Source organism: Lissotriton vulgaris, chromosome 6, assembly GCF_964263255.1.
Source record: "Lissotriton vulgaris chromosome 6, aLisVul1.2, whole genome shotgun sequence".
Lineage (NCBI taxonomy): Eukaryota > Metazoa > Chordata > Amphibia > Caudata > Salamandridae > Lissotriton > Lissotriton vulgaris.
Window position 1 is genome coordinate 50,575,125 of NC_141694.1, and position 72,089 is coordinate 50,647,213.

The following is a 72,089-nucleotide window of genomic DNA, read 5'->3' on the forward strand; positions in this document are numbered from 1 at the left end:
TTACCTTGCACGCTCTGCATCGCCGAGTTGGCGTTGGAGTCATATGTCGGTCTGCACTACCCCCCACGCTGTCCCTCCCCCACCCCGCTCTACCGCCCGCAGCACTCCCTCAGCGAGCCGCCACTGGTGGTGGACTGTATTTAGGTACTTAATGGTTACCCTGAAAATTAGGCATGTGTCTGGCACACCCAGATATATGTTGGACATCCAGGACTAATGTACATTCCCCGGTGATCTAAAAAAAATTAGAAACACATGATTTGCTAAGAAGAAACCTCTACTAGAAGAAAGCAATCCTTGGTCGCTAGAGGGAGCAAGAGAGCTGTAACTGACAGCAAACGCCAGAAACACCAGAAACGCCGAGTGGCGAGCAAGCCTCGGAAAACAGGCTCCAGACCACAGCAATTTGCTTCGCCTCGTTCTACCTGCCTGCCTGCCTGCCTGCAGAGAGCGAGGGGGTCGTGGCGACGACCGCTGCTCATTGTTCGAGCAGCCTGCTGTGGTCCTTGCCGGGGCCGTGGTCCTTGCCGGGGCCGGGGATCTTCGCCGGCTCCTTTTTCACCGCCGTCCACCGGGGCCAGGTGGGTCTTGTGGTCCGGAGCGAGTGGATTGGCTGCGTCCCGCTGTGTTCCGCTGTGCCCTGCTGTGTCCTGTTGTGCGGCTTGGGAGAGCCACTGCCGGCGTCCCTGCAAAAAATCTGGTGCAGAGAGCAGTGGCAGCAGCTGTCAAGGCAGGTGCAGGTGCCGGGAGAAGTGGACAGGCACTGGGAAAGGCGAGCGTAGCAGAGAGCGAACGAGTGGCAGAGAGTTGCAGAGAGAGGGGAGGCTGTGGTGTGCCAGCACCTAATCTACTCAACCTTAACAATCTATTAACAGCAAAACCACCCTCCACCCAAGACAACTGCCAGACTATCTCTAACAGCCCTAGAGCAGCGACAGCCTTCCGGAAGTGCGCAACTGAGTGCCCAACTGAGTGCCCTGCGTCCTGTGGTTTCTCCAGTGCCCCACAGTGCACCACAGCCCTCCAGTTGACAAGCAGGTGGTGTGAGCACAGGAAGTAAAGGCATAGCGCTGTGACAACACTCCCTGAAGACCCTGAAAGTCCTTTGTATTACCACCATCACTAAAATCTACACTAGTGGCAAGTCCAAACTGCCTCATAGATAGCTACTGCTGAATAGGGAAAGAGGATCAAAACGTGAATCAGCAGTAAGGTCGTGATACACACTGCACCCCGCCTGGTACAGGGTGGGCAAGCCACGGGGGGTGACCTGCGTGCCCTCTCAAGGTCCTCAGTGTTAAACAAGGTGCGAGGCTGTAAGCACCCAAGCCAGTACCAGGAAATCTCAGAAAACACCAACTAATTAAAAATCTAACAAAGTAAACCACCTGGGAAACAAAAAGATGAGATCTGGGAAGCTGAGAACAACTCCACTTAGAACCACCAGGAAGAAAGTCAAGACCAAATCGCCCACTCACCTTCAACAAGCTGGCCCACTTCCCAGTCTAACATCCCCTACCTATCCAATTTTTGGAACACTGAAACATTCCGGGAAGTTTGCATTTATGAAGGACCCAATGTCGGTGATTTACTCTATGTCGGCAACCCCAAATGGTCTACAAAAACCTATGACGCCGAACACTTGTAAAACAAAGTCAGAGAAAACAAACATGACGGTTCCTAAACCAGCCTCAAGCACAACGCCGAACGGAGTTGAATTGAAGCACAATTGCGTGGATCTAACCCATGACACAAATATACACATGATGCAATGTCAAGCCCAAGTCCACAGGAATAACACTACATCCAACCCGCCAAAAGGACTTGACGAGAATTCATTAACAACAATGCCAGCATCAAAAAGACCCCTCGACACCTCTCTGGAAGGACACACAAGCAAAGTAATACCTAACAACAGTGGAACAAACTTACCCATGATTGAAAGTAAGTGTTCAGTAAGCACAAGGGATAGTCCTTGCGAGAGGAATAGCCCTCACAAAATCAATTGGAGTGACTCCCTGGACAAGGCTCACCCTAATAACCATTCAACTCCAAGACCGGTTCCACGCCCAAACAAAGATCTAAAATCTAGTGCAGCAAAAACAAAAGACCAAAATCTGGTAAGTAAACCACACATAATAATGAATAACAACGAAAACATTGCAAGGCACAGGAGCTGTTCTTCCATTAATGCAACCAGAAGTGACATGGACCAAACCAGTACAAGCGATAAACTACTCCTTGCGGCACTGGAGGACCAAGTAATAACGATTCATGACTCACAGTCAGAAGTCTCATTAAATACAGGTCGAATGAACAAAAGCATAGTAAAGACCCTTAGTAGATCAAAACCGGCATCAGATAACGAAATGCTTACATATGCAAGACCTTGTGACAAGGATGGTCCAAAGAAAGCATCCATATTAGAAATATCAAGCTTATCCTCATCAGACACTGCATCAAAAGTAAGCAACCCAAAACTTGAACAAAATCGATTCCAGGCAATGAAACAAGAAACATTGTTCTGCGAACAAGCACACCTGGATATCTGTACTAGCCAAAATAAAAACCACAGCAACCAACCAGAAGTTGATCAGGACGTAAAAAGCAATCTAGAAGCCATTTTGACTCTCCATAGCGCGCTGGGGTGCATATTGGAAACGTCCATAAAAACCCTCAATATGCAATCGGATAAACTTGACATACAAATACAATTAATGGGCTCAATAGCTGAACATATAGCTGGCATAAATAAAAAACTTGACACTATGGCTGGCACATTTAACAGCTTCATGGAGCAAGTTTGCCCAAGTATGCCAACCCAGCCTTGCACCTGTTATCCAATACTAGACAAACTGCAGGACTTGCCGCACCTACTAAAGGATATCCTGAAGGAATGCAAGCAGGCAAGTCAATCTACTAACAATATTCAACTAAGTGGCGATTTGATCTCCTTTGACCATCAAGTGACCCAACCAAGCGACGCAAGCAAGTCTAGGAACGCAGAGGCAGCTCACAAAGCTGTTCCTCTACAACAGCCGACAGAAGGAAATGATAATCAAATCAACTCAGGCATAATAATAGACGAAGGAATGGGTACCACAAATGTAAAATCCAACACTCTTTTGATAGGTCAACCCACCACCACTAAAAACCCCACAATCGATCAAACTACCAAAATCGACAATGGGACAAGACTCACCAAACGCCAGAAAAAAAGGGCCAGAAAAAACAGAAATCAACAACCTAGATGCGAACCTGAAAACAAACAGAGCATAGCAAACTTTCCCATTTTTGATCAAGCCAAATCAAAAATAAAAAACTGGAGTGTCACCAAAAATGATCCACCACAGTTGACGATAATGAAAGACAAAAAATATAACGATCAGAAGAATGAACTTGACTGCAGGACAGAAACTCTTAGCAAACAAGCACAGAAAAATCTGTCCAGCAGACCCCTACATGCAGCAGTAGTCACCTCCCCAAAAGTCTTGGATACTGGGAACCTTCCAATTACTGACCAATGTAATTCTATTGGATCAAGTTCCTCCTTTGAACAAGGAGTCAGCCTTGAAGATCAATCAAGCATGCCATTAATGACTTGTCAATTCAAACTAGATAAACCTGATCTTGCCTCAACACAAAGTCCTAGTCTGCAGAGTACAAATAAGCGGCACCTAATATTAGAGAAAGAGCAAAACAATGGAAAATCTGGTAATTACAGGCTTTACAGTCAGGTTACCAAAAAATCAATCAATAAAGGCATGGCATCCACAATTCTAACCACCACCACCAGTGCGGACATAGAAACTGACAGGCAACTGGTAACAAACGTTAATAGGAAAAATTTGGAACTCATCAAAGTTACCTTCCCCACTGACATAAAGGCAGCTAATGCTGAAACAACAAACAAAGTAAAGGGAAGAGACCACCCTGAGAATCCAGTTGACGCAAATGAGTGCTTAGCAGCAATGAGGCAAACAACAAGTGTGGAACAAGAAGCAAAAACATTAACCATACCACAAATACGACTCCAGAATGGTGCACTTAATTTACTCAAAAACCAGCACACCGTTAACATAATAGACACTGGAAGCCGCATGCAAACGAAACAACGTCAAACCGTTAAAACGTGTGACAATTTGCAAATGATAAAGGAGGAAACCACTAACATAGGGAAACTTCTCTTTATCCCCGAATACGAACTACAAGGCTCACAAGATTACCTAAACCGAGGGAACATACTTCGTTTAACATCAGCAATCCCAAGCCTTGGTCACCTCACCTCAGCAGATCTTATCTCGGTTGAGTTTATAACAATGAATGACGAGGCAAAAAAAGAATGCACGGTTACAACATGGAGGGACGCAAGTATAGTGACCCACATTCTGTCAGAGATGGCTAAATTTAAGAAATGGGGAATCGTTCTGAAGGAAGTGGCCAAGGCAGCGTATCCGTCCCCGCTCCTAAAAAGGAGCCACGAGATCGTAAATCAAGTACAGACGAACCGACCAACGCGCTCAGTCCTTCATGGTGCTAGGGGACCCGAAGTAACTGAGTTTGAGCACCTATGGCCGCAATCGACATCCCCCAATTGAATCTCCCGCAAGTCAACTAACACTGAAAGACAAGTCATAAAGGTACTCTCCTGGAATATTGCAGGCGCAAAAGACATTGTAACCAAAAATGGCAAAGCTGCCACCTGGGCTCCATACGCAATAATAGCCCTACAAGAAACGTGGCTAATCGAGCCAATTGACATTCCAGGCCGGCTATGCTACCATGTAAGTGCGACCCGCTCTCAACGCTTCGGGCGAGCTAGTGGGGGCCTCTCCATCTATATTTCAACAGCCTTAAACATCAAAGCATCACAACTGGCTGCAACAACGGCGGACATGCAAATTCTAAAACTGGAAAGCACGATAAGGGCCATAACCAGAACTTTAATTTTAATAAACACTTATGTTAATCCAAAAAAAACTACCAAAAAAGCACTCTTCCAACGTATAATAACAGTGGTCTCAAACCTGCGTTTGGAACACCCTAACTGGGAGATAATTCTCACTGGTGATTTTAACTCTAATCTGCTTCAAGAATCAGAAGATGAAACTAACATCAACACAGCTAATGAATTTTGGAATGTTGTGCCGCAGGTGATTCCTCAAGTCAGGAAGAGGGACAAGGAGGGCAAACAATTCATGTGGGATCTAGAAAATCTTGGCCTTAGGGTACTAAATGGAAGATCTAACCAAGACAACCCCCCCTCCATGACCTACACAGGTCACAACACAAGCTCCATTCTGGACTACACGTTAGTCACATTACCCCTGCTAAGTCAAGTACAAGACTTCCACATAATTTGTTCCTTGGATAGTGACCATTCAATGCAACATCTTGAGATTAGGACGGGCATAACCAAACACGCACCAGCGCCCATGCTACCAGGCAGCACCACTACTATTAATTTGAAGCGGCTTAAGTGGACGAGCAAATCCCTCCCTCAAATAGCCAATGATGCTAAGAACTTATTACAAGCGCTCCTTATAGAGAACGTTCTGAGCCCAGAAATTTGGAGTGACTATTTGAAACAACTCCCGAGGACCAGCACAAACAACAAAACCAAAACTCCTCTCAAATTTAACATCAGATTCGATAGCTCAGCACTATCATTAAGGAGGCACTTGAAAAAATTAACGCATCGAGTACATGGTCAAACCCAAAATTCCAGCGTTTGGGAAGCAGTACGTAAGGCCAGGAAACAATATAAGAAATTAATATGGACTGAAAAGCAAAACCTTGTAAATGAATTCTGGTCTAAATTACTGCATAATATAAAGAGAGCAGACTCGAGGGCGTTCTGGTTACAAGTTAACTCCATAAACCGGACAGCTCAACCAATAAGTATGACCTGTATATCCGAACCGGAATGGACCCAACATATAATGGAAACATTTTCAATAAATAATTGGATGACACCGGCAACTTTGCTTAGCAAAGTAACAGTTAAATCAGTGGGAGAACACATTGTCCAAGTCCATCAAGGGGACCGCCTAAAAGCTGTGGAAAACTTGGCACCACACACCAGGCAAGACGAAGAGCAAAGCATATTAAAAATAATCAAGAAAAGTAGGCAAGAAAGCGCCCCTGGTCCAAACGGCGTTCCGCAAGCCATTTACAAGGAGGACCCACAGTACTGGGCCAGTAAATTCGATTTGCTCTTTCGAACAGTAAAGAACACAGGTGGTATCCCTGAGAGCTGGAGGGGGGCGATCATAACTCCAATCTATAAAGGTGGAGACCGTAAAGATCCAAATAACTACCGTCTGATCGCCCTCATCGACGCTGAAGCAAAATACTACGCGTCAATGATACTAGCAGACCTGACCCAATGGTCAGATAAGAACAATAAAATACCACTGAATCAGTCTGGGTTCCGCCGTGGCATGGGAACAATGACGAATGCTATGGCCCTATGCCTGATCGCAGAGAAAAGCCTACAGAACCGCCAGGAGCTCTACACCTGTTTTGTGGACTTCAAGGCGGCATTTGACCGCGTAAACAGGCAATTGCTATGGGCAAAACTAAAAAAACTGGGCCTACCGGACTCTATTCTCTTGCCCATCATTAACCTGTACACTGACACCTGGATGCAGGTAAAAATTGACAACGGGCACTGCCTAACCCGGAAGATCAACACTGCCGATGGTCTAAAGCAAGGATGTGTTTTGGCCCCACATCTATTTAATCTATTTATGGGTGATCTGACAGAAAGCCTGGACAAGGTCAACGCACATCCTCCCCGGTTAAGTAGCCTCCGTGTAACGCACTTATCATACGCGGACGACGTGGTATTGCTGAGCCAAACAAAAATTGGCCTCCAACGCCTACTGCATGACATGTCCGTCTACACAAAAAAGAACCTGTTAACCATAAACATCAGGAAAACAAAGGTAATGCTCATAACGCGACGACGCAAAACTTCACCAAACTTCCGAATAAACAATGATCAACTGGAAGTGGTAAACAGCTACAAGTACCTGGGGGTACATTTAGACAACCGCCTCAATTTCCAAGTGCATTTTAAGGACATGGAAAAAAAAGGGTCCACCTTACTGCACGCTTTCACTAGTTTGGCAGCAGAGCTAAAAGGTCCTCTTGTCTCCCCCTTGCTAACCGCTATGAAATCAAAGCTGTTACCCACAATAGCATATGGGAGTGTATTACATCATGGGAAAAGTGCTACTCTCATAGACAAAATACAAACTAAAGTCTATAAACGGGTCTTTTCCCTACCGAACAGCTCCTCACCAGCGCAAGTAAGACTTGAATTTGGATTACAATCACAAGTACTACTGAAAAAATATGAGGCTATCAAATTCTGGTACAACGTTTGGAGGAACAAGGAGAACAAAATGAATGGGGCATTGTGGGAAGCAATCCACACAAACCCGAGCTCTGAGCACGCAAAGTACCTAAAACTCTCACTGGATACAACCGAGCTGGGACCACTGTGGGGAACAAAACTGCCAGTTTCTTCGTTCAAACAAGCGGTCGTGAGGATCGCCAAGAAACACTCCCTTCTCAACGATAAAATAACCTTCAGCGCCCGGACCCACGCCTGGATGACCATCAAATCATACATAAAGCCCATACCAGCAGCTTATTTTGACATGGCCTTCTCGTTCTTTATCAAATGTAAATTTCTTCAATTGAGGCTGGGTAACCTCCCGACAAGATTTGATCAACCAAAATGGAAACCACAAGAATCAACGGAATGTGACCTTTGTGGCGCAGGTAAACAAGACATTATTCATATAGTTTGCATCTGTCCGGCTATGTATCAAGGTCGGCGGTATTGGTTAAAGGACAAGCTCAACGAGCAAGGAGTTCGTACCTGCCGGACTGCGATAATCCAAATCTTATGCACTGCGGATCCTCAACTGATTTGTAGATCAGTTAAATTCCTGGACAGTTTCGTGAAAAAACAAGACCTATTGTCACAGGTCCGACCTTCATCTTGACTTAAGAACCCTGTTTCCAAAGACAATTTGTGTCTTGAATAATTTCACTGAAACTCACGTCAGTCTTTTGGACACTTAGAATACATACTTTTTCTCTTTTTATATACTTAAATGTTCATTTTAAACATTGTGGAATTGTATATATTGTAATGGTTTTAATTAACCAACAATAAAGAACTACTTTACTTACTAGAAGAGTACATTTAATTTCACAGTTTTTAAAATGTTAAATCACATACCTTTGAAGCGTGTTTTAAGGCACACTAAATATTAAACATAAGTGTGATAAAACCCAACGTTTAAATGTCACAATATTTACACGGAAGATAATCAGTGGGTGAATCTTTACAGACACAGATGCCCACACAAACACTATGAGTTCGAGTGTAACCATGCAGGCATTCTTTTATTTTCATGGAAACATTATCTGCTTGAAACTTTGAATGCATGTATTTTAACTCCAAGAATGTAGTTGCACATCTAAAAAAGAAAGACACTTTCAAATTTATAAGACTGCTTTGGGCGAAAACATGATGGAAAAATATGTTTCTCAGGACAAATGGGTGGGTGAAGAAAAGTTGAGACTGACATAATCTTTGTGACTTTTGGGACAAGTACAAAATCACAACCTTTTAAATCTAATGAGTGCAGACTCTTATCAGAACACATTAGGCCCCAGGCTGTCTATTCAATGGCAGTGCCTATCCACTTTCTCCAATGGGGAACCAGAAAGAGGATTAGGCATTAATGTGGTTTCTACCGTCAGTGGGTTTTAAAACATATTGCAGCACATAGGAACTAATTATTTAAATTAATTTAATTATGAGAACATGTGCAGTCATGACAGTGATTGGGGCCGGTGGGAACAAAGAGGATGTCTCTGCCTGGAAGAAGCAATGTGAACTCCTTTCTTTCGGCCTTTCTCTCATTCTGATTTATAAATTAAAATATTTAAATTCATTTATTATTTAATATACATTTAATTTTATTATTTTATACACTTTTAATTTGTGCAATTAATGAACTAAAGCATTTTCTTTTATCAGTTCAAAGTTTAAAAAATATATTTTAAAATAATTAACATTTATACATTTAAATATTTTTTTTTAAAATTCATCAATAATACATTTTAACAAAATGTCCTATACTTCGCATAAGGTTCTCTCTACCACATTGGCAGAGATCTCCATCAACAGGTGAATTGTTAACTAGAAGTAACTTTACACTCACAAATGTTGGTATAGGAGGCTTCACTCTTCCATCCTTATTTAAGGGGTGGAGGCATAAATGTTTCCACTCATAAACGATTAATAGGAAAAGGTGGAAGGTTACACCTATGTGTAGCACCAAATGTACACATGCACATGTATATTTACCTTTGTAAAGCAGGCCCTGATGACTCTAAAGTGTAAGCGTCCCACTGAGCCCTGAATTCCCCCTGACACCCACCTTGCATGCTAGTTATTCCTTTTGTTCACAGGCATTTTAAAAACATGTTTAAAATATCCGTTTTGTTTGGTTTAACATATAAAATGATACACACACAATTAAATTTGATTAAGGAAAATCTAGAAGCCTTTAAAGAGGGGATTAAATTGAGCAATACATTTCCATATTATTACAATTCAACACTGCAGAGAGCATTTCATAATCGCCAATAATACTATCAACAGATACTTTAAAAGAGCCTGGCAAGGTGGCGGCCAATAGGCTAGCTGGTCCCTAAGCCCTGAGCACTGCATGCACACTTCTCCTCTCTACATTTAGTATTAAATCATTTTTATTGAAGGATTGCCACTCAAATAATCGTACATTTACTGATATAGCCATTACATTCGTTGGTGTAACGCGAATTAGGAGTCAAGAGGCAGATGAGTCCATCAATACCAGTGGGAATTTCGACTGGCGAGGAGAGCTAGTGCATGCAATCCTGTAATAGGAAAAAACAAGAAAAAAGAACACGTAACCATAGCCCCTCCCCCTCCAAACCACTACCCTACCCACCCACCAGCCATGTTCAATATCCACCGTCTATTTTCACCCAAACCCACTCCACAACCAACCGGGCAGTCAACACTCCATCTCCGAGAGACGGAACAATCTAAGGTATCGGGGGCAGGTGACTTCACAGAACTCCGAGGCCAGCAAGGACAAGAAGGGCTGCCACAGCTCTGCATATTTGGTTCCTTCCCCAGCCACTGTCAACGAAAGCTTTTCCATACCAAGCACTAGCCAGAGGCGATGGAGTCACCCCTGAAATGTAGGAACATGCGCCGTCCGCCTGTGCGTGAGTATGTTTTGCATCGCTGAGCCAAACGCTATCGCAATCAGAACGTAGGATGGAAAACGGGAGACCTCTGTATCAAAGTGTGCATCTACCTCATCTAAAATCTGCTTCCAATACCCCTGGAGTTACGCACAGTCCCAAAGCAAATGCACTAGTGTATCAACCGGCCAGCAGCCTCGCCAGCCTAGTGCGTCCCTATTGTGATCCATTTCATTGAGGCGTTCAGGGATGTAGTACCAGTAGGTTGCAATTTTAGTAAGGGTGTCCGTGAGCCCCATGTGGTATGCAGAGTGTCGCGCCCTGTGATATATTCCCTCCCACTCCTTATGACTAAGTGTCCTGCCCAGTTCCCTCTCCCAGCACACCCTACCAGCGCTATAAACGTGTGTGTATTTAACCTGTAGCATCTTGTATAGATCTGATATTAATTTGTTATCTGGCCTACGTGGGAGTAACCTGCATTCATAAGGTGTAAGATGTCTATCTGCCACGGAGCGCACCTGCTCGCTAAGCGCCCATTGCCGAGCCTGCAAGTATCAAAGACTCTCCTCTTCTGGTAGCCCATATTCCTGCTTAAACTGGGAGAAGGGAATTACCCCCTCCGCTGTGTACATATGAAAGAGGTACCTGCATCCTGCTGGCCTTCATCTCGCGTAGGCCGCTGAACCCAAACCTGGAGTGAAGTCAGGGTTGTCCATGATAGGGGTAAGAGGAGACTGGAAGGTGGTGAGTTCATGGCAAACGTTTGTCTGGTCCCAGACTTCCAATGGAACCTGTGTAATAGATGAGGCGTAGAGATTGGGGGTCTGTGCTGTTTACGGAGGAAAGGAATTTCTTGCTGGGGCCTACCAGCCACTGCTTTATCCTGGAACAACCAGTGCTTTTCAGACTCCCATCTACTCCATTCCACCAAAAGACGTAACTGAGCCCCCTAAAAGTAGAGCTTCTAATCTGGAAGTCCAATTCCTCCTCCCTCCGGCGTGAGCATCGCCAGCCGTAGCTTCAGACACGATTTACGCCCTTTCCATATGAACTGAGCCAACTCCGACTGTGTTTGCTTTATCCAGCCTAGTGGGGGCCGTAGAGGAATGGTGCAAAATAAATATAAGATCTGAGGGAGGACAGTCATCTTGATCGCCACAACTTTGCCTAACCAAGACAATGGGTAGCGTTTCCACCACCCCAACTCTCTTCGAATCTTAGTTCTCAGCAGGGCGTAATTGATATTAACTGTATCCCGCAGGGAGTGGGCCATCTGGATCCCCAGGTAGGGAACTGCTTCCGTCACCCACTGAATGGGGAACGAGCCCTGCAACAGATCTCGGGTGGGTTTCTCGAAAGACAGGTCAAGGGTCACTGACTTACCCATGTTGACCTTAAACCCGGAAACTCGACCAAATAACTCCAGGTCCTCAAGACACGCGGGCAATGCTTATTTCGGCTGGGACAACACGATCAGGGCGTCGTCCGCATATAAGCTAATCGTATGGACATAGCCCTCAAATTTGATCCCCGATACTCTTGGGTTAAGCCTCAATTTCTGCGCTAGCGGCTCCATGTAAAGGGCAAAAAGGAGAGGCGACAATGGGCACCCCTGCCTCGTACCCCTCCCAATGGCAACCCGAGGGGATGTATAGCCGTTAACTCGCACCGTAGCCACTGGAATTTGTATCAATGAATGGCAATTGCTGAATCGGTAAATACCGATTCGGTAAAAGGGGGAAACATTGAAGGGTGGCAGGGTGTCACTTTGACACCCTGATGCACCCCTCAATTGTGTATGTGTGCACATGTTGCAGACAAAAATGCCCTAAGGGCATGTATGTCTGCAACATGGCCCTAAGGGCATGTATGTCTGCAACATGGCACTGTTGGAAAAGAAAAAAAAATGCTTTTTCATAGGTTTTCATTATTTACCACCAACTTGTAGTTGGTGGTAAATAACGAATCCTAAAATGGGAAAATCACTCATTTGAGTGCTCCCTACATATCAGGATTCGGTAATTTACCGAATCAGCATTTAATAATTCGGTAATTTACAGATTCATTAAATTACCGATTCGGTAAATCGTTCTTTTTTAGCCTCCTACATCTGGAAAGCCTATTACCGGTCGGTAACGGCCGATTTCGGCCGTTACCGACTGGTAATAGCCTACTTACATCTGGCCCTATGTGACGGTCTGGCGTAGTTGTGGCCTCTATGAGCTCAGTGTGAAAGAACCTCTCCTGACCCTCATTGAGTGCATGGATGGAGTCAACAGTAAACGTAGTGGTGCCTAAAGAGAACCTGTAGGTCAACAATCTACCCTTAATCTCCGCCGATTTGGGAATGACTTTACCCTTGAATCTCTGTGACACCAGTATAGCGACCCCCGCCGTCTTGGTGGAGCTAGAAGAAAAAAACTGGAGGAAAAATGTCCGGGATCGGAGACGGTGGCAATCCCGTTGTAAGAGTGTGGAATTTTAGTTTACGAGCTGAACATCATCTGCGCCAGCTTGTCACCCACGTACAACGTGCACGACAGCCATTTTAGGTATCATGGTCTCCCTGTCCACGATCGATCGCCAGTGCGCTCCTCTGACCCTGCAAGCATCCTCCGCGCACCCTGGCTCCCCCTCCCTCCCTCACATGAGCATAACCCTTCTCCTCCTGCATGACCCTGTCCTTGGGAGTCACGCCCGCGCCTGACCAGCACCTCCTCTCCTTCCATGAATACCCCTCTGTTGATAATCCATCCCTCCGCGCTCGATTGTCCACGCGGCATGAATACCACTCCTTTGATGACCCCTTCCCCCGTGTCCGACTGTCCACACAGGTCCGAGGCCATCGCCTAAGCCGGGAGATATCATTTACTGCCCCTTATTGTATGGAGTCGCTCCTCTTCAAAGGACACACTGTTGATCCTGGCCTCCCCACCCCATGGGAGGCAATCAGGCGCACACATCCTAAGAATCGGCGGAACACTCAGCCGTGTGATAGCCCCCTCCTGTTATCAGCAGGGTGAGGACCTCTATTGTGGATGTATGTGGGGGTGGGCTTGACGCGAGGATTATGGGGACGTCATTTCATAAGTTTAAAGAGTCTTTTATGCAATAAAGAATGCTCACATGTCATAAACCAGGGTATAAGAGGCCAGGCCTCAGAGAAGCTGTTAGAGCACCTCGAGATGATACCTTGTTGTCAGATCTGATGTGTTCTGCTCCGTCGGAATAAAACTTCTGTTTCCTGCCTTCTGGTCTCCGGCGCCTGCCTCATTGCTTGGTAATTTGAATGGTACAAAGGCGGTTAGCGCCGGGCAAATCTTGAAAAAGGTCATAGCCCCACCCTTTTTCCACAATTGGCGTCCCAAAGCGTGGGGCCCATCAGCGACACGTGGATCCAGTGGGAGAGGTCCCGACGACAGAGTGAACGACTGCAACGATCGGGAGAGCTCGTGTCCGATAGACCCTCGTCTGACAGCCGATCATCCGACCTTCACTAGTTCCGAACCGACCTCTCTCGAGTGATCTACGGTCCTGACTGGGAACCATCAGGAGTGCCACGAACATCACGAAGAAGAGAGGACGATCGGGCGCTGGATTCGGAAGACAGGAAACCGTCCATGCGGTCCGGGTAAGGTCGTGTAAACACGACAAATTGAGAAATGATTGTTTGATTTGGATAATGCTAGTATTACGCTTTGTTGATCCCTCTGGAGATTCACCGTCTGCAAACGGAGGAACAACAGGCTCTCTCTTTGCAAACAGTGAAGGATAGGTAACGCAGACTTTTGTCCCCATTGTAATCCGTCGTGCCTATCTTCTTCCCCCACTGTTTTCCCCGAACTGTCGTTCGTGGATTGTTGTCTGGAGATTCTCTGTCTGCAAACAGGGAAGAACAAGGTCTCTCTTTGCAGGTAGAGAAAGAGTGGGTAACGCAAAACTTTAACACGTCGTACCCACTTATTCTCCCCATTGATTGTTTGATTGACCGCACATTAAGTGTTCGGTATTGGTTCTTTTGAGGTATTCACGGCCTACAAACAACGTAGAATAGAAATATTCTGTCTAGTCTTTGTCCGCCGTGATAAGATAGGTAGTGCAGACCTTTGTCCCCGTTGTAACCCGTCATGCCTATCTTCTCCCCACTGATTGGTAGCCTGTACAGCCCGGACCGCTTATTAGAGATGAACCATCCAGCTCCACTGGAGGGCACCCCTAATAAGGACATGTTCACTAAGCATGGACTAGTCGCTATAGCTTATACTAAGCTATGGCATAAATATACAAAGAAGAACCCCGAAAGTCAGTGGCCACTGATAGGTTCCTTCGATGAAAATAAAATAAAAACATTAGAAATAGCGCTCCAGAAAAATAAGACCACGCCCACTATGCTCGATAGCATTGGCATGTGGCGCAAAGAAACGGAACAACGACAGAAAAGAGAAGAAGCAAAAATAGGGAAAGAATTACGATAGGCAGCCCACCTAGCCGCTAAGCAACTAGAAGAAGAAATAAAAGAAAGAAAAGAAGCTGCACAAAACCAAGAATCAGGGTCGACAGGTCAATGTCCTGTTAGGACCCCCTCTGCGCTCTACCCTGAATTGCCCTCCAAACAGCGGGCGAACGATGAGTTACTGCTAGGTCCCCCAATCATCTACATGCCCCCTCCATATGCTCCCTGCCAACAACACCTGCAGGCCCTGAGTACGAGCGAGAACGGCCTTAGCGCTAGCGCACCAGCCCTCACGGCCTCCGCACCAGCCACCTTAGCAGCACCAACAGATGCCCCCGAGGCTAGCGAGCACCCACCAGCCAGATCAAACAGATTGAGCAAAGATGAACGGGATGGGATTGACAAAATAGCAAAGACACTAGTGGAACGAAGGGAGAGCGAAGAGTACACAATGAACATGTATAACTCGCATGCCGACAGCCACAGACGGCATTTCATTTTACGATTCAGCTACCACACCCTGAACGCATATGAAGATAGGTATCAAAGTAAGGGCCCCGCTAAACTGACCACACTGTATAGGAAGATTGATGTCGGAGATGGGACTGAATGTGAGGCGACGGAGCTCTTCATGCAGACGCTTGAGGTCTTCCGCCACTTCACGGAACAAAAACCAGAAACCAAGGTTACAGTCCCTGAAACGACCTCAGTAGAAGTAGCCAACACTATGATGCCCATCAGAGAAGCGGCTCCATACTGGATTCCGCCACGCGGTCTGGGAACAAACGATGATATTTATCACGCAGGTGCAAAAGGGAGGGTTGTGTACAATTGGGTTTACCAACCATGGGACCGACAAGATATCCTAACCTTTAGACAAACTCTGCCCGATTTAAGAAAGAACCCGACAGCGTTCTATACCGAGATGAACACAGCTCTGGGTTCAACGATAATGACTTTAGCGGACATTGACTTGTTTTTCGGGTTATGCCTGCCTGCTGACGTGTGGAAGCAAATCCGGAAGGCTGACCACACAGATCTGTTCGGGCACACCTGGGAGCAACTCAGTGAACTAGATAGACAGCGAAAGCCTGGAAGGAAACCAGTAAAAGACATACTAGAACTCCCAGACAAATTAGTTCAGAAGTTAAAGACACTGATCCCAGAGAAAAAGGTAGATTGGTCGATAGTCACAGCCTGTCGTCAGAAACCCCAGGAAGATGTATCAGAGTACTTCTCCCGATTCGAGACAGTGTTCTCCGACTACAGTGGCCAAGACATGACCACCGCAACCGGACAACACCTGTTTGTACAAAACTATGTGAAGGGCCTGTCACAGGAGGTCTCCCAAAAACTGCAGACGAGCGAGAGTAGTTGGGGGGCCTCCAAACCCGCAGCTATCCTTCAGATGGCTCAGTATTACGAGCACCAGAAGAATGAGAATGATAGGGCGTCCGAGAAAAAGAAGAAAGATTTGAAAGAAAGGGTGATGATAGCCCAGATACAAGGTATAGCGGTAGGACGGGAACCCCAAAGGGGGAACTACCAATCGACCACCCCCAGAAATCCACCTCCTAAAGATCACACCCCAACACCCCACACTGGACGTAGAGACATTAGCGATGACCAATGCGCCTTCTGCAAAGGATTCGGCCATTGGAAATCCCAGTGTCCGGTTCTGCTAGAGATGAACAGAAATAGGGACCCCAGGGATGTGGCGGGTGGTCCGAGAAATAGAGGACAAGGACGAGGGCACACAAACGACACCAACAATGACAGATCAGGGAGATTGAACACATTTGACCGCCCCCAACAGAACCAATATCAACTATCGGACGGTGAGAATGCCCCCGATTTTGCATAGGACTGCCAGGGGCAAGGGAGGGATCCAGTCGAGCTCTGTGTTGACCAGCAAGGTCCTTATGTCACCGCTAAGGTCCTGGGTACAGAGTCTCCATTTTTTGGTAGACACTGGGGCGACACGTAGTGTGTTATCGAAACGACTGATTCCAAGGGCACCCTTGTCTGGCTCACACATTACATCGATAGGTTTCGATGGGACGCCCTCCACTAACCCCCTGTCCGTGCCTATCACCTTTGACCTAGAAAGCAACACCACTGACACAACATTTCTGCTCTCCTCCAACTCCCCTGACGCCATTATGGGCATTGACTTACTGAAACATTTTCGAGCTACCATTAGGTGTTCCCCAGATGGAATCCGAGTCATCCTGTACGACAACCCAGACATACCCAAATCTTGCCCTGCACGACACATGTGCTCCATAACTGATGCTAGTAAATGTATAGAGGGGTCCCCGTGGGAGGGGAATTATTTCAGCACAAACAATAAAAAATGATTTGGAAAAAAACTCAAATATTACTCAGAAGTCATGGATGTTGTCATTTATTCAACAACCACACATTATACAATTCAGAGCAAAATTTATGATCATTTATGAATAGAAACGTGAATTGGAGAATTCGAAAAGGGCCCCAAGGGGGGGGGGGGGGGGAAAGGGGGAGTGTGCTCAAAGGGTATGTGAAAGATTATAAGGATAGTACATAGATTTATACATACAGTGTCAATACACAATCAACAAAGGTTTCACAAACTATTTCAAAGAACCAAAACGGCCTACATCAATTTAAGGCAAGTATTGGACAGGTTTAACAAAAATGGGCCATTCAACGGTCACGTGTACTAATCAATCAGGTACAGGGAAAGTGCCGGATGTCCCGTGGTAAAGAGGCGTCGACGTTTCGACCCCTATTTATAGGATCAATTTATTCCTTAGCTGGGGTCTTCATCAGGACCGTGATAGTGGGAAGGGACGAGGGGGGGCCGTCCTGTGTTAGAATGGAGCAGGGCTCACTCTCGAGTAATCAATGGTGTAGGTTGCCTGTGAGAAACAGTTAACCTGCTGGGCACGTCTAGCTCGATATATCAAACCGCACTACTGCAGAAATGCTTAGGCGTTGTGTAGTACAGGGTTCGGTGAACTTAAAATGGTCCGACAGGCTGGGGACCAAGCCGGTGGTTAGGTGCTTTTAACGGCTCCGTATGGTCACGAAATGAACTTTAAACAAAGGGGAGCGAGGCAGCAGAGCGTCTTGCTGCACTCGGGTCCGAGTCTGCTGTATACCGCTACGCGAAGCAGCTGGGCATATCGCGTTAGGACACAGAATCCGCAAAGCACTACGTGTTTAAAGTTCATTTCGTGACCATACGGAGCCGTTAAAAGCACCTAACCACCGGCTTGGTCCCCAGCCTGTCGGACCATTTTAAGTTCACCGAACCCTGTACTACACAACGCCTAAGCATTTCTGCAGTAGTGCGGTTTGATATATCGAGCTAGACGTGCCCAGCAGGTTAACTGTTTCTCACAGGCAACCTACACCATTGATTACTCGAGAGTGAGCCCTGCTCCATTCTAACACAGGACGGCCCCCCCTCGTCCCTTCCCACTATCACGGTCCTGATGAAGACCCCAGCTAAGGAATAAATTGATCCTATAAATAGGGGTCGAAACGTCGACGCCTCTTTACCACGGGACATCCGGCACTTTCCCTGTACCTGATTGATTAGTACACGTGACCGTTGAATGGCCCATTTTTGTTAAACCTGTCCAATACTTGCCTTAAATTGATGTAGGCCGTTTTGGTTCTTTGAAATAGTTTGTGAAACCTTTGTTGATTGTGTATTGACACTGTATGTATAAATCTATGTACTATCCTTATAATCTTTCACATACCCTTTGAGCACACTCCCCCTTTCCCCCCCTCCCCCCCTTGGGGCCCTTTTCGAATTCTCCAATTCACGTTTCTATTCATAAATGATCATAAATTTTGCTCTGAATTGTATAATGTGTGGTTGTTGAATAAATGACAACATCCATGACTTCTGAGTAATATTTGAGTTTTTTTCCAAATCATTTTTTATTGTTTGTGCTGAAATAATTCCCCTCCCACGGGGACCCCTCTATACATTTACTAATTGACGCCCAGGTCCCCGTGACTGCTTGGGTCCTACCCCCCCTTCATGATGCCATAACTGATGCTGACCTGTCCTTGCTTGATACCCTGCCTCCGTACCTATGGGCCAAAAATTACTCCGATGTGGGACGAATGATGATTGACCCTATTCATATAACTGTAAGACAGGACGCTATGCTCCCGAAACTCCCACAATATCGGATATCGCCCGAGGGCGAGAAGGCACTGGTAGCGATCATTCAGTCTCTGGTGGATGCAGGAGTGGTCGAAGAAGTGGTTAGCAATGTCTGCAACAGCCCTATCCTACCCATTGTCAAGAAGCAAGGCGAGGGAGATGAGAAAGCGTACCGCTTCATCATCGACCTGCGAGAAATTAACAAAGTGGTTGTACCACAATACCCCGTAGTCTCAGATATCACCACCATTCTGACCCTCATCCCATCCACTGCCACCACCTTCACTGTTATCGACCTCAAGAATGCGTTTTTCTCTATCCCCATCCATCCGGACAGCCGTTATCTCTTCGGCTTCACCCTGAAATCCCGCTCGTACCGATTTTGTAGAGCCCCCCAGGGGTACACTGAAAGTCCCAGTATTTACAGCCAGGCCCTCAAGAGACAGCTGGACGCCGTCCAGCTACCGGATGGAGTGGTGTTGATCCAATATGTCGATGATATCCTTTTGGCGGCCGACACCACCCCACTTGCAATCACAGCCACTGTTCAACTCCTACACTTTCTTTCAGAAAATGGCCACAAAGTTTCCAAAAAGAAATTGCAGTTCTGCCAGCCACAAGTGACATACCTAGGCCATCTCCTGTCTAAAGAAGGGAGGAAACTCACACCCGACCGAATCCAAACCATCCTAGACACCCCCGTCCCAAAAACACAAAAGCAAGTCCGCTCTTTGGTTGGCCTAACCTCTTTTTGCAGACAATGGTTACCCAATTTCAGCCTCATTGTAAAACCCCTATTTGCCCTGTTGGCCAAAGATGCCCCCTTCCCGCTCCCTTGGACCCCTGAGTGTCAAGCATCCTTTAAGGAATTACGAGATGCCCTCTGTTCAGCGCCCGTCCTGGGAACCCCGGATTACTCCAAACCCTTCTCCCTCTTCACCCACGAAAGGGAGGGGTGTGCATTGTCTGTCCTGACTCAGTCTATAGGTCCAAAGCAGCGCCCTTGTGCCTACTTCTCCGCCACTCTTGATCCTGTAGCCAGAGCTTTGCCTGCCTGCCTTCGAGCGGTAGCTGCCGCTGCCGTCTCTATCCGCCAGAGCGAAGGAATTGTACTTTCAAACTCTCTCACCGTGTTAGTACCCCATGCTGTCGACACCCTTCTGAACCAAACCAAGACTCAACATTTGACTAGCGCACGACTGACAGGGTACAAACTGACGCTACTTGCACCCCACATCACACTAAAGAGATGCACGACTTTGAATCCGGCCACATTGTTTCCCCTGCCTGAAAATGACCCCGACGTTCCTCCCATACACGACTGTGTGACCCTCACGGACGAACAAACTAGGAGTAGAGTTGACCTCCGAGATACTGCTTTCACTGACCCCGATGGAGAGCTATGGGTAGACGGCTCATGCATCAAACTCCCAGATGGCACCACTTCAGCTGCCTATGCAGTAACGACAGCCCGAACAGTAGTTGAGACAGCCTGCATCACACAACGATCTGCCCAGGCAGCAGAGCTGATAGCCCTCACACGAGCATGCATCATAGCCACGGGGACCACCGCGAACGTATATACAGACAGCCAGTATGCCTTCGGGGTGGTTCACCATTTTGGGCTCCTGTGGAGGGAGAGGGGATTCCTGACGTCCCACGGCACCCCTATCCTTCACGGAGATCTGGTTTCTGCCCTGATTGAAGCGGTTCTCCTCCCCAAACGACTAGCAGTGATCAAATGCCAGGCACACAAGAAGGTGACAGACTTAGTCGGACAAGGGAATGCACTGGCCGACATCACTGCACGAACCACAGCTGAGAATAGGACGGTGGCACGCATGTATGTGACCAGGTCACAAGCAGAGAAATGGACTGACGCAAGGGAAATGATCAGAGACATCCAGTCGGCCAGCACCCCTCACGAACTGACTAAGTGGGCCGGGGTGGGTTTGAAGGATGATGAGGGCTGCTGGCGAACAAAAGATGCAAACAAATGGTTGCTGCCTGACTCATACCTGATCCCCACACTGACAATGGCTCATTCCCCCGCACACATAGGATCTGCACCCATGATCGAACTCATTTCCAAAGTCTGGCACAACGACAAAATCCCCGACTCAGCCAGACGCCTAGTCCAGCAGTGCCTTATCTGTCTGCAGCACAACCCCGGGAAAGGAACTGTGGTACCCCGGGGAGGGTTTGGGACCCCCAATCACCCCTTTGAGGTCCTTCAGATGGACTACATCCAGCTAGAGAGGTGCCAAGGCTTGAAGTATGTACTAGTCATCGTATGTGCCTTCAGCAAATGGGTAGAGGCCTATCCAACCCGTGACAACACTGCCATGACTACTGCCAAAGTACTACTGAAAGAATTCTTTCCTCGCTATGGCCTTTGTCGAATTTTATGGAGCGACAATGGCCCCCACTTCATAGCTGAGGTTATCCAACTAATCCTAAAGGGATTGGGGGTGAAACAGAGATTCCACGCAGTCTTCCACCCCCAATCCGCCGGCCTGGTGGAACGCCATAATGCCACACTGAAGTTGAAATTGTCAAAAATAGTGGCAACCACCGGACTTAAATGGCCAGACGCTCTCCCATTGGCCTTGCTATCGATGCGCTCTACTCCCACCAAACACCATTTGACCCCCTACGAGGTTGTATTCGGGCGACCGATGAACCTCTGGACTGCTCCCAAACCAACCTCCATTCATGACGTCCCGGACGTCCTACTGTCTGATTATTTGTGCAAGTTAACTAAAACGTTGTCTGTCATTCATCAACAGGTGCAGCAGGCCATCCCCGATGTTTCCAGGGGCCCAGGCCAAGACATCCAACCGGGGGACTTCGTTTTAGTCCGCAACTTCCAACGGACCAAGAGCCTGGAACCCCGGTGGACGGGCCCCTGGCAAGTGCTGATTACCACACGGACGGCGCTTCGAGTGGAGGGGATGAGGCACTGGCTGCACGCACACCACTGCCGGAAGGTCTCTGCGAACCTGGCCACGACAGAAAACGTCAACACCCAAGAAGAGCTCCTGAACAAAGACCGACCGACATTGAACTGTTATCCCGATACTGGGGCACTTGAACTTGCAAAATTCTCTGACCCCACTGTGCCAACCAGAGAAGGGTATTTCCTGCGTCGAAAGGAGGGAGCTTCGGCTAAGTAGGCCACGGACTAAGTTGAATTTCAGAACGGTGACCTAAACACAACCAAGGGTTACCGGGAGAGAAGCTAAACGAAGTCTGTGGTTCTGCCCGCTACCGAGCCCCTTGAAGATGATGGAAGCGCCAGATAAGAAGATGATGGAAGCAACAGGAAATACCCACTATAGAAATCCAAAGACTGACAGTTTGCACAAATCAAAGACAATCGCCCTCTTTATTGTCTTCCTCTTCTGCCTCCTCCTCATGACCTCCTTCTGGCTTCTGGAGGAAAGCACACCGGCTCATGAGGCATTGCTGCCCACTGCACAACCGACCCCCATGAAAGAGCATCACCTAATCTCCCTGTCGCCTCAGCTCGGAGAAAGGCACAGGGAATTTTGGAACAATTCCTTCGTGCAACTGTTGCACCAACACAACCTTGCTGCAAATGCTACGAACTGCTGGATCTGCGGGTTGCTCCCGCATGCCACTGGACACTCCATCCCCTTCATCCCTTCTCCTTTCTCAGTTCACGGCTCCTGCCTCACCTGGTTGATCCTCATGCAAGAGAGCCACAAGGACAACGCCACTTCCAGCCAGACAGTGTCGCACTTCTACTCTGGGTTCTGGCTGAACAAAACCGGAAAGACCTCTGCTCCCCTGTGTCCTGCGCTCACAGGCGCCACCTTCCTTAAAGACATTCCAGCCAAAGAACGTGTTGAAGTACAGGTACTCCACAACCCAGCTAGATCCACCTTCTCTCATCTGCGAAAACAAACTACCGCCACTCTGACTGTGGCTCTGTCTGTTATCAATGTCACAGGTCTTGTGTGTCTCGAAGGCCAGGGAACACAGCTGGTGGGTCACAGTTCCTGCCGAATCATCAGAACATTGGACTCAGTTGACCCCCCTACCTTTGTTGCTTCTCCAAATATGTACTTTGTGTGTGGCACCAAAGCCTACACCTGGCTCCCGAAAGGTTGGAAGGGTATCTGCTACATTGCCTTCATTCTCCCCCCCACGTATGTAGCCCCTGCCAACCATCACCGGCAGAGGCGTGCAGATGACATTGGACAAGCCGACTCCACTGGAGCTCAGTTCTTGGATGCAGCAAAGGGACTCGTTCCCCTGTGGGGCCCAATGGCAAACAGCCGCGCTATCCGACACCTGACCCAGGCAGTAGAAACAACGATCAACATCACGGCTGGCATCCTCGCTAACAACACGGCTGAGCTTCAGGCGGTCCGCCTTGTGGCCCTTCAAAACCGCCTTGTTCTGGATGTGGTCCTGGCCGATCGAGGAGGAGCATGCCGCATCATCGGATCCAGCTGCTGCACCTACGTGCCAGATAACTCGCCTTCAGTCTACAAGGCAATTGAACACCTCCACAGACTTTCCTCAGAGGTTCACCAAGAACAAGAAGGATGGTCGCTTGGGAGCTGGTTTTGGGACACTTTGAAGCACTGGGGTTGGAGGTTGCTTTCCTTCGTACTGATACCTGTTGTGATATTATGTGGGTGTTGTTTAGGTATCCAATGTCTGCCATCTTTGTGCAGCTTTGTTTCTAACTGTATGTGCCCAAAGACTTCGGACTTCCGAAATGAGCACATGAGCCCCCTCTATGAAGTAGAAATACGTGGCCTTATGGGGATAAATCCGAACTGACAAGTTGGCGAGACATGTTAAAAGGGAGGACTGTGGAATTTTAGTTTACGAGCTGAACATCATCTGCGCCAGCTTGTCACCCACGTACAACGTGCACGACAGCCATTTTAGGTATCATGGTCTCCCTGTCCACGATCGATCGCCAGTGCGCTCCTCTGACCCTGCAAGCATCCTCCGCGCACCCTGGCTCCCCCTCCCTCCCTCACATGAGCATAACCCTTCTCCTCCTGCATGACCCAGTCCTTGGGAGTCATGCCCGCGCCTGACCAGCACCTCCTCTCCTTCCATGAATACCCCTCTGTTGATAAGCCATCCCTCCACGCTCGATTGTCCACGCGGCATGAATACCACTCCTTTGATGACCCCTTCCCCCGTGTCCGACTGTCCACACAGGTCCGAGGCCATCGCCTAAGCCGGGAGATATCATTTACTGCCCCTTATTGTATGGAGTCGCTCCTCTTCAAAGGACACACTGTTGATCCTGGCCTCCCCACCCCATGGGAGGCAATCAGGCGCACACATCCTAAGAATCGGCGGAACACTCAGCCGTGTGATAGCCCCCTCCTGTTATCAGCAGGGTGAGGACCTCTATTGTGGATGTATGTGGGGGTGGGCTTGACGCGAGGATTATGGGGACGTCATTTCATAAGTTTAAAGAGTCTTTTATGCAATAAAGAATGCTCACATGTCATAAACCAGGGTATAAGAGGCCAGGCCTCAGAGAAGCTGTTAGAGCACCTCGAGACGATACCTTGTTGTCAGATCTGATGTGTTCTGCTCCGTCGGAATAAAACTTCTGTTTCCTGCCTTCTGGTCTCCGGCGCCTGCCTCATTGCTTGGTAATTTAAATGGTACAAAGGCGGTTAGCGCCGGGCAAATCTTGAAAAAGGTCATAGCCCTACCCTTTTTCCACAAGAGATGCGTCTCCTGTAGGAGGCAAATGTTGGCTTGGGATTGTTCTAAGCATAACAGTACGGCCCTGCGCTTAACTGGGTTATTTAACCCTCTCACATTAAGTGTGAGTATTTTAAGCTCTGTGACCGGCATCTACCCTGTGTCATTAGTGAGCATATAGTGAAGTGTGCAAACAGGAAAAGGTCTAAGAGCGCAGCAATTGATCTTCCCCAAAGGATTCCAACCTCGGGTACCTGACTTAATCTTAAGCGCCTGGTGGACAAAGAACATTAAACTCCCTCCCGGCACAAACCCAACCCCAAAAAGCCCCACAAAAAGAAGAAAAATATGCTCAAACATATTGTCCGTCATCCGCAGATGATTGGTGTCACAGCAAAACAGGTAGTTCATACCTTTCCAATGTACCCCCTCCCGCCAACGGCCCAAGGCCTAGAACAAGCAAACTGTTGGCCATAGAAAGTTAGAAAAGTCAGCCAGGTTGGATCGAAGCTAAATCCGATGTGACCGCTTCCACTGCGGCCCGCTGGTCCTCCACAATCACCGCCTCAGGGGGCTTCTTCACTCGGCGCCGTCGCCTCTGTTGGCGCCATTGAGGCCTAGAATCGTCCTGTTTCATGGCTTGGCTGGTCAAGTCACTGTCTTCAGCTGGTGGGTCAATGCCCAGTAAACAGCAGGCTTCTGACAGGGAGCGTAGCTGATAGAGTTTATTATCTAACTTGAACACAAGCTGTAGGAGATGTTGCGTTGTTGCAGGAATGTCGTGACTGGTTTAAAGATTCTGCACTTCTACAGAGTGAGGACAGACAAATCCTGAAACAGGACCGGTGACTGGTCCCTAAATGAGAGGGGGTGCATCTGGCGGGCTTTTTGGAGGATCTCTTCTTTGGTGTGGTAGTCCTGCACACGTACTAAGATGTCCGGGGGTGGAGCCGAGCGTGGGGGACCCACCCGGTGTGCTCTGTCCCTGCGGAGCTCCGCATCGAAAGGGCGCCCCAGAATGTGGTTGAAGAATTCCCTTGCAAAGCGGAATAGGTCCTTTGTGTCATCAATCAGCTTTACTCCCCGGATCCGTACATTATGGCACCGGGAGCGGTTCTCTAGGTCCTCCAGGTGGGTCTGTAGATCAACTTGTTGGTCATGGATCCGTATAATTTCCTGCTGTAGTGCCACTATTTCGGTGTCTTTCCCATTGCTTTTGCCCTCTAGGTCCACCACTCGCTCACCAATTCCATCTATGTCCCTGTGAACCTCTTTTGATCTCCCTCGCAAATTCCTGGTTCAGAGTGTGGATATCATCCTGCAGGGTGTCAAACAGTGATTTCAAGAAGGATTTGGTGGTGGATTTTGACCCTTCCTCCCGACCAGAGGCGGGCTGGGTAACACTTGCAGCCATGGGGTTGAGTTGTTGACTCACTTGCGCTTTAGCAAACAGATCCTTCAAGGTCTTGCCCTAACGCCCCCTGGAGGTGGAGATAGTGCATACTAAACACCACAGGAGTCGCAGATTTGGCGTGCACCCCTCCCAATGACTGATTGAACAGTCCCAGGAGATCCGACCCGGGCTTCAGCGACCAGCCTAGTCCAAAGGGCCTCACCCTTGCATTCTGGGACGTCGGGGAGCCCTCGCTACCGGAATCCTCACCACAGTTTGGCGTAAGCCACACAGCTTCTAGGCTCCTCAATGCTATGCCAACCACTGCGTCACCAGTCAGCCTGTGCTCACGCCTCCCTACGGTCCATCCTTGAAAGTGGCCCAATGGGTCTAGTAGATCATTTCAACAGGGATGCTGCTTCCTAGCACTGTCCTATTGAACTCTTTCGCTCCTTCAATGGCCCCGAGCAAGCTGTAGCCTCCACCTCCGCACCGTCGTACCCCCAGTCTGCTCCTTCACAATCTCGCTCACTCCCTCAACCCTCAGGTCCGAACCTTGGCCAGCGTTCAACTGTAGGAGGGTGCCACAACCATTGCAGGGTTGCAGGCCTAGAAACTGCCAAGTCCCTGTCCCAAGTTGGCGGTCGGGCCCCTTCCCCTCCTTGGTGGTTCTCTGGGCCCTCCGGGCATGACGGTTCCCCACGACGTGAGTTGCCCGGTGCCCACCCCAGCTGGTCAGCCTCCCCTGTGGTGCCAGTCAATTCCTGCAGCATCTCCTGCACCGGCCAGAAAACCGGCCTACCTGACCGGCTGTCGTCCCATGAGTTCTCTGCTCCAATCCTCCCAAGTGGCCCACTGGGGACCCGCTGACAGCGCCTCAGCAGGCCGTCTCCGTGGAAACCCCTTGCGTCCCAGGCTCTTCGGCGTGGCACTGGGCTCGGTCTCCTCCGAGCTCTCGTAGTCTGCTCGGCCTGCACAAAGTCTGGTCGAGGGGGCCATCGCGCCCAGTCTGAGGCCACACCAGGCCCTGTCTGCTACTGCCACAAGTCCTGTTGTGTGTTCCCCCTGCCGCCGCTCAACGGGAGAGTCAAAATCCAGCAGCGGGCCTGCAACTGCATCCGTGCGGGCCCAGACCTATATATGCCAGCAGACCAGACCGCACACACCGCTCCCCTCCGACGTCTATCCGCAGCGGCCCCTCCACGCCTCGCTACCTTCAAGGCGGGCTGCCTCTCCTTCACTCTCTTTCTCCAGAGTACGCAGGGCCACCGCACTCTTATCCCTGCCGCCCAGTGGGGGAGCGACAAGAGCTGGGGGACTCACAACGGCCTCCGTGTAGGCCCGATGTTGGTGGCACCATGTAGGCAACACGAGGGCCAGGCCTCACCAGTCCTGTACCACAGCGGCCCCTCCACGTGTGCACTCTCTCGCCTAGGCCGGTTTGCCGGGGTCTTCCTGCGAGTCACTGCGCCTTCCTGGCAGGTCGGGGTCCCGTCTACGGGTCCGCTCCGTATCCACTGCAGCTCCCAGGCGCCGTCACTCTGCTCCGTCAGCCTCACTGCTGTCCTCCGCGATTTTAATCCCGCGAGCACAATCGCCACCTGGGTGGAGCCCCAACGCTGCCTGGACCTTTCCGACTCCCAAACAAGAACCGACAGAAAGCTAAAACAGGCTCTACGCCAGCACTGTATCAGGCCATCGGCGGGAGCTCGGGAGCTACACGTCTGCTCACGCCGCCATCTTGGCTACGCCCCCCCTTCTCTCTCCATTTTAAAAAAACGACAGGCTTTACTTAGTGTTGGCAAAACAAATATTTTTTTAGTAAACTCTTTGCAAGTACTAGACTGCAAATAGCCTCCATTCGTCGCTTCTGCTGCTATTCTTCAATGGATTATCTGTTAATCCCTGTGTCTGCCTCTCCTTGCCCTAGAAAACTCAACAGGGTGGCAGCACCACAAGCAGGCAGACCTTCTGCTGTTACCCAAACCAACAATGCTGACCTGTTACCCCATTATCACTAAGGCACATCCATGCCAGTCCACTGTTGAGGCTGAGACCAGCAGGTGATCGGGAAAAGCTCTCCCCATTGGAAAGGAGTTCTTCGAATGATCTGTGCAGCAAGCGCAATGCTGTTCTTGCTGTCACTTGTGGTCAGGAGAGGGAGGCGTGGCACTGGCTTCTACAATCCTGGAAAACAAAAGAGAGTACGCAGTTTCCCAGAGGAGAGGGTAGATGAACCAACGTAAGTGGAGGCACAAAGGAGGGGAATCCTTGTTGGAACTAGAGTCCTCACACACCCAGCAAGCTAGGTGTCATGCTTCATCATATGGTGCAATACCCAACGGGCACCCATGAAGGGGCTCTTTAGCGGCGATCTTCTGTTCCTGCCGTTATGGTGCTGTGGGTGTGAGGGCCCTAGGTGTGAGTGTAGATGTGAGTGAGTGGTTTAATAAAAAAGGTTGGATAGTCCACAAGGAAAGTTTAATAAAGTGGTAATCCACCTTGTTAAAAATGAAAAGAGAGTCTGCTCGCTGGCTCAATGGTCCAGGGGAGCAATGCTCTACTCTAGGTTTGAGGTCAATCCTGGACATACAGGTTGAGTCATTCATCCCAGGAGGTTATCATGACATCTATTGTCACTCAGTATCAATTTTCAGCTCTTAGCTCAATGCCTGCATCCACTTCCATTTTGAGCATGTGCCCATTTGACCTGGCCAGGTATGTCTAGACAATAGTTCTGCCACTAACCTGGCCGAGGTGCTCAACTGGACCTACTGGGATGGTGGCCACAACCATTATGAGTCTTGATGTAAGCCCCTGTGACGATTCAACGAATAGTATGACTATAGCTTTGAACTCTGTGAAACGGAGTTACCAATGGGCACTACCCGACTAATGCAGGTACTAATAAGCAGTGAGGGATCGCTAAACTTGCTTAACCACATGGCTGCTGGGCGTTTCCCCCCCCCCCCCTGTGCTGGAAAATGCCATTTTAGTGGCACTATGACGAGCTCAGCTCGTCATCAGCACACGACACCCGTGGGTGATGACGAGCTGAGCTCGTCATCAGCATCGAAAGGGTTAAACTGCAACAACAATTTTACACACTATCACACTATCACCTTGGCAACCCAACATTACATAAAAAAGCAAGGATAGGCGAGGCAGCTTCTGATCTGAACGTTAGGGCCTCTAAGCAGGAATAAGTACCTGTTCAGGCACAGAAACAAGCCTTTGTCCCCACAACCACATTTTATAAATGTTACCACAGCCCAGTACAACCCATCAAAGCAGAAAACAACAAGCAGATATGGCATTTTCCATAAGAAAGGAAAGGAAATATTCAGCTGAGGCTGTAATACGTCAATTTATCCACAAAATTGGATATTTACGAACATGTTTTACTGTCAAATGCATAAGAATGGAGCAATGGAGCATTGTGTATGATAGTTGTCAGGACAAAAAAGGCAGTGGGGTAATGACCCCAAAGTGTCATCCATCACAGATTCATGTATTGATACTGTTAGAAATGGGGGTCTCTAGTTTGCACTGGTATGCACCCTGTCCAAGTAGGGACCCTTCCTTAAGATAAGGGGATTGCACACCCAAAAAAAAACCCTGCTCACCCCCTTGGTAGCTTGGCACAAGCAGTCAGGCCTATCTCAGAGGCAATGTGTAAAGTATTGTTACATAACACAACCAGTAACACAGTGAAAACACTGCAAATGGATACCACCCCAGTTTAGAAAAATAAAGTATCTTTATCTAAACCAAACAAGACCAAAACAACCAAAATCCAACATACACAACTTAAAATATGACTTTTTCATAGTTTCTAGCAATTCTGTCAATAGAACTCTATGAATGCATGTTTTTACAAAGGTAACTTAAATGCATCAAAATCTATAAAGCAAAACAGCTGCAAAGGAGGGAAGCATCAGAAAACACAGTGATCCGTCAGTTCCTGATTCCTTTGGAGGCAATGCAACAGTTATGCTGTACGCAGGAGAAGTGATGCCCCAAATCCGAACTGTAGGGGGAAGTGATGGGTCGATTCCAAGATAGTTCTGGTCTGCGGGGGCTGCGTCGGAGATGTGTGGCACACAGGTGCGATGAGTGGAATTGTGGAACACACTGGTGATCGATGAGGTGATTGCAAACAGGCGCTGCGTTCATTTCTTCAGCTGCTGTGCCATGATGCGTTGATCTTGAAAGTCGCACTTCAGGGCCTGCATCAGAGTATGTGCGGTGGTCTCAGACTTTGGAGACAGTGCGTTGGATTCGGCGTGCAGCATTTTTTCGGGCCGTTTCTTCAGCCGACAGCAGCAGTGCATGGAAATTTCCCTCGCATGGCGGTGCTGCATCAGTAAAAAACAGGTGCTGAAAGCGTGGTTCATCAATTTGATGTCCTCTTGATGCTTTTTGCAGCAGGAACACGCTCTAAGGACCCTGAAATAGAATTGGCACCACAGAGCAGGTCAGATCTCCAGCATTGGAGTTCAGGGATGCTGCAGGTGAAGGCTTTGTAATAGGAGGCAAGCTCTACTTCAAGCCCTTGGAGAATGTTCTCAAGCAGGATAAAGCAAATTCAAAGTCCTGTCCTGTCTACTGCCCACAGACAGAAGCAGCAACTGCAGGCCAGCCCATCAAAGCAACACACAGCAAAGGGGCAGTACTCCTCCTGGCAGCTCTTCAGCTTTTCTTCTTGGCAGGGTTCTCTTGATCCAGAAGTGTTCTAAAGTGTGGGGATTTAGGTTCAATACTTATACCCCTTTTGGCCTTTTGGCCTTTGAAGTCTTTGTAGTTTACAAGTTCTTGTCCTTCCTGGTCTTGGCTCCAGACACATTCCAGGGGGGTAGAGACAGCCTTGTGAGAGGCCTGGCACAGTCTTATTCAGGTGCAGGTGACATCTCCTCCCACCACTTTAGCTCGGGAAGGCCCATCAGCCTAGTGATGGGTCAATAGCATATGCAGTGCACATCCCTCAACTCCCTATGTGTGACTGTCTAGAGTGAATGCACAAACAGACCCCTGTCAGTGTAAAGCAAACGTTGATTCCACAATAAGGTACAAGCAGAAAGATGGCTAAACAAGAAAATGCCAACTTCCTAAATGTGGGGTTTTCAAACACACAATTTAAAACTCACCTTTGCTAAAAGATGTGCTATTAAATTCTGAGCTCAGAGAGCCCAAACTCCAAATCTCTAGCTTGTTCCAAGTGAAATCTACACTTGTAAAATGTTAAAAGGCAGCTCCAATGATAGCCTATGGGAGAGCTAATCCTTGCAATAGTGAAAAATGAAATTGTCAGTATTTCACTATCAGGAGACACGTGAAACACACCAGCACATGTCCTACCTTACACATACACTGCATCCTGCCCATGCGGGTACCTTGGGCCTACCATAGGGGTGTCTGATATGTAGTAAAAAGGAAGGTTAGGGTCTGGCAAGTGGGGGCACTTGCCAGGTCAACATGACAGTTTCAAACTGCACTCACAGACACTGCAGTGGCAGGTCTGAGACGTGTTTGCAGAGCTACTCATATGGGAGGCACAACTAGTGCTGCAGGCTTACTAGTAGCATTTGACTTCCAGGCCCTGGACACAAATAGTGCACGTTACTAGGGGATTACCAGTAAATCAAATATGCCAATCAAGGCTAATCAATCAGAATCACAATTTACACAGGGAGCACTTGTACTTTAGCTGTGGTCAGCAGTGATAAAGTGCCCAGAGTATCTAAACCGGCATAAACAAAGTCCAGCACACAGTCTAAAATACAGGAAGCAGAGACAGAAAGACAAGGGAAACCACACCAAGGAAGCAGGGTCTAACAGATCCCAGCCACATCATTGATCTGGGACCCAACAACGGTTATTTCACCACAAATAAGTGGTTTCTTGAACTCCTTCACAAACAAATATTTTTGAAGAAAGGTATCAATTAATGAGATCATCAAAATCACATAAAAGGTACACAGAAACGCAAGAATGATAGGTGACCACAACCATAATTAAAGCCAAGTCAACAAACATTTATATAGACATTTAAATTCAATAGACCTCATTCGGGTGCTGTTTCAAAGACATGTGTGACAGTGCAGGGCTTGGGTATAGAGCAGAAGTGAAGAAATGTAGGACGTGAACAGAAATAAAATCAAAGGAATAATACATTTTGACTGTTCGACTCCTATTTACACAAATTAGCATTGTAGGTTATAATCTCAGTGCTCCCTGATTTCATTGGGACAAGAAAGTAAGTCCAAAACATAAATTCAGTTGATGTTTTGATCACAAAAGAAGAAATTAAGCAGCATCTTCAGCAGGACCAAGGTCACAGAACATTTGAGACTAGCACTATATAACCGAAAAAAATGCCCAGAGTCACTTCCGTGCAAATATTGTGCTGTCAGTATGACATATAAAACAGAGTTGCCTTACCTACGTAAGCAGAAACAAAACAAGCGGATTTTGGAAAGGAGTGAGGAACAGGTACCAACATGTTATCAAATTCAAGTGTAATCTGAGTACGCAGTGCTCAACACGCTGTGCCATGAAAGCGAGCAAAACAAAAAGTTTACCATTGAAATGTCAATGACCACTATTAATACAAAAAACAAATGAAAAACTGGAAATTCAAGTGAGACAAGTAAGAGATGGGAAATTAACTTACCAATATTGCCAACACAAGGTAGTTGGTAGACTTACCAAGGTACAAAGGTGGATACCAGTGCTTGCCGTCACTGCTCAAAAGAGTGTGGTGATTGCATGCACTGGCATAAATCAGTGAATCTTTTTTATAGCTATTGTTTAATTTTTATGATATTTTACACAACATGAAATTGTCACACTCAGTCTCAGTTTCAAGCAGCTAGGGTTACTTCAGATCTAGACAAGAAAAAAAACATATTTACCCACACATTATCTCATTTTCAATCAGGGTCATAATCATTCACCCTGCTTTTCATATTTAACACGCCTGCGTTTTTTTTCAAACAATCTTCTTAAGAACAACAATTTTATATACTCACAAGTGGCAGTAAAAAATACTACAATCAAAATCATTGGCATTCCACAATGTCATTCACCAAAATTGTAAATTGAAATTCAGCTCCCAAACCCAAAATGAAGGCAATAACAGTTAGTCCACAAAATCCATACATATTTTTTTTAAACACAGGCATATTAATTATGAAAATCAGGGGCAATACAATGACTGTAATTGCAAATTAAATATTGTGAGGGTAAACAAGGTTTTAACTTTTCTTGTAGATTGAGTGGGTGACATTTTGCACTCATCATTTTCTTACCCGTTTGTGAGTAGAGTCCTATTCAAGATCTAGACACTGTTATTGTAATTATCAATCTGCAATAAAAAGACATAAAGTTTTGGAAACATTTTCTCAGCTTGTCATGTAGTTTTCCCTAAGTTAGCCTAATTGTGCACATTGTAGGCCGCATTTTCTTTTCCACACCATACTATATAAATACGCTTGCTTGTGTGCCGCATTGTACTTTCACATGGAACTTGCATGTGTTTTTGCATTCTGTTCTTTTCCTGGGATTTAATCTGCACACACTTAACAAGGTCAAACAGCAATGCCCCTTGTTATTCACTCTGATCAGACACTAGCACCTAGACATAACACGAGAACATAACTGCTCTTTTCGAGCATACACTGAGCGAAGGTGCTGAGACAAGATTGCTAGGTCAGCTGAGATGTAGAACGTCCACAGTGGCGGCTGGTGGAACTTAACAGGGGCGAGGAGCCTTCTGTATGCTTTTTCACATTGGGGAGCATTTTACTTTAGTACATAAGTTCATTTCAATAAAGTGAGAGGCATGAATTAAAAATGTCAATAAATTACTCTCAATATAGTGCTATTAACTGATGTATTTAAAGCATGCAAGAGACTAGGGCGCTTTTAAATACGTGAGTCCAGGACACATCCTGAACTCAAATATTTAAAACTGCCCTAGTCTTTCATGTATGCTTTTAACGTGCAGGAGCATTTCACTTTAGGTCTCTTTACCACTATATTCAGAAGCATTTTATATAACTGTTAATAAATGGATCTCAATATAGTGATAACAAGTGATGTACTTAAGTGAAACGCCCTCCATGATAAAAAGCACACAAAGAGAATCCTCTCAAATAAATGCCTTCTGGGTGTGTGCTCTGCTGTGCCAGCCTGCAGTTTGTTTTTATTGGTTCAAAAACAGTAAAACGAACCACAGGCTGGCTGGCATGATTGAAGGCCTCCATCCCCATCTCACTTACCTGGCAGAATCCTGCTCTGGAACGCGCACGGCGGCCCGCAACAGGACGAGTTGGGAAAGGTTGTTGCTTGCAGCCTGTGAAAGTGATTGACAGGCACTCGCGGGAAAACAGGGCGTATGCCCAGGACTCCCGGGACTGCTTGCAAATATGAGGTCTCTTCAGACGCTCATACGCTGCAGGCCAGGGCTGGCACTAGGCCAGCCCTTACCCTGCAAAGAGATTTTTTTTTAATTAAAATGCTGTGGAACACATGCACACTAAAGCATGTGTCCCACTCGAAAGTGCCTGGCTGCCTGACTCTCATCGAGGGGCAGCCCGGCACTTAAGCAGCATCCCACGGGCGTAAATAACAGGTGTTTATTCACCTTTAAGAAAACTCTTGCCTAGACAGAAGCTCCTGTTAACAAGCAGCCTGCGATGCAGAGGCTCAGACGGAGGATTTCTGCCCTGTCCGCTCCAAACCAGAAGACATCAAAAACAGCAAAGACATATTAACCCGAAGGCTTTTGAGTCAAAGAAGGGGTGGAAGGGATGAATCTTTTGACAATGTTTTCTGAGCTTGGGATTTATGGAATTGTAGAAAAGAAATAAAGAGGGTACATAGGTTGCTTCACTGCCCACTGAAGGATAACACACAGCCACAAGCTATAATGGATATAAACTCTTTCACTTAGCAACTGCAGGAATCCTGTCACATGATGTTCGTGTCTTCTTCTGGTCACAATTATCAAGACAATAATACAGAAGTAATTTGATTTATAAAATCTGATTGATAAATTAAGAGCTTCTGGAGTGCATGTGCTTCTTCGAGCACCGGTTTGTTTTTGAAGCAAACACTTCTTTGCCTCACTCAGAATGCCACTGCAGCAGAGTTAACATGAAATGAGAATAATGTATGCGTAAATAAGGAAGGTCTTAAGGATGCAGAATAGAAGAATGTACATCTGTGACCTATTGGAAATCAGAGGGTAGACACATCTATATCAGAATGATGTGACCAGCCTGTTTTGTGTAAGCAAGCTGCATAGACGCCAGGTTATTTATGCTAGCTTAACCCATTGGTTGCGTGCGTCGGCCAACGGTCGTCGCACGCACTATCTCGGTAGTGCTGCGCATGTCCGTTGGCCGACGCGCCCCTGCCTGCGCACGGAAACGTCCGCACTGAGGCTGATTCTACGCTGTGGTAAAAGGGTTAAATCTGATCCTGATTGTAGGACTACAAGCCGTCCATCAGTTGCACTTCATGTATATGTTTGTTTGCAGCCCTAATTCTGTTGGGGTGAAGAGTTTAAGGGATGAGGATGGAGCAAGTCGAAGGGGGTGGAACACATGGGTGGCAAATTTTATATAGATTGATAAAGGTCCCAGTAGCGTTGGTACGCCCCGCTGTTGGGGCAACCATGCGCTTTGCAAATTCTTTAACATAACAGAGTGTGAACAGAGTGTGGAGGCACTCATTTCTAGAACAAAGCCATTTCAGATTTCTTGTGAGGTTCTTTCAAGGAATGGACTTTGAGAATGTTAGTTGAGTAGGATGCCTAATTGGCTGTGGAAAGAGCTCCTCCTCCTAGTAGACAGTGTGCCATGCCAACCAGAAAAGGATACAACGGAGCCAAGTGTTTCTCAAAGAGGGCCATAGTCAGGAGGAAAACACAGAGGGTATAAAACCTCCTTGGCAATCCTGCAGCTCATAACTGAAGATGAATGAAGGTTAATACTAAAGTGGTGGCCAAGGCACGAAACTCCACCTGCCAACAGGGAAAAGAAAAGAGCAAAGCAAGAATATTCAAAAGCAGAGTCCAGTAGAAATTCCAACTGATAAAAGGAAACATCAGGGACAAAAATAGTAGTAGTAGTAAGGGGGAGGATGTGTCAGAAAATAAAGAAACAGATGCATTGTGTAACACCCATCACTTTCAAATGTCTCCTTATAAATGATTCAGACAGAAACTGACTTCACAGAAGAAAGACTGTACTTAATCTTGGAATGGAACCTCAGATAGCATTCTATGGGCTGACCACCATCGTGGTAAGGGCAGTTCATAAGAATTGGTTGCAGCTCTTTCCTGAAACTCTCAGCATTCGTTAGACATAGAAAGAAGAAGCCCAAGTATGACACAATTTGCCTGCATGGAGTTCCATAGCCCCACGGCTACTCGTCATGCCTGATGCTCCACATGGCTATGGGTGGCAGCCAGTATGGAATCAGTAGTGCAGATTAGGGGGTGAGGATGCTTAACCATAACCTGTGCAGGCCCGGAACATACTGCCTAACTGCAAGAGGAGCCCTCCATCTACTACTGGAAACATGCAGTCACTAGTAAGCTGATCACACAGCTCTTGGCACAGATGTAAAAGTATGCCCACCTTCTGAATCTCTGGGCCTATTGAGGTTCCATTGAAAGAAATGGCAGAGTAACAAAGGGAGCATGAACTGAAGAACCACCTTCCCGAGAATGCTCAATAGAACGATAATCTTTCCACTGGATCACATTTTAAAGACAATCGTAAAACGTACGAGAATAGCAAATCTATTGAACCTCACATGCTGATTGACCTTGTACCGTATGTGGTTTATGTTCAGATGGTAGCCGATGATAAGCATCGAGAACATATAACTTCAGTCAGGATGAATGAATGAATCTTCCAAGTCTGAAACAACTTCAACAGAAAGGCCACAGGATTGATCCAATGAGTTTTCAAACTGGACAAAAATGTATGTCTCAGTTTACCAGGCAGTGTATGAACAGGATGGAAGTGAGAAGACAGCCAGACATTCTAACCCAGAGCAAAACAAGATACTTTAGCCTTGATTTATCAGCTTATACCTTAATTTCGACCACGGAATGATGTACGCTTTCAGAAACAAGTTGCCTATAATACTGTAACTGATTCAAATAGTCAGAGGCCACTGGACCAAAGGATCAATATTTAAGAATGCTTGGATGAACTCCATTCATCCAAAAGAATGGTGACCCTCTGTGGCACTATGAGGAACAGTATTACAAGAAACAATCCTCCACTGGTGAAAATGAAGCCCAATGCTCTTGAGTTGCATTACAGTAGCATTACATTACCACCATAGATATTGATCCAAATTATGATTAGTTTGCTTTATTTACTCATTTGACTAGGGATAACAACCAAAGGGAAGAGCTTGTAGGATAGGATAGTCATTTGTAAAGCACTCGAATGCCATGGCGTCTTGGCGCTGGAGGTGCACGAAGGAAAGCTGGGTGGTAGCACCGATAGTTTAGTTTGACATAAAAAGCCAGGATTTCAGCGTTTTCTTGAAAAGCTGCTGGTTGGGTTGAAGTCTCATGGTAGGTGGAAGTTGGTTTCATAGTTTGGCTGGACGCCGGCCTCCCCATCTGACTCTCTAAATTTTAGGAGGGTTGATAAGGCCCATGTTCGTGGATCTAAGTGTTCTGGTAGGAGTATACCACAAGAACACTTTCTGGATCTCCACTGAACCACCTCCATAAAATGCCTTGTGCACTAAACAGAGGCCCTTGAATTCCACTTGTTGATGGATGGGGAGCCAGTAAAGTGATCTTATCCCCGCCGAGGTGGAGTGCCCTTTGGGGATATTCAGTAGCAATCACGCTGCAGCATTTTGCAGAGATTGCAACTTCATCCTCTGAGATTTATCAATACCCATAAAAAGAACATTACAGTAATCTACTTTTGAGAGAAAAAGAGCTACTACTACATTTTTCCGGAGCTCCAGCGGGATGAACGGGAAGATCTTCCACAGGCTCTTCAGTAAGATGAAGCAAAAGGAAGTCAAATGGTTGACCTGGGCTGCGAAATTGAGCTGGTAGTCAAAGTTCACACCCAGGTTCTTGACTTTAGCAGTGGGACGGGGGCATTCACCTGCCTCTGTTGGCCACCAGGATTGGATTCACAGTGCTTGGCCTTTGCCAAACTCCAGTACCTCCATCTTGTCAGTGTTTATCTTGAGGAAGTTTCAACTCATCCAACTCATAATTTCTGTCAAACAGGCATGAAAGCTGCTAGCAACGACCTCAGGACTTTTGAACACCTATATTATGAGCTGAGAATCGTCAGCGTTTGGGACCAAAGGAAAGCCGTGCTTTCTTATGAGTCTGGCCAACGGAGTGACATTAATGTTGAAAAGCGTTGGGGATAAGGCTGAGCCCTGCGGTACTCCACACGGGAGATAAAATGTGTCAGATTGCATACTGTCCCAGTGTATGCTTGTGAAACTTCCACGGCCCTACAAAGCACTCTCAAATAATGTGAAAATATTGAGTTCCGCTGTCAAAAATGAGAGTATCACACAATCCATAAAGACTAAGCATGGGCGGAAAATCCGTTCCGCTCGCGGATTTTGCGGATTTTCGGGAAATTCGCAATCCGCGAGATTCGCGAATCTCCCGCAAAATCCGCAAATCCGCGAGCAGCGGATTTTGCTCGCACTGCTCGCACTGTTCACGTGAGTTCGCGCCCCGCGAATAAGTGCAAAATTGCAGAAATACGCTCTTAGCAAAACTGAAAGTAACTACTTACCAGGTTCAAAAGTTCAGGCTCATCATTAGTAGCCATTTCCTGTAGTGCTTCCTGAGGGGCCCCTCCAGAGTTCAGTTGCCAGTTGAAACTATTATGTGACCCTGCTCTGAACCTCAGAATAGTTACACATATGCCACAAAGGTCCTGAATTACAGCTAAGGGAGACAAGCAGGAGCCAGGCTGGAAGTTAAAATCCATTAATCAGCCCCTAATTCATTATTGTCAGTTGGGGCAGGGCAGGTGTTGTAACTAATTTTGCAACAATGAAAGCACTTAGCAAGTGCAAAAGATCACTAATCAGGGCGCACTAAGGAAGCAGGTGCCAGCTAAAAAAATATTCTGTGACACATTAATCAGCCCCAAATTAATTCAGGTCACTTGAGGCAGGGAAGGTGTGCTTTGCTTTGCCGAAAATAATGTACACTGGACAACCAGAGGGTGTGGTGATGAAACAGAGGGTGGCATGGGTGGGCCAGAGGGTGGCATGAGTAGTCAGAGAGTGGCAGTGGTGACAGAGAGTGGCAGTGATGAAGAAGAGTGTCCCAAACAGGCTGGACACGTAGAAACAACAAGTTCGCAAAACTTGCGACCCGACAGGTAAGTTCGCAAATTGCGAAATTGTAAAAACCCTCGCGAACTGGCAGAAACACGGGCGAACACAAAAAAAAAAAAAAAATCCGCAAATTCGCGGGAATTCGCGGATTTTGCGGATTGCGAATCCGCAAATCCGCAAAATTCGCGAACGCGAGATCCGCAAAATTCGCCCATGCTTAATAAAGACGAAAATCATCAATCAAAAACACTGAGACATTTTTTCAGATGCTGATAACTAATAACTGGGATAGGCTTTATATATCCAAAAATCTTAGAATGTAAGGATTTATGCTGGACACAGAAAAAATGTATTCCTGAATATCACAATGAATAGTTGGCCATCAGAAAGATTATAAAACTAAATCCAATGTATTCTTAACTTTATCTATGACCAAATAAGATTAAGACGTGATCATTTATTTGGTTCCACCTGTTTTTAAGACAACTTGACTTTGTTCTACAACTATTTCAACCACACAATACTCTAGAGCATTTTCCAACACATTCTTTAAACCAGAAATATAAGTCATAGTGAAAACATTCTGTGATGAATTGAAGATTCAAGTTTACAAATCCAAGGAAACGTTGAGTCTCTTTAACATTAGAAGATGAAGTCCAAGTCACACTATCAAAGCACTTCTTTGCATTAATCGAAAGGTCAGAGGTATTCAGTCTAAATCCAACACCGTGACTTTGCTTGAGTATTGATAGATCAAGAATCAAATATGTTTGATGTTCTTGAATCTTTAAAAACAGTAGAACAACTTTCAAATAGAGCAATACAAATTAATTCAAAACATTAAAAAATATTAAATCCATAAAAGTTTGAAAAAAGGCACGAGAACTGCACAACCCAAATTGCATTGCACAATATTCAAAATTCCCAATTGGGGCGCCGCTAGCCTTCTACCATTAGTCACTTTTTTGTATACCCAACAGATGGTTAGCACCTCATAAATCAAGTTTTGTAACGACTTATCCTCCAGTGACCAGCTCACCGATATTCTTTATGAGCGGTAAATTATATCTATTCTTGACCGTGATCTGATTTATGCTTCTATACAATATCAATACAGAGTCAACAATCTTGATATTTCTTTAGTACAAAACAAAAGGTGGAACAGCAGTGATGATGATGGTATAATTGATCCAGTCTGCAAAATTTCCTGTTAATAAGCTTCAGTATTCTTTTTAGTTAAGCAATAAATCCAAGCAGAACAATAATTATAGGTTTGATTGGTACATTGCAATCTTATTCACAATTAAGAGGAAGTGAACTAACTTTAGGCTTAGCAAAAATCAGAGAAAAACATGGTACTGCTGTGGTCTAGAAGAAAGGATAAGTCTCTTTTAAACTGGATGTAGAGTCCTTTATCTTGCCAGCAGGTGGCCAATAGCTTCCTGAACAAAGACAATAATTATGACAAAGCTGTGATGTCAAACATATTGTTTTAGTAGACTAATTGATATAAGAATTATGCCTCTTTATCCAAGGAATAAAAATACTACAGCATAATTGGGAGTGGCAGTGATGTCAAAAGATAACACTTCTATGTGATCTAATAATGGTACCTACTATGGAGGAGTGGTGTCTCATATCAGATTTGAAGTTAATTGTGTTAAAGAAAATCCCCCCACACTCCAACCAAAGTCTGAAATGGCCTAATAAAAAAGGAAAATGAATCACTATTATCCATGAAAAATCCAACATGAGGAAGCCTACATACTCCTGTTTTCTTCTCCAGAGACGAATCAGTTGTTACAACATTCCTCTGGGTCATTTAGTACAGGATTGAATCATATATTCATCATTATCACCAGATAGACAGAGACTTGCCTTTTGACAGTGCTCCTTTTCATTTCAGCAACAGGACCTCTCACTGCTCTTGATGAGACAACGGGTCCACTGTTACCTCTGGTCAATCAGAAGAGGTAAATTAAAAATAAAATTAGAATAACTTTATCTGAACTTCCTTCCTTCCCTTCATCTCTCTCGGATTCTATGTTCAATGGATAACACTTAAGCGATTAGTTGAGAACATGAAGTAGGAGGTTGTAAACAGAGCAATTTGCCCTTAATTTATTTTTCAGAGAATGTCAAAAGAGAGTCATCGAGTTCTTTCAGCCCAGGTAATTTTAGCTGCCAACTGAAGAACATGAGTCACAGATATCAAAACATCAATTCCACCTTGCTGAATACTGCATACTGCTTCTTCAGCAGAATACTCGAAGTTAGGGCATACAAACATCATCCTAAATACTAGTAAGGAAGTATCATATATCTGCAAATAAACATCGGAATTAGTTACTAATGGATGGTGGCGTATTCAATGAGGCAGATGTTAGTGGTGCACTCACTGCCCTAACAGGGGCCAGGGCCCCTGAGCTAGATTGCATCCCTGCTGATGTCTTTCTGTATGACAGGCAAAGATGGACTAAACATATATTAATACTTGCCAATGCTATATCTCAAGGTGCACCACTACCGGCTACATGGCGAGGGGCGGAGATAATCCCCATATATAAAAAAGGTGAAAAATGTATACCAGCTAACTATAGGCCAATAAGCCTCATAGACTCTGCACAGAAAGTGATCGCTAGGCTTGTTTTGGCCAAGGTCCAGATATGAATTGAGGCAAACTCCATCCTCACCCCTTTCCAAGCAGGCTTCAGGGCCCACATTAGTACTATTGACCAGGTCTTCCATTTTGTTCTCATATATGGGCAAACCATTGTTCTCAATCAATCAATCAGTAGTTGGTGAAGCGCGGCTACTCACCCGTGAGGGTCTCAAGGCGCTAGGGGTGGGGGGGTGCAGGTTCCATTCCATCAAGGAGGGGGCCTGTCGAACAGCCAGGTTTTGAGGTTTCTTGCGAAGATGGGGAGGGATGTTGTCTGTCTGAGGTGGACTCGAAGGGCGTTCCAGGCTTTGGCCGCGAGGAAGGAGAAGGAGCGGTCTCCCGATCTGGTATTTCTGATGCACGGGACCACGGCGTAGGAGATCTGGGCTGAACGTAGTGTCCTTTGGGGTGCGTGGAATTTGAGTCGGATGTTCATGTATGTTGGTCCGGTGCTGTGGAGGGCCTTGTGTGCGTGGGTGAGTATCTTGAAGGTGATTCTCACCTCGACGGGGAGCCAGTGGAGTGTGCCAGGTGCTGGGAGATGTGGCAGTGTTTTGGCAGGTAGAGGACCAGTTTTGCAGCGGCGTTGTGGATGTTTTGTAGCTTGCAGGTGAGGTTTTTGTTTCTTTTCTGTTTGGTTCTCGGCAAAGGCAGCATGTATGCCGGCTTCGTCGACCTTAAATCCGCCTTTGAACTGGTCTCAAGAAATAAGTTGTGGGAGATCCTGAAGGAGTTGGGGATGCCACTGTATTTACTCTCCTTAATTATCCGCCTTCACAAGAATAATTTCGCGCAGATACGCTAGGGGACGGCGGGTAATAAGACAGATCCTTTTCCCATGCGAAAGGGTGACTGAAAGGGTGTGTGCTGGCTCCCACATTGATCTCCTTTTTATTAATGGAGTTGCAAATGTTCTCGATGCTATTAACACTGTTGCTCCTGTCCTAGCTGGTAGAAAAATTCCCATTTTAATGTTCACGGACGACACGATGATAATCTCGAAAACGCCAGGAGGAGTGAAGGGTGACCTCCAGAAATTTGAAGAGTTTTGTCTTCTGATGGGTTTTAAAATTAATTCCGCGAAGAACAACATTATGGCATTTAATCAGCATAGATCATTTAAAGGGAGAATGATGATGTATGGGCTACCCCTGAAGCAGGTTGTTGCTTTTATTTATGTTGGCATCAAACTGCAAAAAGATATGAGGTAAAAACCACTCATTGAAGCCATGACATTAAAACACAGGCAGCTAGCTGGAACCCTTAGGAAAGAATTAAAAACTCCTTTTACTAAACCCCTAAGTCCGGGACTCCAAATTTACAACACCGAAGTGGTGAGCTCAGTTCTCTACAGGGCTGAGCTGTGGGGTGTTGGAAACCTGGCCCAGCTTACAATACTGGAGAACGGGTTTTCCGCGCAATTACTAGTATGCCACAAAGTACACCCATGCTCCCTGTAAGGAATGATCTAGGAACATATGCCCTGAAGGACTTGACCAGACTACGCCCAATACTATTCTGCTGTAGAATCTGGTGTACAAAGGAATTGGCTGTGTTCACACAGGGCCAAAGGGATATCATAAACACGGACTGCTTCCATAAAATTAGTTGGCTGCGCGAAATGAGAAGTTTGCTCAATAAAATGGGCATGCAATACCTGTGGGATTCACCCTCCACCAAAACATTCCCAACTAAAAATTGCCTTATAGAAGTTTATTGGGAAACGGTGGTGCATGATGAGTTTAGGTGCCATGATATGACTTCTCTTTCAGGGCTTTTTCTTTAGACTAAGCAATGCCCTGGCCTTGAGCCGTATTGGGACATTATTGAGAAGCTTCTGGATCGCAAACTATATTTTCAGTTTAGATCTGGATCTCTCCCATCAAAGTGTTTTACATCTAAAGGGTCTGTTACTAGGGATAGCAAATGTCACTTATGCACCACACAGGTAGAATCATTTGCACATGTGCTCTTTGTTTGCCTTGCGTACGCTAGCCGACGAAAGGTTTGGTTGGTTCAGCTATGTAAGAACATGGGCACAAGATCACGTCATAGCCTTGCGTGTCCTTTGCACTGATCCATCTCCCAGGTATGCAGTTTGGTGGCAACCTTTTTGAGGTGGATGTGGATTATACGCTCTAAACAAATCAAGGATGGACAAAGCGCAAGACGACATGTCTCTCTAGTGTGTAGGATTGAGCATACATGGCCAGCAGGCTCTTCTACCCTCGCCGATGGGCTAATGATTGTTTTATGTGGGTTATTTTAACAATGTGTCTTTTTAAATTTTATTCTTACCATCTTATGTGTAATATAATGACGGTCCGGATTGCTTATTTGCACAACTGTTTAATCCAAACCTTAAATTCTTGTAATCATTGTTTTCTTTTACTTGCAATGCTTTTATGATTTGCATAGTCGAATAAAGCTTTCTTGACTTGGACTTGGAGTAGCCAATTCCAAAGCAGGTTCAGCAGGGCAACCAATCAGGTACACAGCTTTAACTCGATCTTGACTCTCTTAGCTGAAAGGCAATATGCACCATAAGAGAATCTAAACTCTCTCTCACCTTTACTGCAGCCTCATTGAAAGCTGGGATCCTTGAAGGGGCCACTGGGATATCGGTAGATTATAATATCAAGGTTTGCTATATGCTAACTTATTGTTACTCTTCTCCCAGGTCAGCGGAACCAAAACTATGGACCTTTTGGTTCATGTGATTTGTGCTAGCACTCTGTATTTAATTCTTGCAAGGATAGTGTGATGCTAGGTCCACTGCATTTCTGAGCCAGGGCACTCCCATTATTATCCAGCACACATGCACAATTCCTTATATGACAACAAACTGTGCATGGCTAGAATACATATTGTTGTGTATAATACCACAGACAGTCCATCCATCTCACAGGTTCCTAACAACATTAAGAAAGAATATTAACCACACATCCTGGTATGTTTTTTTACACCTCTGATAACTTATTGTGGGAAAGTGCTTAATCCGAAAATCAGGTGATGATCGGCAGACTCTCAGATACTTATATTTTGATTCCTTCTGTTGGCCATTTACTTCTGCCCACCAAAGTCCGCAAAGTTTGTGTTGAAAAATGTATTTTAAATAAATGTTAAATAGTGTAGATCTCTAAGTTATTTGGCAGTTCAATAGATTTTGTGTTTGACAGGACACCATCTGCAGCATACATCAGTACTCAACCTTCACTTCATCAACCTTTCACCGAAATAAAGGTACCTTGTGAGTGTCATGGGATCTGGGAGGTAGGTCCACTAACTAAAAATAGAAACATGCACAAAATGCATATTTAAAGAATGATGTGCTGTGAGACAGCCAAGCCAATAATCAAGCAAGAATATCCCATTAGGGATAGTTCTGGACTCTTGAACCAAAGACTCTCTGTTCATGTGTCTTGGAGTTTGACTGCTGTTAGATTTGTGCTACCTAAGTTATAGTGGACATCTGTGTCTGTATGTATACTGTGTTTGTACATCCAAACATTCACCTAAAATAACCCAGGCCAATTGGCTTTTCCATTTCATGTGGAGTGGTGTGGCTCACTGGTTAGAGGCGGCGGACCCGGAAGCAGAGAATGGCCCGGGACCAGGATTCAATTCCCGACGCGGCAGGGTTGTGGACCAGGGTCAACGGACTCGATAATTCTCGCGTCGGTGCCTACTCTAACCAGGGATCACACTCGGCAACTCTGGGCATTAAACTTGCCTCATCTCTACAACGGCCCCCCACAGACGCCGGGGATGCCTGGTTTCACCTTGGAGATACCCAGAAGGGACCATCTCACAGGGAAAGCCAGGACGGGTTCCCCAGCGGTCTTCAGCGCCAGGACACCCTGAGATGGGGTAACAGTGCGCTTTACAAGTATCATCATTATCATTACATCATTATGTATATGGTTTTGTTCACATAGTGTGTATACCAGTATAGGCCGCCATGATTGTGCCCTATCTCAGGGCTGTGTATTCAGGAGAGTGATTAGTGGAAGTGTCCTGAATAGCAAGGTCAAGTTTCAAGTTTCAAAAGACCTTTATTCGAATTTGTTAAAATTCATAAAAGTACCGAACACATCAAAGAACATATACGTACACATAATACAAAACAGTTAAATAATTTACATTTCATAGTGACAAAGCAATTCGTACAGAGGTTAGACAATAAATTTCATTAACTTATAAGGTTTTAGCAGTAGTATTTTTTGACTGAATCTGATTTCAAGGACTTTCCATAGTCTTGCGTGCGCGTATGGCTAGTCTTAGAAAAGTGCTAGTGCGAAATGTCAATTCATCATTGTCCAGGATGAGCAGCAGCATATAGGATTCCTGGAGTGCAAGAGGTCTAAGTTTTCTAAAATATGGGGTTAAAAGCCATTTGGTATATCTCGCATAAAATTTACAGAAAAACAGAAAGTGCAAATCGTCCTGAGTGCTTGTACCGTCACAGGGGCAGGGGGTAAGGTCAGTATGGTGTTGATACCCCAGAGGAAAAGAAAGCAAAAATTTCACAGTTCCTGCCCTTAGACGAAACAATAGAGATCGTTCCCAATTTGACATAGGCAGTGATAGGTAGGGTGGCATGGTTTGCATACAAAGACCATTACCAATGTATTTTTTGACCCCTGATTTCTGTAGTTCAATTCCAAGCCGTTCATTACGGTAAAGTGCATAGAGTGCCTTTTGGACCTCATATTTGTCCTTTGGTTCAATAGCCGTTGGCTCAGTAAACAAAATGCCTCTACCAATTTCATTAAATATTTTAAAAACTTCTTTAAGCCAGGGGATCTGCATGCCATTTTCACTGTTAAGGCAGTCCCTAATGATGTTTTGCGTAAGGGCAGCAGCCTCATTCCTCCAGATTCTGATCCAGAAGAGTGCTGGTCTTACTTTAATAAAGTCGTTTATAAAAGGGAGGTTGAGTTCGTTATGACAAATGAAATTGGAAGAGGAAATTGGTGCTCCCAGCAACTTCCTGCAAAAACGGTTTTCCTCTCTTTGAATACCAATGCTGCTGGCCGATCCCCAAACTTCGGCTCCATACGTGGCAACAGGGGAACACTGTAATTTAAAAATTTTAACAATAGCTTTAGTGGCACCGATTTTCTTAGGGCGGGGGAGACTCAGGACAGAGTTGTTGGCTTTCGAGAACTTGCTTGTGGCGTGGGCCACATGCCCACTCCAAGAGCCGTTCGCAGCGAAAACCAACCCCAGATAAGGGAACTTATGGACAGATTCAAGTTTATCTGTTCCAATTTGAATAGTGCCGAGTTTCCTTTTGCCCGGCCCACAGGGCATAATAAAAGACTTTTTAAAATTAACTTTCAAATCCAGTCCCTCCATAAAATTTACAAAACTATGTACAAGCAGACGTAAGGCGTTAGGTGTACGTGCCATAAGGACAGCGTCGTCTGCATATAAAAGTACGGGCAAGGGATTTCCTAAAATGATTGGGACATCAGGGGTAGCTTTCTTTAAACAGTTGGACAGGCCGTTAATATAGATGATAAACAGCAGGGGTGCTAAAACGCACCCCTGTCTCACCCCCCTCCCTATCTTGATGGCTCCCGATACCTCTCCGCCCATCCCAATACGTACCCGAGCTTTCAAGTCAGTATGGAGGTAGGCTAGGAATCTAACAAGAGTGGCATCGAGACCGTTTGACAGGAGAGTTAACCATAGCTTGGATCTATTCACAAGATCGAATGCGGATGAAAGATCCATAAAAGCTAGGTAAACGGGGGATGAGCGAGCAATGCAGTATTTATCTATTATCAATTTTAAGTTTAGGCATTGCTCGACTGTTCCTACCCCACTCCTAAACCCCATCTGGCAGGGGTCTAAAAAGTCAGAGTCAGACGCCCATTCCAGTACCCTGTTATAAATTATTCGTCCTAGTATTTTTAAAGTGTTATCCAGGAGGGAAATGGGACGATAGTTTACTGGGTCAGATCTGTCTCCCTTTTTGTAGATGGGGACAATAATACTAGTAGCCCAGGTGGCAGGCATGGCTACATGTGGAAGACTGTTAAAAATGTTTAAAAGTATTGGTGTCCAAAGATCAACGTTAAATTTGATGATATCAATGGGGAGGCCGTCCGGCCCGGGCGCCTTGTTACCTAGGCTCTCTTTGATAGCTTTCCTGACTTCTAAGTCAGAGATCTCTAAGCCTGCTGTTTGGTTCAGGTTAGGGAGAGGTTGCTCAACAGAGGGGGCGGCATAAATATTAGAGAAGTGGGTCTCCCAGGCTGTACTGGTTATGTTGCAGCTAATTTTTGTAAGCTCTTTGCCCATTTCCCTAGTTCTGATAGCAAGGTCATTTGACAGAAGCACAGTGGGGAGATTGTCCAGGTCCTTTTAAAAGTCCTACTGTCCACAAAGTGTTTCCCATCATGTGGCATGCGGGTCAAACGTTTGGTACTCCTGATCACTTTTATAAGATGGCTGGTTGCCAGCATTCTGTCAGGTTCTGAATACTGTCTTTGCTTGAGTGCTGCGGGTGCTGGTTGCAGAAAGCAATTGAGCAGAGGGCACTCATAGCCTTCAATGACTGGGGTCCGACCTATTTATCTACTTCCCAATGTCCTTGGTGGCTCAAAAAATACTTTGAAATTGCTGAGTTTTCCTGCGATTTTACACAATTCTCTCAAATTCTATAGTGTCTTACCAGTATGACCACCATCTTGAACAGTGAGGGTATATGGTGTACAGAACAGTCCACCTGTGGTCAGTAGGACGTGAACGTTCACCCTGGAGAAAGTTTCTGCCCTATCTCACGATCCATCATAGGCCCATTGAGGTCGAAACAGCTGGTAACATCTGCCTTGACTATGCCAATGCGCTGTATACAGGCTTTTTAACACACTCAAGCATAGATGTCCGAAGGGTCAGAATACCTCCCTCAATTAAGCTTTGGTCTTTGTAACTTAGGCCACTTCACAGATGCCTTGCACTGACTCTGTCATGGGCAGAATTGCCTTGAAACCTGCCTATCTGGAGAGGAAATGCCTTCATGGTCCTGCTCATGAATACTTAAGCATGAAGATCAAGCCCTACACTCTCTTGCAGGCTGTGTGTAGTGACAACGATTCAGAAAAGGGGGTGGTGATGAAGAGAGTGTCTGAATTATGCAGACCACTCTTACCCAGTCCAAAGATCAGGGCTTGATCCATCACCGTTATTTATCTCACTGCACCATCCCAGCTCAGAACCTGGCTATATGCAAATCAGTCTGTCCCTGGCCCAGTGCATCATGGGAACAGGGCAGACTGTGGAAAAAGGGTAGGGCTAAGACCTTTTTCAAGATTTGCCCGGCGCTAACCGCCTTTGTACCATTCAAATTACCAAGCAATGAGGCAGGCGCCGGAGACCAGAAGGCAGGAAACAGAAGTTTTATTCCGACGGAGCAGAACACATCAGATCAGACAACAAGGTATCGTCTCGAGGTGCTCTAACAGCCTCTCTGAGGCCTGGCCTCTTATACCCTGGTTTATGACATGTAAGCATTCTTTATTGCATAAAGGATTCTTTAAACTCATGAAATGACATCCCCATAATCCTCGTGTCAAGCCCACCCCCACATACATCCACAATAGAGGTCCTCACCCTGCTGATAACAGGAGGGGGCTATCACGCGGCTGAGTGTTCCGCCGATTCTTAGGATGTGTGCGCCTGATCGTATCCCATGGGGTGGGGAGGCCATGATCAATAGTGGGTCCTTTGAAGAGGAGCGACTCCATACAATAAGGGGCAGTAAATGATATCTCCCGGCTTAGGCGATGGCCTCGGACCTGTGTGGACAGTCGGACTCGGGGGAAGGGGCCATCAAAGGAGTGGTATTCATGCCGCGTGGACAATCAAGCGCGGAGGGATGGTTTATCAACAGAGGGGTATTCATGGAAGGAGAGGAGGTGCTGGTCAGGTGCGGGCTTGACTCCCAAGGACAGGGTCATGCAGGAGGAGAAGGGTTATGCTCTTGTGAGGAAGGGAGGGGGAGCCAGGGTGCGCGGAGGATGCCTGCAGGGTCAGAGGAGCGCGCTGGCGGTCGATCGTGGACAGGGAGACCATGATACCTAAAATGGCTGTCGTGCACGTTGTACGTGGGTGACAAGCTGGCGCAGATGATGTTCAGCTCGTAAACTAAAATTCCACAGTACCAAACTACCAAGACAATTCCTCACCAGAAAGTAGACAAGCTACCGGGGACCGGTTTCTGGCATTTCAGCCGTCTTCGGCCCGGCTTGCTTGAATCCTGATGGTGCAGTGAGAAAGGGACTCATGTCTGAGTATACCCTGCCACACCTATAGTGGCCAAAAACGATTCAGAAAAGGGGGTGGTGATGAACAGAGTGTCTGAATTAGGCAGACCACTCTTACCCAGTCCAAAGATCAGGGCTTGATCCATCACCGTTATTTAGCTCACTGCACCATCCCAGCTCAGAACCTGGCTATATGCAAATTAGTCTGTCCCTGGCCCAGTGCATCATGGGAACAGGGCAGACAGGGGACCGGTTTCTGGCATTTCAGCCGTCGTCGGCCCGGCTTGCTTGAATCCTGATGGTGCAGTGAGCAAGGTAGTGTGTAGTGACAACAGCATCCTAGTCTGTCAATCAATCAAAGACATTTGTAGAGCGTTCTACTTACCCGGAGGGTCTCAAGGCGCTGGGGGGGGTGGGGGTGCTGCTACTGCTTGAACAGCCAGGTCTTGAGCTTCTTCCTGAAGGAGAGGTGGTCTTGGGTCAGGTGCAGGTCGGTCGGGAGGGAGTTCCAGGTCTTGGCGGCCAGGTAGGAGAAGGCTCTTCCTCCTGTTGTCGCTCTTCGGATGCGGGGGACCGCGGCGAGGGCGTGACTGTCTGATCGGAGGTGGCGTTTGGGAGCGTAGAAGTTGATGCGGTTGTTGAGGTAGCTCGGGCCTTGATCGTGTAGGGCTTTGTGTGCGTGGGTGAGGAGACGGAAGGTGATTCTTTTGTTGACGGGGAGCCAATGCAGGTTTCTCAGGTGTCCAGAGATGTGGCTGTGTCGTGGAATGTCGAGGATAAGTCTGGCTGAGGTGTTCTGGATCTGCTGGAGTCTCTTCTGGAGCTTGGCGGTGGTTCCGGCGTAGAGGGCGTTGCCGTAGTCCAGTCGGCTGGTGACGAGGGCCTGGGTGACCGTCTTCCTGGTCTCGATGGGGATCCACCGGAAGATCTTCCGTAGCATGCGCAGGATGTTGAAGCACAATGAGGAGACGGCATTGACTTGTCTGGTCATGGAGAGGGAGGAGTCCAGGATGAAGCCCAGGTTGCGTGCGTGGTCTGTCGGTTTGGGTGGGGGGCCACCAGGAGTCGTCCCAGGCGGAGGGCGAGGAGCCCAGGATGAGGACTTCCGTCTTGTCTGAGTTCAGTTTCAGGCGGCTGGTCGACATCCACTCGGCTACGTCTTTCATCCCTTCGTGAAGGTTGGCTCTGGCGATGGCGGGGTCGTTGGTCAGGGAGAGGATCAGCTGGGTGTCGTCGGCGTAGGAGATGATGTTGAGGTTGTGTTGGCGTGCGCTGGCCGCGAGGGGGCTCATGTAGACGTTGAAGAGGGTGGGGCTCAGCGAGGATCCTTGAGGGACGCCGCAGATGACTTTGGTGGCCTCTGACTTGTACGGTGGTAGGCGGACTCTCTGTGTTCTTCCGTCGAGGAGGGAGATGATCCATTCCAGTGCCTTCTCCTGGATTCCGACATTGCTGAGGCGCTGCACTAGGGTGCGGTGGCAGACAGTGTCGAATGCCGCGGAGAGGTCTAGGAGGATGAGGGCCGCTGTTTCTCCGTTGTCCATCAGGGCTCGGATGTCATCGGTGGCAGCGAGCAGGGCGGTCTCGGTGCTGTGGTTGGCTCGGAAGCCAGACTGTGAGGGGTCGAGGGATCCATTCGTCTCGAGGAAGGCGGCCAGTTGTTTGTTGACGGTCTTCTCGATGACTTTGGCAGGAAACGGGAGGAGCAAGATGGGGCGGTAATTCTTGAGTTCGGTGGGGTCCGCTGTTGGTTTCTTTAGTAGAGCTCTGTCTGTTTGTTAATTGTATATTAAGAGCGCAAACCTAGCCAAAAAGCAGCGGAGCACTAAACATGGTTAAAGACAAGCATAAAGTCAACCCCTTATTGGAGAGAAAGATTGGCTACGGATGGCTACGAATGGCTAACACATTGTGATGTAGTGTTCTTTAAAAAAGAAAACTTTAATTCTTTACTAAATTGGAGCAGCGTTGAGACACACGTCATAGATACAGGGATGTTGTTCCAGATTCTGGATGAATATTTAGTCAGCAGTCGGAGACTGTCCTGGCTGCAGAAGTGTGAAGAACTCCAGAGATAGTGAGCTTGTCTGTGAGATAAGCGGGGATGATGGTCATGATGTCTTTGTAAATGATGCAGCTGGTTTTGAAGATGGTGCGGGCTGACAAGGGGAGCCAATGGCGTTCCATCAGGATGGGGGTGATGTGATCATATTTCTTCAGGACCTGGATAAGATGTGCTGTGACATGTACGATGCCCCAAAGGGGTGCCATTCTGAAGTCTGGGAGGCCATGGCTTAGGGCATTACGAACAAACAAATGCAAAAATATGAGGGATCGAACTGTAGTTTAGATGTCACTTTCTGGAAAAAATGGTTTGACTTTCTTTATAAGACAGGGCTGGTACCCAGACTTCTTTATTTTTGGGAAATGTGTTGTGTTCCTTGAGGGTGTGGTTGGTGTCCAAGGTGTATCCATATGGCTTGTCATTCAGTGAAATTTAGGGTTTGAAGTTGTGAATGTTCATGCCATTGTGTCAGGTCTGACCTATATCTTCAGAGATATTTGAAGGCATGGGCAAAGTGGGCAGTTGCCCAGGGCTCCCACCATCTTTGTGGCCCCCTGGGAAACTGAACTGTGTCTCTTTGACCTCTGTCAATCCTTTTTCTCTATATAAACCTTGCTTCATTACTTTTAACTCTCTCAATATGTCATTTTAAGTATTTTGGGAAATCTGGGCAAGACATTCAACTTGTTTTATGTGATTGTCTTAACATTTACCACAATTTAATATTGGATCATATGGGCTTGAAGGAGGCAATATCCGGCACTATGGCTGTGTGCCCGATACCTGCTAGAGCAAAGGCTTGGTGTCTTGCTATGTTTTGGGGTCTGTAATAAATACATTGCATATTTTGTTGTGAGCTCTTGCCCCATCATCTTTCAGCCGGTCTGTCACGGCTTGTGCCGGTTGTACGGAGGGACTTGAGGCAATTTCCGCCTCTCCACACTGTGATTGGCATACTTACGGGAGGATCGGCGTCCCAGCAGTTGGGCCCGCCCCCCCTCTATTTAAAATCCATCACAGTCCGGACGCGTGTAGCGTATATATAGCACTACGACTGTGTGCCCGATACCTGCTAGCGCGAAGGCTTGGTGCCTTGCTATGTTTTGAGGTCTGTAATAAATACAATCTGACTGTCACATGTATTTTAAAAAACTTTTAACTTTAGTTTATACTACTGCTATTTTGCACATTTTGTTGTGAGCTCCTGCCCCATCATCGTTCAGCCTGTCCCCGGTCCGTCACGGCTTGTGCCGGTTGTATGGAGGGACTTGAGGCAATTTCCGCCGCCCTACACTGTGATTGCCATACTTCCGGGTGGGTCAGTGTCCCAGCAGTTGGCCCCGCCCCCCCCTCTATTTAAAATCCATCACAGCGCGGACGCTCCAGTAGTGCGCAATAGGCAAGCCCATCTGCGCCCGTCCGTGCCTGACTGTTGCCAGCCGCAAGCACCCACGCGTAATTTACTTCGCATTTCTGGGTAAGCCTGTCTAGTATCATGCTGCACTATTCGAGTGAGGAACTACAATCTCTAAATCCTTTAAATCTATTATGCAATAGAAAGGCTATTCACATTATTGAGCCCCTAGGTAATCATCAGGCTATTCCCCATACTGAGAATAAGTTGAAGATAAATGCCTTTAAGCATGACACAACTGACACACAGGGCACTGACATAAAAGCAATTGTCAAACAACTTACAGCTCTATATCTCAATGCGAGGTCCATACCTAAGCATACACTCGAACTTTGGAGCCTTCTGGATGCCGAAAAACCTGATGTTTGTTTCATTAGTGAAACGTGGCTTCATAGCCAGGCCTCAGCTTTCCCCCCTCAGTATCATCTAGCCAGGCTAGATAGGGAAGTGGGTAGAGGAGGAGGTATTGCAATTGCAACCAAGGCCTCTATCGAGATCAAGGTGTTGGAGTCTTTCTCCAACACTACATCTGAGATAATGATTTTTAATATTGGAATCCCTAGCTCGGAAAATTGGAGAGGGACTTTAGTTTATAGACACCCTGGTCCTAAATCGAAATTTGTTAACTACTTATTAGAAGTAATAGTGTTGCACGTCCTAGCGACTGATAATTTTATTTAACTTGGAGATTTCAACTATCATGCGGAGCAACTGTTGGCTTTTGATACAAGCCACTTAGTCGGGGCAATGGACACACTAGGTCTGACCCAGAGGGTAATAGCCCCCATGCATCTAGCTGGTCATGTCCCCCTCTCTTAGGGCGTTACACTGGTTGCCCATTGATCGCAGGATTCTTTTTAAAACCTTATGTCTAGTTCATAAGGCTCTTTTTGGCACTGGTCCAGAGGGTATTAAAGCACTCTTACATCGCTATAATCCCTCTAGGAATCTCAGGTCGGCGGATAAGAACTTGCTTATAGTGCCAAGGTTCAGCAAGGTTAGATGGGGAGGTCGTGCCTTTTCTCCGGTAGCTGACAAACTTTGGAACTCCCTTCCTCATGATCTTTCCAGCCTTTCTTCTCATTTGTTGTTTCGGAAGACTTTGCTTTCACCACACCTTGGGCAGCAGTCTTTTTGCAATTGGGAGCGTATTTGGCTACAGCGCTACTAGCGCCTTAACTAATCGTTGGTTGCTGGTACCCCCCGCTGCCGCGACAGGAACACCACGTGGCTGCCGAACGGGGGGAGTACAGCACCCAGAATCCTGTGTTCCTCCTCTCCGCCCTCCTCCGCCCACTTCCACGCCCGGAAGGCGCACTAAAGACCGGCGCTCCATCTGGGGAGTGGGAGACTTTGCTTTCACCACACCTTGGGCAGCAGTCTTTTTGCGATTGGGAGCGCATTTGGCTACAGCGCTACTAGCACCTTAACTCATCGTTGGTTGCTGGTCCCCCCCGCCGCCACGACAGGAACACCACGTGGCTGCCGAGCGGGGGGACTACAGCACCCAGAATCCTGTGCTCCTCCTCTACGCCCTCCTCCGCCCACTTCCGCGCCCGGAAGGCGCACAAAAGACCGGCGCTCCTTCCGCATCGTGGGATGCCAGCAGGCGGCGCTGGGCGAAGCCCGGGCCAAGGGCGGGCCCGTTAAGCCCGTTCAAGACCGGTCAAGGACGGGACGGGCCACCCCCCTTTCATCTCTACACTCGGGGACCCTCTTTGCGAGTATTTCAGTTGAATATACCTCTTACCTGGTACAATATGGCAGCAAGGGAGAGCAGGAGCAAGGCGGCCAATGCAAATCTAACTGGAACCATGGACAATTTTATTGTCAGGGTTAACTCAGTTATAGACCAGGGGATTACGCTAATGGAGAGGGGGTCTCACAGGATTTAGCAATTGCCAGAAGGTCATCAATGGGGTATATCGCCAATGCAAGGACACCAGAACACCATGGTCCTATCAGCGACATTGGCACATTCGTCATATCCGAATCACCAAACTTGAACTTGGCAGTTACTGATCTAGACAACCTATCATTAGGGGGCCAGTCCACAGTCTCTGAATCGCTATTGTTGACACCCGTCAAGCTTCCCATAGCGGCCAGTCCCATTAAAGAGCATAATACCAGACAACTACGAGAGAGACGCCATGGGGCTATTCCAAAAAAAAAGCAAGGGCAGGCCAATGACACTGCTGGAAAGAGAGGGAAGCTATCTAAACATTTGCGAGTAACCACAGTCGCAGGGGAACAGGCTGCTGTGATTACTCCTGTAAATTCAGCAGGAACTAGTGAAGATCTAATACCCAAGAGAGTGGTATCTCAAATTGAGGCTGAGGGTAAGAGCCCAGGGAGCCCAGGGCGAGGGTTGGGGATGGAGGATCCCTTATTAGCCAAAATGGGTGAGCTTTTGAAACTCTATCTTTGCCCAGTTGAAGATAGACTAACTAAGATCGAATACCAACTAAGTAAGAGTGAACTCTCGTCATTGGGAATTGCTGACTCCATAAAGATGGTAACTATACAGAGGGTCAATGTTCCATCAAATAACTCCCAGGGAATGAATGAATGAATGACTGTTGGATGTATACAGCGCGTGGTTACCCGGAAGCGTCCCAGCGCTGTACCACTGGGGAACCCGTCCTGGCTTTTCCTTGTGAAATGGTCCCTTTTACTGGGCATCCCCAAGGTGCAGCCAGGCATCCCCGGCAGTGATGGGGCCGGAGTGGAGACTAAGCAAGCTATTGCCCAGAGTTGCAGCGTGGGACCCCGTGGTTAGAGTGGCACCGAGGCGAGATTTATCGGGCCCGCTGATATTGGTCCTGCACCCGGCCACGTCAGGAATTGAACCCTGGTCCCGGGCCGACCTCCGCCTCCCTGTCTGACGCCTCTAACCGTTGAGCCACACTTCTCCGAGGGAGGGAACGTCGCTATTGATCGGGTTACCTCAGCAGCCCCGACCACTGCTTTACAGGCTCCAGCTGCTCCCCCAACTAATCCACTATTGTCACTAGTAGTTAACAACTCTACCCAGTGCAAACCAGCGCGGCTGAAAGAGGGAGTTGATGACCCTGTAGCCCAGGGAGGTAATTAACATCGACCTGCCCCCGGAGGTAAGCCCTTATCTGGTGGTTTTAGCAGGGGTCCCGGTCCTGAACAAACCTGGCCAAGAGTCATTTATGTCCCTGAGGAATAAAGTTTCTGATTGGTTGAATAAACATAGACCACTACCATCGCACATTTCGAGCAAAATGTTCATGGTACGAACAGTGTCCTGGGTGGGCCACATGGCTAAGGATATCAGTGGGGATTATGTCCTTGTTAATTTCAAAGATCCTAGGACAGTGGAGTATATCTGCAACTGGAAATATTACAGCCCAGGAGCTTCTATCTTTTTGCTCCCCTTATCCTATTTTTATCCCCCCAATTATTTCTCCCCTGTAGACATTGTGTGGACACTAGTACAGCGGAACGGGAGGGGACCATTTAGCGGGGGCAGGCAGGAGTCCCTATCAGCCCGAGTCAAACTTCTATTCAAAATCGGTTCAGTGGTCTGGAGGCTGACTTCAGGCTTACGAAGGGGTATCTACAAACACCTCTCTCTCACCCAGCAGTAGTACTGTCGGTCCACCTAAATCAGCCCGTGTCCAGGTCCTGAACTGCCAGTTATTGTTCCAGTAACTCTGGGGAACAATAAAGAGAATGGACGGAGTTTTGACTTACCTCAAGAAGGCCTGACCTCGTGCAGTGGTTCTATTGGGAACTTTAAAATCGTCTCATGGAATATAGCGGGTCTACGCAGTAAACTATCTCTTCCGGACTGGAATACTTTTATTGATGACTATGATGTATGTGTATTCCAGGAAACATGGAGTCTTGAGCCACTGTTTAAGCCCGGCTACTCGTGCTTCCATATACCAGCCATCTCCTCTGGACATGCACGCCCATCCGGAGGTCTCATGGTCTGGGCACGGGCCGCGCTTAGCTGCAAAATTGTCCATCACCTATGACCAACACCAGACCAGATGAGACTAACAATCAAGGGCATAAAGGGCGGTATCATCTTAGAACTTTTCAACGTTTATGCGAGAGGTACTCAAGGAGGGGCAAAATCTTCAATTATCTCCATCTTGTCTGAAGTGCTTCTTTCCTGCCCCCCTGACTCTTTTACCCTGATTGCTGGCGACCTGAACTGTACGTTTGAACCTCTGGCAACTGATGATATTTTGGAAAACCATGATGAAGATGCTAGATGGGGTATACCTCACTGGTGATTTTGCCAGTGAAGAAATGATCGCCGGTGGTCATTCAATTGAATGCACTTATGTTGGAATTTGGTCGAAGAGCTGTTAATGGGCCCACGCCCTCTGATGTTTTGGGGACAAACACATACACCAGGGTGTCATGTCCGAGCAGAATTGATTATATAATGCTTGATAAGAGGCTCTGGAAATATTTGTGTGACATGATTGTTATACCATTTCTTGACAGTGACCATAACCCTCTATCCCTTTCCATGCTGGAACTGTGGCAAAACATGGAGTCTTGCCCAATCGTTAGCCCTGAGATGCCAACAAAGGCAATTATACCATCTAACTGCAAAAGGTTTCTTAAGTGGCCAAAATTCATTTTGAATGAACAGAAAAATATTGCTCTAGGGGAAATCCTAAGAGATCAGACCACTAGGCTTTCGGTAGCTAGTGCGAATGAGGTTGGGCCCCCAGTGGTAGAGGCAATCTATGTCGAAACAATTGACCGGATGAGTTTGCTCTTTTTAGACGCTCCGTCCCATAAAAAGCGCCCCATGAGCAGCAAGTCATTGGAGAAGTGGTTTAATAAGGATTGTAGGAAGAAAAAGTCAGCATTAATACTAGCCGTGAAAACCCACAATACTGTAGAGGTGTGTCTGGCGAGACTACAGTATAGACGAGCCATCGTAGAGGCAAAAAAGGTATGGGAAAAATTATATTGGACTAGTCTAAAGAAAGCGAGCCAGTCTAAGAACAGCAAGCTCTTCTGGGCCTTGGTTAGAAGATCTAATGATGGTGGCCGTGACCAAATCCCTAATCACATTACTGATGGGGAGTGGTTCGATCACTTCAGGAGACTCTATGCAGGAGAGGAGATCTCGGAGAGGTGTGGGTCCTCAAGTTGCCCAATGGTATCTATCCCGACCCCCTTGGGCTCCTTTGACCGCATAGGGAAAAGGAGGTGGTGGCAGCCATAAATAAAATTGTTACAGCCAAGGCCCCGGGACAAGATGGCATACCGGGTCTCCGCCAGGGTCTCCGCCAGGGATGCGTATCGGCGCCAACCCTGTTCACGCTGTTTGAGAACGGGGTTGTTTCCTTTTTATCGGAAATTAATGCAGATGCTCCTGTCTTAGCAGGTGTCAAAGTCCCCGCATTACTTTTTGCGGACGATACCTTGCTGGTATTGAAAACCGCAGCGGGCCTACAGAAGTTATTAGATAGCTTTTGTCTCTTTTGTAAGGTAAGGGGCTTAGTCATCAATACCTCGAAAACGAAGCTCCTTTACTTCAACCCTAGTAGGTCGTCCAAATCCTCCATCGTACTTGATGGCGTACCTCTAGAGCGTGTGTTTTTGATTACTTAGGGATCGGAATATCAGATATCCTGAAATGGCAGCCGCACATTGAAAAAATGGCCCTAAACCATAAGCGGGTTGTGGGTGCGATAGGGAGAGAACACCGTGCCTCAACCTCCAGACCCATTGCCCCAGCATTAGAGATCTATGATGCAAAGGCTGTGGGCTGTGCATCATATGGAGCTGAACTTTGGGGCTTCGGTAATGTAGACACCCTTGACACAGCAGAAAACAAATTCTTCAGAGAACTTGTATCGCTCCCCAGGGGGACCCCCACTAAGCTACTTTAGAGCGATTTGGGTCGTGGCTCAATTAGGGATTTAATCACTTTGCGTCCCCTCCTTTTTTTTATGGGCCCGACTATGGCGTAACCCGGAGTTATCAAGATATGCTGAAGGCCTTAAAGAAGTAATGAATCTCCAGGGATCCCTTAAGATTGGTTGGCTAGCAAATGTAAAAAGGCTCCTTCTGGCCACTGGTCTAAAAACTGCATGGGAGTCAGGGATCGTGCTGTCTAAAAGGGAAGTCAAGAGAGCTTTTTGGACATGGATCGATAGCTAGGAGCATAGAAACCCAAACCTAGGTAGACTGACCGACGAGTTTCGACAACACAAGTTGGTCCCTCGCCTCGAGCTCTACCTGGATCTTATTCAGAAACCAAGAGACAGGGCCCTTTTTATTCGATTCAGATTGGGTACTCTACCTGTTTGTGAATATACGAGCAAATGGAGCCCTCTATTTAAAACACCTGCTGATTTCCCACACTGTGTAGGTATAGTCGAAGATATTCCACATCTCTTTTTTGTATGCCCGGCTTACATTAAACCCAGAACGAAATGGTTAAAACCTGTGTGCCTACAGCTCAAGATTAGGAATTATTCTACCGCTCTCAGAATCCTCCGAGCAGATGCTAATACAACCTTAGCCTGCGGGGTGGCAACAGTTTTAAGTTGGGCTTGGTGTATAAGATTGAAAGCTTTACGATGAGTATGTATGATCATCAATTTTTAATTTTCTATCAAAGCTGTCATAGTTTAATACTTTTTTACTCTTTTTATTGCAATAATGATTCTTAATGCAATTCTCTTTTTAACCATATTTTTTATAAACTGTGTTTTTAATTGCATGTATGCTTTCAAGTTATTTCATGTCAAAATAAAGCTTTGTTGACCATTGACCATTGTTTCGAAAGGCCCTGAAGACTTGGTTCTTCACTCAGTCCGTAGCTTAACTCTTTCTGCCTCCATCACTTACAGTCTGCTCGAGCGCCTTGATGCCCTTGGGCTAAGTTAACGCTCTACAAGATCCAATTTCATTCATACGCTAGATTTAATAATTACCAATTCGTCCAAATTGATCATTGAACCTCCTCTCCCTATATTATGGACTGACCATTATCATTTAAAATTGAGTATGCTTAAATACTCCCAGAGGAATCTAGGGTGGAACAGAAGAGTTCAAGTGAAGTAGTGTGGCTCACTGGTTAGAGGCGGCAGATCCGAGAGCAGAGGACGGCCCGGGACCAGGGTTCGATTCCCGGCGCGGCAGGTTTCTGGACCAGGGTCAGCGGCCTCGATAATTCTCTCGCCTCGGTGCCCACTCTGATCAGCGATCACACTCGGCAACTCTGGGCATTAGCTTGCCTCATCTTTACTAACGGCCCCACCAGACCGCCGGGGATGCCTTGTCTCACCCTGGAGATACCCATTAAGGGACCATCTCTCAGGGAAGCCAGGAAGGGTTTCGCAGCGGTCGAAGCGCCTTGGGACCCTACGGGTAAGTAGTGTGCTATATAAATGCCTATACATACATTTACATTCTTATACGGCCTTGGAGTAAACTAACTCCAGACACCTTTTTAGCCCATTTTAAACTGCAGCAGATATGCCAGTCTGATACGGTGGAACAGGCTATAGCTATTTTAGAAGCATCTATTGTATGTGCTTTGGACAAAGCTGCCCCCATGACCAACATTAATGCAAAAAAGAAAGCTTCACCGTTGTTTACAACTGCCCTAAAAATCGATAAACAGATTAGTAGAACAGCTGAACGTCAATGGAGGAAAACTAAAACAGATGAAGATCACAGGAACTACAGACAGTCCCATCTTAATTATATAAAAAACATTAAATTGGCCTAAAAGACCTATTTAACTCAGCGAATAAACAATGCTGCACACTCGAAGAAAGGAGCTCTATAACATTTTGAAAGAGTTTACATCCCCCCCTGGTTGAGCAGTCTCTGTTTGTTCCCACTCAAGAGTGGGTAGATTGTGTATCTTCCTTTTTAGGTCTCGCCTGGACATCGCATCCGAAGGATGCGTCCAGGCTGGAGACTTAAAGCTGTCTGACACGGGGGAATGAGGGACAAGAAACTGTGACGAGCTTATCCTTGGCTGGATTCAGCTCCGTGCATGCGCACCAACATTCACGCATGCGCACATCACAGCCACACGCATACACAGCACTCACGCATGCGCACATACACACGCATACACAGGCACACCCCCGTCACCTACACGCATACACAGAGACCCCTCCACACACACCAGCCCCTCTCCTCTCGGCTCCACACACACGCACACGCATTTACACTTACACAGGCAACCCCCCCCCGTCACACACACGCATACACACAGACTCCAGGACACATACACATACACACACACATGCACGCTCACACACATACACAGTCCGCCGCCGCGCGCGCGCACACAGATGCCCCCCCCCCCCCCCCCAACAAGGCGAAGCCCCACTCACCGGCATCCTCAGTGCAGCGGCTCCCACCGGCAGCAAGACTCTTCTTCCCTTCTTCGGCACCGGGGCGCAGGGTAGGCTCCTGCCTGCTCCGGTGCGCCAAACAATCGCGGCTCTTCCGTGGGAGGCGGGGTAGGCTCCCGCCCTCCTACTTCCGGTTGTCCCGCCCGGCCTGCCTGACTTCCTGGTCGCAGGCCGGCGCAAAACGCTGCATAAAAAATGCGCGCGTCCCCTCCAGCAGACAGCAGCTGTCATCACATTGGAACAAATAACTCGGATTGCTCCATGTGAATTATTAAAACTGGTTCAGAACTGTTCAAGCCAGCAACTGCTCAAAATACCAGCCTGGTCTTAGTTCCCCGATAGTCCACTCTTCTACATGCATGTAGAGAGAAGATTTTATACAAAGTGGGGCACAAGACTTGATTTTTTGTGATCTCGCAAACGAATTTACAACACTTAACCCTTCTAGACCACTTAAAAAGTGTAATTTATAAGTAACAATTCATGAGATTAGCAACAGCCCTTGAGTTATTAAATATACTAAAAGTAAAAATGATGTATTCCCCCTTGGCAATAAAGACAATCCTATTTTAAATTCAGGCCATTATTCCAAAAATAATGAAGCAGTCCATACAGAAAGCCACTCCGCCAACAAGAGGCAAGACAGGTTTGAAGAATGCTGCTAAAACACAATCTTTAGCCCTAGTCCCCAACGGTCAATCACCCAGGAATTAAGTTGGATGAGTACTGACAGTACTCTGAACTGGTAATAATAAAAAACGGATACTAAAAAGGTTTCCTAAGGGGCTGTATGTCCATGTTTTAGCAAGTAAAAAATGAACCGAAACACAAAAAAAACCTAGAGTAAACTTGTCTGCAAATTATTTGGTGAATTTGTTCTCTAGAAAATGGAATATTAGTCGATTTTAAACGCTAACCTTCTGAGAGTCAACAAACCTCTGTGTTAAAGGCAATGTCCATATGTGCCAGGCACTGGCTACAATTCGCTAAAACTGAAACTAGGTCTGTGTCCTCTATTCAACAGCAATTACCATTGTCTCCAGGCAGGGATTGTTGTAGGTTGAAGGGAATTATGGGTCATCCATTTGTTTTTGCTTTCAGGTCTTAAGTAAGGAGGAGCCATTGCTGAGTGGAGGTGAAATGATTACTTAAGGGACTGCATTTGAAAATTGCTGGACACCAGATGCCTTACTCAGACTTCTCCAGCTTGGGGAGAGGATGTGGCCTAATGGTTAGAGCTGCTGACTTTGTAACTGTTTAACCAGATTTGAAACTCAGCCTCTGCACAAAATCCTGTGATACTGGGCAAATCATTTAATCTTCGGCTACCTCAAAAAATGTATAATGTGTGTTTTCATGTATAGGGCACTGATGCCCCCAGACAAGTTCCAAACCAATTGCAAAAAGTAAACTATCTAAACTCTCAGTGACATCTTTCGAATTTGAAACTGGTTTCTCATGCTCACCCTTGTTTACAAACAAATTAGTAAGAAATTGCATTCCATTGTGATATAAATAATTGCAAGCAATGCCCGGTTTGCCAAGACACCACTGGAGCTACCCTTTGGTGCTCATGCACATGACACCATAACAGGCAAGCAAGCCCCAGCTTGCATCAGAATGGACAAGGGCACACATCGTGTCAAGCCAGCACAAGTAGAACCACAGTGTTCTGTAAATGCCAATACAGTACAGCACAGCACAACACTTGAGACATGAGCTCAGGGCCCACATGCAAAAAAAATGGATCTATGGTCACTCTATTGAGGGCATCATTGTTTAACCCTCTTAATAAGGTGTTGACTGCTGTTAATCACTCAATTCAAAATTATGAGCTGAACAAAAAGCAAGGATGTTTAATGTGGTCAAAGGGCAATTAACAGTGGGCAGTGCCCATCAGAATATGGACTGCATGACTGTCCTGACACAATCACACACACTATGAGTAACAGAGACAATCTATCTGTCCTCAGCCTGTTGCAGATCACTGTTTTTGACTTTCGCATGATATAACAAAGGCTGCTTCTCAGTTTCCGCGACCGCGCTCCGGTTACCGGCGTCTTGTGTTTTTTCTTTTTTAATTGCGAGCCTTATATTTTCAACATTTTTCAGTCTCAATTAAGTGCATACTATTATATAACTGAGTTAAGCAGCATTTATTGAAAGTAATATTTATAACTTCAAGCATTCAAGTATCACCCCATGCCCTGGTGACATTGCCGCATGTTGCTCAAAATGTGTCAGTTTGCCATGTTCTCTGTTTACGCAGCCTGTATTATTCTTATTATACATGAATCAAGATTCGTTTATTTATGCTAACCTTCTATAACTGAAGTTTTTGTAAGGCACAGATCCACTATTGAATTAATTCAATGTGTTCTCAAACGGGATGGCTAAGGAAAAGTGAAGTGAAGCAATGGGCCGTGGAGAGTGCGTGCAGAGTGAGTGCAGAGTGACAGTGAGTGCGGAGTGACAGTGAGTGCGGAGTGACAGTGAGTGCAGAGTGACAGTGAGTGCAGAGTGACAGTGAGTGCAGAGTGACAGTGAGTGCAGAGTGACAGTGAGTGGAGAGTGCGTGCAGAGTGACAGTGAGTGCAGAGTGAGTGCAGAGTGACAGTGAGTGCAGAGTGACAGTGAGTGCAGAGTGACAGTGAGTGCAGAGTGACAGTGAGTGCAGAGTGCGTGCAGAGTGACAGTGAGTGCAGAGTGAGTGCAGAGTGACAGTGAGTGCAGAGTGACAGTGAGTGCGGAGTGACAGTGAGTGCAGAGTGCGTGCAGAAACAGTGAGTGCAGAGTGCGTGCAGAGTGACAGTGAGTGCAGAGTGACAGTGAGTGCGGAGTGACAGTGAGTGCGGAGTGACAGTGAGTGCAGAGTGACAGTGAGTGCGGAGTGACAGTGAGTGCGGAGTGACAGTGAGTGCAGAGTGACAGTGAGTGCGGAGTGACAGTGAGTGCGAAGTGACAGTGAGTGCGAAGTGACAGTGAGTGCGGAGTGACAGTGAGTGCAGAGTGACAGTGAGTGCAGAGTGACAGTGAGTGCAGAGTGACAGTGAGTGCAGAGTGAGTGCAGAGTGACAGTGAGTGCAGAGTGACAGTGAGTGCAGAGTGCGTGCAGAGTGACAGTGAGTGCAGAGTGACAGTGAGTGCAGAGTGACAGTGAGTGCAGAGTGACAGTGAGTGCAGAGTGCGTGCAGAGTGACAGTGAGTGCAGAGTGACAGTGAGTGCAGAGTGACAGTGAGTGCAGAGTGACAGTGGGTGCAGAGTGACAGTGAGTGCAGAGTAAGTGCAGAGTGAGTGCAGAGTGACAGTGAGTGCAGAGTGACAGTGAGTGCAGAGTGCATGCAGAGTGACAGTGAGTGCAGAGTGACAGTGAGTGCAGAGTGACAGTGAGTGCAGAGTGACAGTGAGTGCAGAGTGACAGTGAGTGCAGAGTGACAGTGAGTGCAGAGTGCGTGCAGAGTGACAGTGAGTGCAGAGTGACAGTGAGTGCAGAGTGACAGTGAGTACAGTCACTCAGCACCACCACATTATCAGTCAGAACCACCACAGCATCACTCAGAACCACCACAGCACCACTCAGCACCACCACAGCATCACTCAGCATCACTCAGCACCACCACAGCACCACCATAGCACCACTCAGCACCACCACTGCATCACTCAGCATCACCACAGCCCCATTCAGCACCACCACAGCATCACTCAGCACCACCACAGCACAAATATGTTCTCTCAATGTTTCAAGCTTTATTACAAATGTCACAAAAAGATGTTAATATTTCACTTCTGTTCTTGGATTTTGTTACAATAAAATACACTGAACATAATCTTCACAAAAGTTATTTACAAAAGTTTAAGCTATTGCCATTATAAATTACAATCACTTTTATTAAGTATTAAAAAAAATTAAAAGCCATTGTTATTTGTAATATCAATACATCTAAGTCACGTAAATACAAATGTTGCATTACAAATGCTATAGGTGTCACATTTGCGAAAGTTATAACTATTGGCATTGTAAATGGCAAAGCTATTAATTTAGCTATTTTCAAAACCAACACATAAATGAACATTTGGTGAATTTCCATTAAAATATTTGACTTTTTTACTAAGATATTATTATACTGTTTTATGCAAACAAAATTTAGATACTGCATAAATAACTTTAATAAAACATATTTTATATGAAGCTTTTTATGTAAAAAAAAAACTATAGCATAAAGCAAAAAACAATTGCCATTTACAATGCTAATAGCTCAAACTTAAATAATGCGAGACCTATTGCATTGCAAATGCTTGTTTGATAATAAAATCAAATCCATCTACTCATCTTTCCCCCATCTTAACTCTGGCCAATTTCAGCAAAGTAGGAACTTGCCTATGGTATCCCCTTTGGCGGAAATAAATGATGCCCCACGGTTAATGGAATTTGAATCCATAACTATTTCGGAAGTACTAGAAGGCTTAAGTAAGATCAAAGGGGGTTCTCCAGCAGACCCATTCTCACCCCGCTCCTGCACTAAGATTACGCCGTTACTCGCTAACCTCTTAACTGAATTTTTAACATGTCACTAGAGCAAGCCAAAGTTCCGATTAGGCGGAAACACGCGCAAGTTAAGCCAATTCTTAAAAAAAACGCCAGCCGACCTCACCTTACCAGCCCATTATCGTCCCATTTCCTTGCTAACTTATTTTGGAAAGGTATTGGAGCACTTAGTCAACAAACAGCTCACTGCCTATCTAGAGAACCACGGTCTCCTGGACCCCTAACAATCTGGCTTCCGGGCTGCCCATGGTACGGAGACTGCAGTCATTGAGATTATTGATAACAACAGGCTCACATTGATCAGAGGGGAACCAGCAATTTTAGTTCTCCTTGATGTGTCCTTAGCCTTCGACACCATCTCCCACAGTATTCTGAAACAGTGACTGTGGAAGGTGGGTGTCAGAGGGAAGGCCTTGGACTGGTTCGAGAGTTATCTTTTTAAGTTTTAAAGAAGAATTTTATTGAGCAATAAAAGAGCAAAACAGAGTAGACAAATATCATAATGGAACCTGCTATTAGTCAATATAATCTATATAAATATTAAGGAGAATAAGGAAAAAGAGCAGGGAGGAAGGGAAAGAGAAACACGAAAATTCAAAGGAAAAAGGGGGAATGAAACAAGCAATCAGATGTATTAAAAAACAGTTACATGTATCAAGTCTCTTAAAACATTTGTGAAAATGCAGATAAGCATAAAAATACATAGTACAACAAAGAAACGAAAAAATGCATGTTTACGGCGGTTTGGGAACTTCTTCGTTACTTGGGGAATGTAAAGGAAAACATTGGGCCGATAGGTCCAAAAAATTTGTAACAGCCAACCATAATAAATCTCTATTAATAGCAAGTGTAACAGGGTAAACATAAGCTCTGTCTAATCTGTGGTTGTAGCAAACACCATACCACCAAGCTTGAAAGGAAATAGTGGAGGAGTCCTTCAAGGATTTGGTGATTTGTTGAAAAGCAACAGCTATGAGTAAATCAACAATGCTAGAATTATCAGTGGATTGAGACCAGATATCAGCAATACTTCCCAGAAAAACGTGTGGCCAAGAGAAAGGAAAATGAGAAGAGAAAATCGTATTGATCTGACGCCAAACCTTGGACCAAAAATAATGAACTAAGGGACAAGTAAATAGCATATGTTTAAGATCTGCAGCATCAGCCGAGCATGACCAGCAGGTCGAGGGAATGGAGGAATCAATTTTATGTAATTTGACAGGGGTAATCAAAAGTCTATTATAGATAAAAAATAAGGTGTGAGTCGTGTTTGCTGCTCTAGAAGATTTCCTTATTTTAAACCAAATTTTGTGCCAAGTTAAAATGGAAAAGGTTTCGCTTAGGTCCAACTCCCAAGCGAGTTCAGTGGCAGACTTACTACGGGCATCAGAGACTTCACGTAAGACTTTATAAATTTGAGATGCAGATGAGGAGGAATGCAAAAAGGAAATCGTGAGAGGGGAGGTTTCAACCCGAGAAGAAGAAGGCAAAAGAGCATTGTAACTATTTTGTGCAGCTGAACATAGTGATGCATACTTGGACAGAAAAGAGAGATGGCAGGGAAAATTGAGATTGGAGTAAAGTGAAGGGAATACAAACATCATTACGAAAAAATTGATGGACCCAAGATATTCCAAGGGTGTGCCAATCCTTCCAAAAAAGAGTTTTATTTCTGATTTTAATAAGGGGATTGTACCAAATAGAGGACTGTAGGAAGCGAGAGCGATCATCCACACCATCTAGAAACATAGGAGAGAAAGTTTTCCTAGCGTTTTTAAGGATTGGGAGAGACATTCGATTTGGAATGTGTGATAAGGAAATGAATTGTTCAAAGGAAAAGGGATGAAAAAGGGAGGATTCAACCTCAACCCATAATGGCTGTGAAGACTTGTCATGGGAGCGCTCAGAGAGGAGAGAGGCTGAGTGCATAAGAAAGAAAGAATCATGGTAAGAGGAGAAATCCAGGAAATTGACACCACCCATATGTTTAGGACATTTGAGTTTGGTGAAAGACATTCTAGCTTTCTTATTTTGCCATAGGAATCGAGAAAGAATAGAGTAAATATTTTTATAGGTAGATTTGGGAATATTAACTGGAAGATTGGAGAGTTAAAATAAAATGATCTGAACTAACATCATTTTTATAGAGTCCAACCTACCCCGCCAAGACAAAAAGAAAGGGTTCCACTTTGATGTTGAATCTTTCAAAGTAGTGTGAAGAATTTTAATATTCAATGCAACTGTATCCTTAATTACTGGAGTAAACCATAAGCCTAGATACTTAATTTTAGTAGGATTCCAGTGAAAAGAGGAAGACAAAAGTCAGAATGAAAACAGAAAGCATTCAGAGGTAAGATCTCACATTTATCAGTATTAAGTTTGTAACCCGAAACCGACGCAAAATGGGAGACCTCAGATAAGAAAGCTGGAACAGACGTTTGAGGATTAGAAATAAAAAGAAGAATGTCATCTGCATATGCAGAGAGTTTCAGCTGAGAACCCCCATAGGAAAAACCTGAAATTTCGGAGTTCAGTCTCATTTTCGTTAGAAAGGTTTCTAGTGTTAAAATAAAAAGAAGGGGAGAGAGAGGGCAACCTTGACGTACTCCCCGGAGGAGGGGAAAAGAAGAGGAAACAAGACCATTGGCCAATATAAATGATCTAGGAAAAGAGTATAATAAAGAAACATAAGAAAGGAATTTTGGGCCAAAACCAAACCAAGTAAGAGTTGAGAGCATAAATTGCCAATCAATTCTATCAAATGCTTTCTCAGCGTCAAGGGCAACCGCTGCTAATGATTGTTTATTAGACCGAGATTTGCTGAGAACATTGAAAAAGAGGTGTGTATTGTCGGAGAGATGAGGTCCCTTAATAAACCCAGATTGTTATTTACCAATAAGTAACGGCAAAATGTTATCAAGGCGGAGGGCAAGAATTTTAGCAAAAATTTTGTAATCTATATTAATTAATGAGATAGGTCGATAATTTTTGCACAAAGTATGATCTTTATTTTCCTTAGGGATGAGACAAATCAGAGCTTCCTGAAAAGACCCTTCGGATTTCTTAGAATCAATAAAAAAGGAAAACAATTGATGGAGTTTAGGAACCAGAAGGGCGGAAAAATGTACATAAAACTCAATAGTAAAACCATCGGGACCCAGGGCCTTACCTTTCTTAATCACATTAATGGATTCTAATATATCCTTAGGTAAAATATCAGCTTCTAGAGAAGCAAAATCTATTTCTGGGTGCAGAGGAGAAGGAATCGTAGATAAATAATGATCAATATCTGCGGGGCGAGTATATAGTTGTTGATAAAAATTTGCAAATTCATGCAAAATGTCCTCATCCTTATGTAAGATGGTATTGGAGGAGTTCACAATGGAATCAATTTTGGTCCTTTCCCTTTTAACTTTGAGATACTTGGCCAATAAATTCCTAGCCTTGTTCTGCGCACCATAGTACTTAGCGCTAGATTTGAGAAGGCATAGATTAGCGGATTCCTTGGAGATTTTATTGAAGGATAGCTTAGCTTGAATGAGTTAGTTTAAATCAGCTTGACTCTTAGATGAATAGTAATAATGTTCCAGGTGTTTCATTTGGGAAGAAAGGGATTGAATAGACTTAGCAGCTAAACGTCTTTTCTTGGCAACAAAAGAAATAATGAAATCTCTAGCAGCAGCTTTAAAAGTGTCCCATAATAATTGAGGAGATACATGGGGTGATTGATTAGTAGCAAAAAACATGGAGGCAAAATCAAGAAAGTCTGACGTAAATTTAGTGTCTAGGAGAAGAGCATTATTAAATCTCCATCGCTTAGTACCTTTCTTGGGAGGAAGTAATTCTAAGACTAACGAGACAGGGGCATGGTCAGAGATTAAAATTGACCCAATCTCAGATTGTACAATTTGTTGAGTTAGAGGTTTGGAGACAGAAATATAATCTATACGGGATTGGGAAGAGTGGGCAGGGGAGAAAAATGTGTATTCCTGCAAGGAAGGGTGACAAAGTCTCCACGAGTCAACAAGTGACCTTTGGGATATAGCAGATGTAAATTGAGTATGAGCAGATGAGGGAGAAAAGCGTGATTTAGATTTCCTGTCCAGGAAAGGGTCCATAACCATATTACAATCGCCACCTAGAATAAAATAATCATTGGTGTATTGAATTAAAGAAGAGACAATCTGAGCCTAAACAATTGATCCTGTACAGTGGAAGCATACAAATTAAAAATAGTTAAAGGAATTTTATCTACTAATAGAGATACTACAACCCATCTTCCATCAGAGTCATTATCCATTCCTGACTTAAAAGCTGAACAGGTAGGCGCATATGACAAAGGATAGCGACCCCGTTGCGTTTTCCTGTACCAGGAGAAGCAAAAACATGACCAACCCAATTGCGACGAAGCTTAACAACCTCAACATCCTTAACATGTATTTCTTGTAACAATGCAATATCACATTTCAGATTAGCTAAATGGGATAATACCCGTTGTCGCTTAATAGGAGAACCCAAACCCTTCACATTCCAAGATATTAACTGTCAAGACATTTAAACTTCAATTTTGTATATAAAATGCTGAACAACCGGGAAAAATAGAAAAATGAGAAAGAGACAGACGAAGTGCAACTGTAGAGAAGACTGCGGAGAGGAGACATGTATCTGTTGAGGCATGAACAAAGTATTAAGGAGAGAAATAGGAAAAAATGGAGATAAACCAGAGCAATGAAAGAAGAGGAGAAGAAAAGAAAAAGAAAAGGGAGAGAGAGAGCTAGAATAGAGAAAGACAGGGATAGGACAAATAATGCAATATTTTAAAAGAAAATCGGAAGTAATGATAAAATGTCGCAACAGAGACATACCACAAAAAGACGATAAGAACAGGGGTGGTGAAGCCACATGAGGGGAATGGGACACTGGAACAGAAAACCCCACAACGAGGCAATGAGGACAGGAAACATCTCCAGGGGAGGTACCAGGATGGATAAGATGATGAGGGACCATAAGACAGCCACTTTGGAAATAAAAAGAAAGAAAAATTTTGGAACGGAGATACAAAACATTATGGTGACAAAATATCCATTGCAAAACAGAGACATAATTATGAACATTCATAGGGTAAAAGCATATAATGAAAGGAAACCACTGAACATAACCGAAAAAATACCACTAAATAAAGGATGTAAAACAAAGGAAGAGCAATGGATAAAAGGACAGTACAAACAACCACTGGAAATAGACAAAATTAAAGGAAGATTCTCATGGCCGAGGAATATCCATGGCCTCCATTTTGCAGTTGTTCAGGAACTGACGCAGTAATTCTGGATCTTCGTAGGTCGTCGTCTTGT